General features: G+C 42.9%; 1 protein-coding gene across 1 annotated transcript; it reads right to left on the reverse strand.

Annotated features, from left to right (window-relative positions):
* Positions 1-13,289: 13,289 nt before the first annotated feature.
* On the reverse strand, positions 13,290-46,323 carry LOC139460206 (atrial natriuretic peptide receptor 1-like). The gene is made up of 22 exons (XM_071241714.1): positions 46,314-46,323; positions 45,593-45,955; positions 43,163-43,314; positions 40,385-40,519; positions 37,066-37,201; positions 36,273-36,367; positions 33,792-33,910; positions 31,811-31,922; positions 31,187-31,255; positions 29,936-30,016; positions 26,603-26,707; positions 25,331-25,402; positions 24,272-24,434; positions 22,900-23,049; positions 21,840-22,008; positions 21,354-21,506; positions 18,707-18,830; positions 17,236-17,304; positions 15,830-16,004; positions 15,344-15,442; positions 13,901-13,992; positions 13,290-13,337 (listed from the first exon to the last, which is right to left on the reverse strand). The coding sequence occupies exons 1-22, from the start codon at positions 46,321-46,323 to the stop codon at positions 13,290-13,292; spliced, it is 2,691 nt and encodes an 896-aa protein (XP_071097815.1).
* Positions 46,324-72,089: the final 25,766 nt, after the last annotated feature.

Consider the following 72,089-nt stretch of genomic DNA (forward strand, 5'->3'; position numbering starts at 1 on the left):
CTTAACGCCGCAATCAGCTATATGACGGTGGTCTGTAAATAATCGAGTCTGGACCAGACAATCCAGTGATTTATGTCATGAGCATCGATCCACGCAATTGGGATCGATGACATGTATCAACCAAGTCAGCGGTCCTGACTACCCGATCCCGTTAGTTGCCTTTAACGACTAGCATGGGTTGCTGAAGACCTATTCTACCCCGGAATCTTCACGGGTCGCGGCCGGATGGAGAGAGACCCTGACGAAGCTCGCTTGATTTTGGCATCGTTGTAGTTTGTCGATGAAGTGAAAGAGCAGAATGAACCTCGGCCAGCCGACTCAAACTTATATAGTCACGCGCTAACTGGGATGACTGACAGCTATTTGTGTCGGATGCACATGACGTGGTGTTTTCTGATTAGATTGACATCAATGTTTCAACCAAAGAGAAAAGAGCTTCAGCGCCACTTTCGTGATCCCAGAAACAATGTTTCGAGAATTGCTGGAAAATGTATACTTTCTTTTGAAAGGAAATTAATTTCGATTTAATTTACCTTTCCTGAGTGGTGTACTATATAATACTATTGGTAAATATATGTATACAGTCGCAACATAATTCTGTCCATAGTGTAAAACGACAGTGTTATGTACAGTAGCAGCACATCCGTGAAGATACCGGTTAGAATTGGTCTAAAGCAACCATGCTTGTCGTAAAAGGCGACCTACGGGATCGGGCGGTCAGGATAACTGATGCATGTCATCGTATCCCAATTGTGAGGATCGGTGCTCATGATGTCAATCACTGAAATGTCTGGTCCAGACTCGATTATCTTCAGACCGCCGTCATATAGCTGGAATATTGCTGAGTGCAGCGTTAAACAACAATCAAACAGTATCAACATGGCAATCTGACAATAAAATAATCTTGACCATCCAGAAAAAAAACTTTAGATAGACAGTTAGATATATATTTTATTCGGTATTTAAGGTCACAAGGCCCATTGTACAAATGACATTTTTAGTTTCATGTGTTTAGTCACGTGATATACATGATATATATGTCTGACCGAGAATATATGTTTTAACAATATGGCCAATGAACGTATAACAGCAGAGTTGATTGATTTTATGAGACTGATAATTAGCATCTTGTTTTTATGCCTATTGTTAAACGTCGGAATATATTTTTCTCAAAGATGTTCATACTTATCACATACTAGTAGTAAGTAAGTCACTGTAGGGAACAAATGGTTATGTAGTCCCCATGACCCGTGAAGATTCCGGGGTAGAATAGGTCTTCAGCAACCCATGCTTGTCGTAATAGGCGACTAACGGGATCGGGTGGTCAGGCTCGCTGACTTGGTTTGATTCATGTCATCGATCCCATTTGAGTGGATCGATGCTCATGATATCAATCACTGGATTGTCTGGTCCAGACACGATTATTTACAGACCGTCGCCATATAGCTGGAATATTGATGAGTGCGGCGTTAAACATCAAACAAACAAATCTTAGGGAGGGGAGTGTTTCGTTAGAGATTGAACATTTCAGTCTTTCAAAATCTGTTGGGTTTTTTTCTCGGAAAAGTGGATCTGAACACTTTTTAATTGTTATTATTTTTCTGAAACAGTTATGTTGATACTTTCAAAGGCCTCCAACATAAATAGGTTTTCGGGTTGTTTTCACTTCGTAAAAAAATTATTTTAGCCCACACAATGTTTGTTATATTTATTACAAAGTTTTCAATTAATATTTCTCAGCAATATTCCAGAGGTCTGTAAATAAACGAGTGATTGATATCATGAGCATCGATGACATGCATGAACCAAGTCGCGTCTTACGGGATCGGGTGGTCAGGCTCGCTGACTTGATTGATGCATGTCATCGATCATGATATCAATCACTGGATTGTCTGGTCCAAACTCGATTATTCACAGACCGCCGTCATCTAGCTGGAATATTGCTGAGAAAAATGAATTGAAAACTTTGTAATAAATATCAAACATAATGTGCGGCGTAAACCAACCAACCCATATTTCAAAGTATTCTTTTGGGACGTGTGGCCCTGAAAAGGGCCGTTATTGGAGTTTGGTCAGGAGTCTCTCTTAAATGCGGTGGTAGTCTCCGTAGTTCAATGCCAGCATTGACGTCCCTGATGGTGCACATCGTGAATTTCAAGAGCCATGCCTGGCACCACCCTCTCATCCCTCGGTCCCCCATTAATGTCCCGCCTAATTTTACAATTTGGATATTCAAAGCAGAGGTTCATGATCCCCACCCAATTTTTATCAGGGTGTATCTGATCACCCTGATAATTCGGATGGCCGTCCTAAACGATTTCCTCATCATGAGCCCCAGCAAAGATTTACAAACCAATAAGTCAAATTATGCCTATCATACTCCCGCAACCTGCCCTCTACCTTCTCCCCCCCGATCTACGAGTCCTATACCCCCTTAAAGTATAACCCAAATGTTCGTCTAAATTTCGACCTAGCCTAACCTCCTTGATACGATACCAACGGCGTGTATGGCGACCACCTCAAAAAATTGAACTGGCTGGCGAAAGCGTGGAATCGGTTGGAGAGTGTCTGCAAAGCTGAGGTCCGTGGTCAAAAGCAGAGACCTTTGCCTTGTACTCTTCGAAGAGATCTTTGGTCGGGATGACATGACCTTCGTTGGTGGCATACAGGCTTGCGAACCTCGAGAGGAAAGGACAGGAGCAGTAGTTTTCCCGTGGCCGGTTGGTTGGTTTTGTTGCTTAACGCAGCAATCAGCTATATGACGGTGGTCTGAAAATAATCGAGTCTGGACCAGACAATCCAGTGATTTATGTCATGAGCATCGATCCACGCAATTGGGATCGATGACATGTATCAACCAAGTCAGCGGTCCTGACTACCCGATCCCGTTAGTTGCCTTTAACGACTAGCATGGGTTGCTGAAGACCTATTCTACCCCGGAATCTTCACGGGTCGCGGCCGGATGGAGAGAGACCCTGACGAAGCTCGCTTGATTTTGGCATCGTTGTAGTTTGTCGATGAAGTGAAAGAGCAGAATGAACCTCGGCCAGCCGACTCAAACTTATATAGTCACGCGCTAACTGGGATGACTGACAGCTATTTGTGTCGGATGCACATGACGTTGTGTCTTCTGATTAGATTGACATCAATGTTTCAACCAAAGAGAAAAGAGCTTCAGCGCCACTTTCGTGATCCCAGAAACAATGTTTCGAGAATTGCTGGAAAATGTATACTTTCTTTTGAAAGGAAATTAATTTCGATTTAATTTACCTTTCCTGAGTGGTGTACTATATAATACTATTGGTAAATATATGTATACAGTCGCAACATAATTCTGTCCATAGTGTAAAACGACAGTGTTATGTACAGTAGCAGCACATCCGTGAAGATACCGGTTAGAATTGGTCTAAAGCAACCATGCTTGTCGTAAAAGGCGACCTACGGGATCGGGCGGTCAGGATAACTGATGCATGTCATCGTATCCCAATTGTGAGGATCGGTGCTCATGATGTCAATCACTGAAATGTCTGGTCCAGACTCGATTATCTTCAGACCGCCGTCATATAGCTGGAATATTGCTGAGTGCAGCGTTAAACAACAATCAAACAGTATCAACATGGCAATCTGACAATAAAATAATCTTGACCATCCAGAAAAAAAACTTTAGATAGACAGTTAGATATATATTTTATTCGGTATTTAAGGTCACAAGGCCCATTGTACAAATGACATTTTTAGTTTCATGTGTTTAGTCACGTGATATACATGATATATATGTCTGACCGAGAATATATGTTTTAACAATATGGCCAATGAACGTATAACAGCAGAGTTGATTGATTTTATGAGACTGATAATTAGCATCTTGTTTTTATGCCTATTGTTAAACGTCGGAATATATTTTTCTCAAAGATGTTCATACTTATCACATACTAGTAGTAAGTAAGTCACTGTAGGGAACAAATGGTTATGTAGTCCCCATGACCCGTGAAGATTCCGGGGTAGAATAGGTCTTCAGCAACCCATGCTTGTCGTAATAGGCGACTAACGGGATCGGGTGGTCAGGCTCGCTGACTTGGTTTGATTCATGTCATCGATCCCATTTGAGTGGATCGATGCTCATGATATCAATCACTGGATTGTCTGGTCCAGACACGATTATTTACAGACCGTCGCCATATAGCTGGAATATTGATGAGTGCGGCGTTAAACATCAAACAAACAAATCTTAGGGAGGGGAGTGTTTCGTTAGAGATTGAACATTTCAGTCTTTCAAAATCTGTTGGGTTTTTTTCTCGGAAAAGTGGATCTGAACACTTTTTGATTGTTATTATTTTTCTGAAACAGTTATGTTGATACTTTCAAAGGCCTCCAACATAAATAGGTTTTCGGGTTGTTTTCACTTCGTAAAAAAATTATTTTAGCCCACACAATGTTTGTTATATTTATTACAAAGTTTTCAATTAATATTTCTCAGCAATATTCCAGAGGTCTGTAAATAAACGAGTGATTGATATCATGAGCATCGATGACATGCATGAACCAAGTCGCGTCTTACGGGATCGGGTGGTCAGGCTCGCTGACTTGATTGATGCATGTCATCGATCATGATATCAATCACTGGATTGTCTGGTCCAAACTCGATTATTCACAGACCGCCGTCATCTAGCTGGAATATTGCTGAGAAAAATGAATTGAAAACTTTGTAATAAATATCAAACATAATGTGCGGCGTAAACCAACCAACCCATATTTCAAAGTATTCTTTTGGGACGTGTGGCCCTGAAAAGGGCCGTTATTGGAGTTTGGTCAGGAGTCTCTCTTAAATGCGGTGGTAGTCTCCGTAGTTCAATGCCAGCATTGACGTCCCTGATGGTGCACATCGTGAATTTCAAGAGCCATGCCTGGCACCACCCTCTCATCCCTCGGTCCCCCATTAATGTCCCGCCTAAGTTTACAATTTGGATATTCAAAGCAGAGGTTCATGATCCCCACCCAATTTTTATCAGGGTGTATCTGATCACCCTGATAATTCGGATGGCCGTCCTAAACGATTTCCTCATCATGAGCCCCAGCAAAGATTTACAAACCAATAAGTCAAATTATGCCTATCATACTCCCGCAACCTGCCCTCTACCTTCTCCCCCCCGACCTACGAGTCCTATACCCCCTTAAAGTATAACCCAAATGTTCGTCTAAATTTCGACCTAGCCTAACCTCCTTGATACGATACCAACGGCGTGTATGGCGACCACCTCAAAAAATTGAACTGGCTGGCGAAAGCGTGGAATCGGTTGGAGAGTGTCTGCAAAGCTGAGGTCCGTGGTCAAAAGCAGAGACCTTTGCCTTGTACTCTTCGAAGAGATCTTTGGTCGGGATGACATGACCTTCGTTGGTGGCATACAGGCTTGCGAACCTCGAGAGGAAAGGACAGGAGCAGTAGTTTTCCCGTGGCCGGTTGGTTGGTTTTGTTGCTTAACGCAGCAATCAGCTATATGACGGTGGTCTGTAAATAATCGAGTCTGGACCAGACAATCCAGTGATTTATGTCATGAGCATCGATCCACGCAATTGGGATCGATGACATGTATCAACCAAGTCAGCGGTCCTGACTACCCGATCCCGTTAGTTGCCTTTAACGACTAGCATGGGTTGCTGAAGACCTATTCTACCCCGGAATCTTCACGGGTCGCGGCCGGATGGAGAGAGACCCTGACGAAGCTCGCTTGATTTTGGCATCGTTGTAGTTTGTCGATGAAGTGAAAGAGCAGAATGAACCTCGGCCAGCCGACTCAAACTTATATAGTCACGCGCTAACTGGGATGACTGACAGCTATTTGTGTCGGATGCACATGACGTTGTGTCTTCTGATTAGATTGACATCAATGTTTCAGCCAAAGAGAAAAGAGCTTCAGCGCCACTTTCGTGATCCCAGAAACAATGTTTCGAGAATTGCTGGAAAATGTGTTCTTTCTTTTGAAAGGAAATTAATTTCGATTTAATTTACCTTTCCTGAGTGGTGTACTATATAATACTATTGGTAAATATATGTATACATTCGCAACATAATTCTGTCCACAGTGTAAAACGACAGTGTTATGTACAGTAGCAGCACATCCGTGAAGATACCGGTTAGAATTGGTCTAAAGCAACCATGCTTGTCGTAAAAGGCGACCTACGGGATCGGGCGGTCAGGATAACTGATGCATGTCATCGTGTCCCAATTGTGAGGATCGGTGCTCATGATGTCAATCACTGAAATGTCTGGTCCAGACTCGATTATCTTCAGACCGCCGTCATATAGCTGGAATATTGCTGAGTGCAGCGTTAAACAACAATCAAACAGTATCAACATGGCAATCTGACAATAAAATAATCTTGACCATCCAGAAAAAAAACTTTAGATAGACAGTTAGATATATATTTTATTCGGTATTTAAGGTCACAAGGCCCATTGTACAAATGACATTTTTAGTTTCATGTGTTTAGTCACGTGATATACATGATATATATGTCTGACCGAGAATATATGTTTTAACAATATGGCCAATGAACGTATAACAGCAGAGTTGATTGATTTTATGAGACTGATAATTAGCATCTTGTTTTTATGCCTATTGTTAAACGTCGGAATATATTTTTCTCAAAGATGTTCATACTTATCACATACTAGTAGTAAGTAAGTCACTGTAGGGAACAAATGGTTATGTAGTCCCCATGACCCGTGAAGATTCCGGGGTAGAATAGGTCTTCAGCAACCCATGCTTGTCGTAATAGGCGACTAACGGGATCGGGTGGTCAGGCTCGCTGACTTGGTTTGATTCATGTCATCGATCCCATTTGAGTGGATCGATGCTCATGATATCAATCACTGGATTGTCTGGTCCAGACACGATTATTTATAGACCGTCGCCATATAGCTGGAATATTGATGAGTGCGGCGTTAAACATCAAACAAACAAATCTTAGGGAGGGGAGTGTTTCGTTAGAGATTGAACATTTCAGTCTTTCAAAATCTGTTGGGTTTTTTTCTCGGAAAAGTGGATCTGAACACTTTTTAATTGTTATTATTTTTCTGAAACAGTTATGTTGATACTTTCAAAGGCCTCCAACATAAATAGGTTTTCGGGTTGTTTTCACTTCGTAAAAAAATTATTTTAGCCCACACAATGTTTGTTATATTTATTACAAAGTTTTCAATTAATATTTCTCAGCAATATTCCAGAGGTCTGTAAATAAACGAGTGATTGATATCATGAGCATCGATGACATGCATGAACCAAGTCGCGTCTTACGGGATCGGGTGGTCAGGCTCGCTGACTTGATTGATGCATGTCATCGATCATGATATCAATCACTGGATTGTCTGGTCCAAACTCGATTATTCACAGACCGCCGTCATCTAGCTTGAATATTGCTGAGAAAAATGAATTGAAAACTTTGTAATAAATATCAAACATAATGTGCGGCGTAAACCAACCAACCCATATTTCAAAGTATTCTTTTGGGACGTGTGGCCCTGAAAAGGGCCGTTATTGGAGTTTGGTCAGGAGTCTCTCTTAAATGCGGTGGTAGTCTCCGTAGTTCAATGCCAGCATTGACGTCCCTGATGGTGCACATCGTGAATTTCAAGAGCCATGCCTGGCACCACCCTCTCATCCCTCGGTCCCCCATTAATGTCCCGCCTAAGTTTACAATTTGGATATTCAAAGCAGAGGTTCATGATCCCCACCCAATTTTTATCAGGGTGTATCTGATCACCCTGATAATTCGGATGGCCGTCCTAAACGATTTCCTCATCATGAGCCCCAGCAAAGATTTACAAACCAATAAGTCAAATTATGCCTATCATACTCCCGCAACCTGCCCTCTACCTTCTCCCCCCCGACCTACGAGTCCTATACCCCCTTAAAGTATAACCCAAATGTTCGTCTAAATTTCGACCTAGCCTAACCTCCTTGATACGATACCAACGGCGTGTATGGCGACCACCTCAAAAAATTGAACTGGCTGGCGAAAGCGTGGAATCGGTTGGAGAGTGTCTGCAAAGCTGAGGTCCGTGGTCAAAAGCAGAGACCTTTGCCTTGTACTCTTCGAAGAGATCTTTGGTCGTGATGACATGACCTTCGTTGGTGGCATACAGGCTTGCGAACCTCGAGAGGAAAGGACAGGGGCAGTAGTTTTCCCGCGGCCGGTTGGTTGGTTTTGTTGTTTAACGCCGCAATCCGCTATATGACGGTGGTCTGTAAATAATCGAGTCTGGACCAGACAATCCAGTGATTAATGTCATGAGCATCGATCCACGCAATTGGGATGGTTGACATGCATCAACCAAGTCAGCGATCCTGACTACCCGATCCCGTTAGTCGCCTTTAACGACTAGCATGGGTTGCTGAAGACCTTTTCTACCCCGGAATCTTCACGGGTCGCGGCCGGATGGAGAGAGACCCTGACGAAGCTCGCTTGATCTTGGCATCGTTGTAGTTTCTCGATGAAGTGAAAGAGCAGAATGAACCTCGGCCCGCCGACTCGAACTTATATAGTCGCGCGCTAACTGGGATGACTGACAGCTATTTGTGTCGGATGCACATGACGTTGTGTCTTCTGATTAGATTGACATCAATGTTTCAGCCAAAGAGAAAAGAGCTTCAGCGCCACTTTCGTGATCCCAGAAACAATGTTTCGAGAATTGCTGGAAAATGTGTTCTTTCTTTTGAAAGGAAATTAATTTCGATTTAATTTACCTTTCCTGAGTGGTGTACTATATAATACTATTGGTAAATATATGTATACATTCGCAACATAATTCTGTCCACAGTGTAAAACGACAGTGTTATGTACAGTAGCAGCACATCCGTGAAGATACCGGTTAGAATTGGTCTAAAGCAACCATGCTTGTCGTAAAAGGCGACCTACGGGATCGGGCGGTCAGGATAACTGATGCATGTCATCATATCCCAATTGTGAGGATCGGTGCTCATGATGTCAATCACTGAAATGTCTGGTCCATACTCGATTATCTTCAGACCGCCGTCATATAGCTGGAATATTGCTGAGTGCAGCGTTAAACAACAATCAAACAGTATCGACAATAAAATAATCTTGACCATCCAGAAAAAAAGCTTCAGATAGACAGTTAGATATATATTTTATTCGGTATTTAAGGCCACAAGGCCCATTGTACAGTTGACATTTTCAGTTTCATGTGTTTATACATGATAGATATATATATATATATACTATCTGACCGAGAATATATGTTTTAACAATATGGCCAATGAACGTATAACATCAGAGTTGATTGATTTTATGAGACTGATAATTAGCATCTTGTTTTTATGCCTATTGTTAAACGTCGGAATATATTTTTCTCAAAGATGTTCATACTTATCACATACTACTAGTAAGTCACTGTAGGGAACAAATGGTTATGTAATCCCCCTGACCCGTGAAGTTTCCTGGGTAGAATAGGTCTTCAGCAACCCATGCTTGTCGTAAAAGGCGACTAACGGGATCGATCCCAATTGCGTGGATCAATGCGCATGACATTAATCACTGGATTGTCTGATCCAAACTCGGTTGTTTACAGACCGCCGTCATATAGCTGTAATATTGCTGAGTGCGGTGTTAAACTACAAACCAACCAACCAACCAACTACATGTACAGTACGTTCCAGCCTTTCACACAGCTTTGAGTAGTTAAAAGCACTACTAAAAGCAATTTAATAAAAACAGAAAATATATCACGTTTAAGAACTCATATTTATTAAACTATTGTCTACCTCATCATCCTCCCCACCGCTGCTCTCTTCTATTATTCACACGGGGATCACCAGGGTAGACGGGCGTTTTTTCCTCCATCCTACATTTCCACTTGGTCTGCAATCCCACGGTGGCGAAAGTTTTTACTTCTTCCTCCAGTGGTAGTTGCAGCGATGGGGATGTCTCTTCCTTTAAAGGCTGGGGTGGTGAAGGCGTGGGCTGGGGTGTGGCAGGGCGTTTGCCGGAGTCGCGCGCCTGGTGACCTGGTATCTCAAGTAAGCACCAACGGCAGGGCAGACTGCACCCTGTGGCAAAATGCCATATGTTGCCACACTTGTAGCACTCGGCGTTCACTAAGTGTTGTGGAGGCCCACCCCGCCTCTGTCTCTCAATCCTCATAGGCAGGTGTAGGATTATGATCGGTGCTTTCACACCCTACCTCCCCACAGGGCTTGTGTTTTGTTTGTTTGGATGTTGTTTAACGCCACACTCAGCAATGTTCCAGCTATATGACGGCGGTCTGTAAATATTCTAGTCTGAACCGGACAATCCAGTGACTGACATCATGAGCATCGATCCACGTAATTGGGATACGATGGCATGCATCAACCAAGTCAGCGAGCCTGATCACCCGATCCCGTTAGTCGCCTATTACGACAAGCATAGTCGCCTCTTATGACAAGCACGGGTTGCTGAAGACCTCATTTCCTCAAAGCTTCACAGCACGATATGGCTGAAATATTGCTGATGTGACGTTAAATCTTAACTCACTCCCTCAAAGCTTCACAGTCTACAAGTCCTACAACAGTACTTCAATACCTTGACCCTAATCAAGACAACTTCTTCACGATTCAACTATTACCTACGTCTCAGAATTGAGCAAGCGGATATACAACTGTAGGTCACAATAAATGATACAACTCATTCCACAATGACCTCAATGATGACCTTGAACTTTGAAGTCATGATACCAATATCATGTTAGGCCATGTAACGATACATGCAGTTTCAGTTTCACGCCGGTAGATCGTTGGCAATGCTCCAGAAGCTGACAAAGATATAACCATGTTTTACAGAACGCGGAATGCTGACTTTAGCCTTTAACTTATTTTGACCTTAACCTTTTCAAAGCAGGACTCCATTATGGAGAATGTATACACTACGCTGAATGATATGTGTATTAACACTGTTGTCATAAGTGTAACCACAAGCTTTTGAGTCATGTTCTTGACCATGACCTTTGACCTTCCCACTGCAAAACGAAAATAATTTCCAAGGTCATTGAGAAATGAGACCATTGTATGAAACTCACTAATGACAGTATTTTTTTGCGGCATAATCACGAGGAAATATGATACAACTAAACCATTCCTTAAAGGTGACCGGGAACATTGACATGAATACAAATTACATTTAAAGTAGGCTTACTGAGGAAACATGTGAACATAAACATTAAAGAGAAGGTTCGAAACCAAGTATTCATCTCAAGGAGGTTAACGTACACGAAATAGGTGAAACATTATCTTAACTTTCCAAGTAGGAACCAATGTTTAACAAATTTAAAGAACAGCAAAGGAAAGATTAATAGTTTCAATGCCGATAATAACGAGGAGTATTAGAAAATGTTTTCCTTTCATTCTTTGACAATAATCAGTCCGTGACGGATTTCGGGTTAGAATTGTCCCAAGCAAACTGTGCTGGTGGTATGAGGTGACCAAAAGTTGTTTGATTACGTGTCATCAGACCCTGACGGCGTTGATCACTTGATTGACTGGTCAAGACTCAAGTATTTACAAGCCTACGTCATATAGATGAAATATTGCTGAGTGCGGCATTAAACAATAAACAACTCAAACAAGAAAAGGGAATCGGTTAATTTTTTCATCAATATTTATTTATCAATAACAATCTCAAAAACGAATTTTCACAAACATTGTCAACAAACAATGAAACAGTCAACAGAGATCGGGACGGTACAACAATAAGGCTGAAAAATGTTAACTTATTGCAACGGTACCAGTTCTTATGTAAACCCTACTGGTGCCACATTGGGAGCACAATTATAATTTATTTAAATCGATACAATTTGATTATTTTTCAAAATATTGAGTTGTTTCTCGTTACTTAAATTTGTTTTCATAATTTCAAAAACATTCTATTTTTATTCTAATTTTAATCTATTTAAAAAAAAAAATCTCGACTTTAAAAGGTAAACTTGAAATATGAAGAAAATAATCGAAATTATATGACAATTTAATCGAAGTAACGAGAAACAAAACTCCAAATTTCGAAAACAACAACAAATAATTGAAATATTTTAGTAATTCAGTGCTAGAGCGTTGTCAAGGATATATTAAGGCAGGAATTATCACACACAAAGGCTCCACTTTCTGTCCAATGCATGTACCAAGTAATGACAGCCCCGAAAGTTCTGGTGTTCTGTTCTGTGCTCTGGTCTGTAGCTCTGGCTGGAACCATGATTCGCATCTTTGCTGAAGTGATTCAGTATTGGTTTACGTTGCTACAACAAATGTAAACCAGAAATTGTCTTAACACATTGTACCCATTTATTAAATCGAACTCGGGCCTTCAGTTTCCGTAGATGTTGAAGATAAAATGTATTTATAGGTTGTCATCGAGCGGCCGTTCCAAGCGCTGCTCATACCAACATGCCGAGTCATTATCAAGGTTACCAGATTTTTCAACTGATTGCTATAACATCGGCGGCATGTTCAGTGTATTCCGCTGTGACGCACTTGGTTACTTGGTTACGTTACTTAGGTCTTCCTGTCTTTAGTTGTCGTTCCATTGCTTCCTTTAATGCATTCCTCGTACAGCTAAATGTGATATCGTTGTATTAATTGAATACTGTTCAAGAATGCACACTCACCCAGTCTTTATATAGTATAGCCAGTACTCCTGTCAGTGGCAATCATCAATTGTCCCCAATCAAGCCACTGGTGCCATAATCACTGATGGAAGAACCGATTGTCACACCCGCTTAAAATTCCTCCGTGACAGTATGGCAATGAACAGACCGAATGGTAAACATGGGTAGGGTCGTCAATATCGCAAGTTGCCCGAATGTGTGGCGAGTCAACAAGTGTAATTTCTCGACTGTGGGTCAAGTACAGTCCAACGGGTGGGATTGCCATGCGACCTGGGCGTGGCAGGCCTAAACTACGACACCCAGACAAGATTGTCTCACAACATTTAGTGCACTACGCAATAGGTTAACATCTGTACCTATTATCTAAAGAGAACTCCATACAGTAACAGGAAGGCGAGTGTCAAAATCGTCTCTATACAGCTTACCACAGGCGGCAAAGATTGGGGAGGGCGAGGTAACACCAGGGACGGGATGTGCGCCAGTGGCGTTACAACATGTTTAGAGACGAATCAGAGTTTCTCCCCCCCCCCCATTCACAGAAGTTAGAAAATGCTGTTGGCGACGTCGTTTCCTGTGCGCTTGATGAACATGTGTCCTCGTAACCAAGGGCACCTCACCTCCCGTCAGTGTCATGTGACTAGGAAGAAGATGAGAGCAGCCAAAACGTGGACATCGGACCTTTACCCTGCAATCAAAACATACGCTAAAATAGATCTTTCTTTAGGACAGGGATGGACAGACGGTCGATTACAAACTATCATTGCATATATTGCTGCAATATTGTCATTCATGCCGCACACCCACTAACTCACTCACTCACTCAGCCGAACAAGAAGCACTAGGTAGCAATGTTTTAAGGGATGTTTAAGGGAAATTTGTTATGCTACAGTTTACGGTTCAGTTACTTTTGTGAACCGTGATATAAAAAACGGTTCGTTGTCTTTGAAGAAATGGTCCTGTAGCGATATCCTAGCAGATATCTTTTGATGATTTTTGGATGATGAATTATCGAATGCATAACACGGGAAGGGTGGGATTGGTTGGGTAGACACTGATGTACACGGAAATTAAACAAATATTTCTGTTTGTACCATTTTGTAACGTATTTTGGTATGTCGGGACCAGTGGATCAAACCACAGTCATTCCGATCTCCGGACAGACGCTCTATCAACCAGGCCACCTCCAACCTCCCTTGACGAAACCGTAGGCGTACTGTCTGGTACACCTTGTAAAATGGGTATACTGACCTTCACCTCTATAACGCCCCTCTTCTGAATATTAAAGGTGGGAAAGTCGTCCAATATCTGTTTTGTTGGGTCACTCATGTGGATCTTCAGAGCTGCATAGAAACAGTTCCATATTAGCGTTAAAGACACAAGACCATGACAGCTTCTGGGAATTTTTTCGTGCGCTTCTTAATTTTCCTATTACGTACCTTATATTAACTTTACAGCTGTAAATCTTAAGAGCCGACAAGTTTGATATTCCAGGGGGTTCGGGGAAAAAACATTTTAAGAAAATATCAGACAAATATGATTTGGACCAAGAATTGTTGGCTAGAAATGATGGATATCTTGACAATATATCTGTTGTGGATAGTTAAAGGTGACGTGAGGTGAAATGGGGTTTAACATCGTGTCCAAGATTATTGCACTTATTTAGCGACGTGCATGCACGTGTTTGTGTGTGTGGCTGCTTGTACTAGTCCGGACTAATGCCGATTTTATAGTGCTAGCCCACTGAGATACACAGTATACTGACTCCGAACCGACCAGTCCTATTTTTGCGCCCTTAATGCCGAGCGCCAGGCAGGGTAACAACATGTACCGTCTTTTAACATCTTTTGGTGTGACGCGGCCGGGAAACGAAACCCCGACCTTCCACTCTCCGGGTAGAGACTCTACCACTAGACCATGGATCCAGAGACAAAGCAGTATGTCTAGAAGGGGTTACCGGATCCAGAGACAAAGCAGTATGTCTAGAAGGGGTTACCGAAAACATATTCTGTCAATATTAATATTCGGTCCCTTAACTCCTAACACGTTACTGATGAATAGAGTGTGGAATCATCAAATGACAGCTTGTGACATTTCCAAATTTAAAAAAATAAAATGTTGATATACGCGACATACATTGCCGGACAAAAGAAAGTATACACAAAGAAATTGGACTTTTGACTAAACGAAATCAAACGTTATCAAAACGTTACACGGCTGAAAACTATGATAGCCGAATCAAATATGTCACCACGGAATAGCCATTTTCTTGTTTGTTTCATTTTTTTGCCACCATCAAGCATGAATGAAGATTGTGTTTTGCTCGGCAGTTTATATCAACAACGCCAAACATGTTAACGTCTGGGTTCGCCCACTGGGATTGTTTCATAGACGTCTCTTTTCCGTTTATTATCACAGTAATAGAATAACCTTTTAAAGCTTGGAGAGCGCAGGGAATATACACGATTCCAAATGACAGCCCCAAATATTATCTATTGATTGTATTTTTTCTTTTTAATCAAAGCGTCGAAGTTAGTGTGTAGGATTTCAATATTTCAATATTTGAAAACGTTCGGTAATAATATTATTCAAGGTTTATATATTTTGGAAATGTTAGGAGTGAGGATTTTCATATCGTCGGATGTTAGGTGGCCTTGAGATGCGTGATGTCTCTCTACATGCGTCCATACTCACCCTCCCCGTGAGACTCCATCCTGGACGCTGTGTTGACGGTGTCCCCAAACAGACAGTACCTTGGCATCTTCTGCCCCACCACCCCCGCACACACAGACCCTGTAGAGGGAAATTAAACATCACACACACACCCTGTAGTGAGAAATTAAACATCACACACAGACCCTGTAGAGAGAAAGTAAACATCACACACAGACCCTGTAGAAAAAAATTAAACATCACGCACAGACCATGTAGAGAGAAATTAGACATCACACACAGACCATGTAGAGAGAAATTAAACAGCACACACAGACCCTGTAGAGAGAAATTAAACATCACACACAGTCCATGTAGAGAGAAACATTTCACACAGACCCTGGAATTTGCATGAAGTCAATCTATTTCCAAAATGAAACAGTGTAGGCGAACATTATGGAATAAAAAAGGTTAATCAAATCATATCTAACAGACCATCGGGCATCCCGTACAGCCGTCTCTTCCCACCTGAATGCAAGCCTATCCTCAGCCTGAGTTTCTCCCCCGGTAGGTGGTGCATCCTGAACGTGTCTATAGCCTGGAGTAGAGCCAGCGACATCAGGGCGATCTGCTGGGCGTGTTTGTTTCCATTCCTCTGTGGTAAGCCAGACACGACCATGTACGCGTCTCCGATAGTCTCCACCTGAAGGAGAGAACGACACAGGGAGGTGACGTCATCAATCACGAACAATGGTGTTGCTTTCTGTCTGAATTCAGTAGCCAGAGATAAATGCCATATACAATACTTTATGTATTCAGTAGCCAGAGATAAATGCCATATACAATACTTTATGTATTCAGTAGCCAGAGATAAATGTCATATACAATACTTTATTTATTCAGTAGCTAGAGATATATGCCATATACAATACTGTCGTCATCAGTCACGAACAATGGTGTTGCTTTCTGTCTGAATTCAGTAGCCGGACATAAATGCCATATACAATACTGTTCTCAAACAATATCGTCTGACACGAACAATGGTGTTGCTTTCTGTCTGAATTCAGTAGCCAGAGATAAATGCCATATACAATACTTTATGTATTCAGTAGCCAGAGATAAATGCCATATACAATACTTTATGTTTTCAGTAGCCGGACATAAATGCCATATACAATACTTTATGAATTCAGTAGCTAGAGATAAATGCCATATACAACACTGTTCTCAAACAATATCGTCTGATTCGGACCAATGGACATCATCGGGACGAATTTAGGATTCGAACCCTCTTGGCCGGATACTTGTAGGGCGAAGCGAAGGAACTCTGCAATATTCTTACAGTGCCTTAGACCACTGGGCCACCCGTGTGTCTGTCTTTTATTAGCGGTTGTATTTGAATCTGCCCAGCTGATATTTATGTCAAAGGTTCAAGCTTGGATTCAACCTTTCACGAAACTGTTTTATCATATGTTTACTTACATGAAACATATTTAAATTAAAGGTAAATACGATTCCCCATTGTCAAAGATATCTGGCGTGGGAAATTCCAGTAAAGTGGTGATCTAGGTATATGTTTATCAGACATGCGACAAAGTCGCCAATCAAATTCAACAGTGAAAGAATGAATGTATTCTGTGATTCATTGGAATTGTTTGTTCGCTACCGGTAGAGCAGTACTTGCTTACCCTATTCGCGAACACCTGGTGTATACCTGAATGTCAGTGCCCCATTCATACAATGTTCACCTCTATTTGTCCTTTTACGGCTGAAGTAATCTGTTTCCGTGGGTTATTTTCTGGTGCTGATCATGACGTTTTATATATTAGTATATTGTATATCTCCATGGTCAAACATACATGTAACAAATAATACATGTGTGATACACTTTCGTTAATTGTTACATAGTTTTGATTGTGGTGACAAGTGCGTACCTTGTAAACGTCGTAGGCGTCGATGACGGCGTCAAAGCATAAGTAGAGGTCGTTGAGGAGATCCACCACCTGGAGACAAACACATTACAGTACGATTATCCACGGCAACACCTACATTGTGGGCGTATTCATCATGCTGTGAATGTTTACAAGTAATATTGTCTCTTTGCAGAGGTCAAGTGTTTAATCTGGAGGAGTACGAATGCCATTTTTGAAGATTTAAATTTTACGTTATAGAAATGTTCCCCGTGTGAGAGGTAAAGACAATATGGAGTCTCCGTGATGTCGTTACACAAGGTCTGTGTTGCATGGGTACTGGGGAATATATGGAGTCTCCGTGATGTCGTGTCACTAGGCCTGTGTTGCATGGGTACTGGGGAGTATGTGGAGTCCCCGTGATGTCGTGTCAGTAGGTCTGTGTTGCATGGGTACTTGGGAATATATGGAGTCCACGTGATGTCGTGTCACTAGGTCTGTGTTGCATGGGTACTTGGGAGTTATGTGTAGTCCCCGTGATGTCATGTCACTAGGTCTGTGTTGCATGGGTACTGGGGTGTTATGTGGAGTCCCCGTGATGTCATGTCACTAGGTCTGTGTTGCATGGGTACTGGGGAGTATGTGGAGTCCCCGTGATGTCGTGTCACTAGGTCTGTGTTGCATGGGTACTGGGGAGTATGTGGAGTCCCCGTGATGTCGTGTCAGTAGGTCTGTGCTGCATGGGTACTTGGGAATATATGGAGTCCCCGTGATGTCGTGTCACTAGGTCTGTGTTGCATGGGTACTTGGGAGTTATGTGTAGTCCCCGTGATGTCGTTACACAAGGTCTGTGTTGCATGGGTACTGGGGTGTTATGTGGAGTCCCCGTGATGTCATGTCACTAGGTCTGTGTTGCATGGGTACTGGGGAGTATGTGGAGTCCCCGTGATGTCGTGTCACTAGGTCTGTGTTGCATGGGTACTGGGGAATATATGGAGTCCACGTGATGTCGTGTCACTAGGTCTGTGTTGCATGGGTACTGGGGAGTATGTGGAGTCCCCGTGATGTCGTGTCTCAAGGTCTGACCTGCATGGGTACTGGGGAGTATGTGGAGTCCCCGTGATGTCGTGTCTCAAGGTCTGACCTGCATGGGTACTGGGGAGTATGTGGAGTCCCCCGGATGTCGTGTCACTAGGTCTGTGTTGCATGGGTACTGGGGAGTTATGTGGAGTCCCCGTGATGTCGTGTCACTAGGTCTGTGTTGCATGGGTACTGGGGAGTTATGTGGAGTCCCCGGGATGTCGTGTCACTAGGTCAGTGTTGCATGGGTACTGGGGAGTATGTGGAGTCCCCGTGATGTCGTGTCACTAGGTCTGTGTTGCATGGGTACTGGGGAGTATATGTAGTCCCCGTGATGTCGTGTCTCAAGGTCTCACCTGCATGGGTACTGGGGAGTTATATGGAGTCCCCGTGATGTCGTGTCTCAAGGTCTCACCTGCATGGGGGTTGACCTGGCGGAGATGGTGGTGAAGCCGCAGATGTCACTGAAGTAGATGGTGACACACTCAAACTCCTCAGGCTCCACTCTGAGGCCTCGCTTCAACTTCTCAGCTACAGACCTGGGACAGATTGGAAAATAAACGTATGTAAGAAGTGCGTAACACAAAACACAGATTATACTGTATTGTTGAATAATAGGTTATTCTTTTAATTGTTCTAAACTAGTTTTACTTATAAACTGTGATATGCTAGTTGTTCTACTGTCCTTCGATGACAGCTTTAATATATAATATAAATGCCTAACTTGTTCATCGCTATATGGCTGAAATATTGCCGATGCGATGTAAAATTTAACTCACTCACTCACTCACTCACAAAACACAGAACATAAAGTGATGAGCAACAGAACTGGTTTGACAGTTTGGGTCCAAACCCCGAATAGTGTTTCAAACTAGTCGAAAATCAATCGATCCAAAACAGATTCAAAGCAATTTGTTGAGTAATGCACGTGCTATAGTACCCAGATCATTAGTCACACAGAATCTGATACAAATGTATCCAATACCGCCCATGCAAGTCTATAACATTTAGCAAGTCTTGATTACTGCAGTATCAGGAGCAGCAATCACGTTGTTGCCTTCTAGACGTGAAGGGCGGTCGGATAGCCTTGTGGTTAAAGCGTTCGCTCTTCACGCCGAAGACCCGGGTTCGATTCCCGACTTGGGTACAATGTGTGAAGCCCCCGCCGTAATATTGCTGGAATATTGCTAAAAGCAGCGTATAACATACTCAATCACTCACAAGACAGCTCGGATGATTGTGGATGGAATTATCACTGGGCAGCTTTACATGGACATCCCATGGTGGTTGGTAACGTTTCTTTTGCTCGTTAGTTTATGACCGAGTTAGCGATACGAAAAAAGGTTGGAAATTACAATATATCTCTTTTTTCACTTTGAATATGCAATCTGTTATTTCGTTAATTCTTGTTCGCGTTTACATCAGTGCTACCACCAGAGGGTCGAACATTTCCACAGTGCCAACCATCAGTAGCTAAAGTGATGACGTTAATCCTGCTGAGGTATCGTGAAGGAAGCTGGGGGGGGCATCGTAGTACCCCATCATCCCCGGCCAGCTGGTCTAGCTAAATTTGTCATAGGCGCTATATTGCTGAAATAATGCCGATTCGACGTTAAACATTATCTCACTAACTAACGGCACAGTGCCATGATCTGCTGAATGACATGTTGATAGCCCCGGGACAGATATGTCTATTTTGTATACACCTGTCTATACGTATGGTTATCTAACTCGTGAAGACCAGATACTGTACTTATCTATGATCCTTATCTATCTGCGGAGACGAAGCATGTTGCCATCTACCTGGGAAGAAAATACACGTGTTTATCTACCCTTGAATACTAGATACATCTTTATCTGGGATGACTGGACATGTTGCCATCTACCTGGGAAGAATATACACGTGTTTATCCACCCTTGAATACTAGATACATCTTTATCTGGGATGACTGGACATGTTGTCATATACCTGGGAAGACAATACACGTGTTTATCTACCCGTGAATACCAGATACATCTTTATCTGGGATGACTGGACATTTTGTCATCTACCTGGGAAAAATATACTCGTGTTTATCTACCCGTGAATACTAGATACATCTTTATCTGGGATGACTGGACATGTGTTCATCTACCTGTGAAGAATATACATGTGTTTGTCGACCTGTGAATACTAGATACATCTTTATCTGGGATGACTGGACATCTTGTCATATATCTACCTGGGAAGAATATACACGTGTTTATCTACCCGTGAATACCATATACATCTTTATCTGGGATAACTGGACATTTTGTCATCTACCTGGGAAATTCGAAGACTAGACACGCGCGTATTTACTATGAAGCTCTGGACACGTGTTTATCAACCTGGATGATATGGACACGTGTCTATCTCCCTGTACGATATAGGCACGTGTTTATCAACCTCGGAGGAGAAGACGCGTGTTTATCTACCTGGATGATATGGACACGTGTTTATCTACCTGGACGATATGAACTCGTGTCTCTCTGCCTTGGAGGACAAGACACGTGTTTACCTACCTGTATGATATGGACACGTGTCTATCTACCTTGGAGGATAAGGCGCGTGTTTATCTACCTGGATGATATGGACACGTGTTTATCTACCTGGACGATATGAACTCGTGTCTCTCTGCCTTGGAGGACAAGACGCGTGTTTATCTACCAAGATGATATGGACATGTGTCTATCTACCTTGGAGGACAAGACATGTGTTTATCAACCTCGGAGGAGAAGACGCGTGTTTATCTACCTGGATGATATGGACACGTGTTTATCTACCTGGACGATATGAACTCGTGTCTCTCTGCCTTGGAGGACAAGACACGTGTTTACCTACCTGTATGATATGGACACGTGTCTATCTACCTTGGAGGATAAGGCGCGTGTTTATCTACCTGGATGATATGGACACGTGTTTATCTACCTGGACGATATGAACTCGTGTCTCTCTGCCTTGGAGGACAAGACATTTGTTTATCTACCTGGATGATATGGACACGTGTTTATCTACCTGGGAGGACAAGACACGTGTTTACCTGGGCAGGATCTGATACAGCAACTCCTCCGACTTCTTCTTCTCCTCTCGCAACTCCAGCGTCTTCTCCTCCACCAGCTTCTCCAGGTTGTTGGCGTACAGCTCCATGCGTCTCAGTAGCGTGTCCAGCAGGTTCCCGGACTCACCGAAACGCCTGCAAACACCACAAAGACGTGTAGTGTTCTACCTAACTGCTTACTGATTAAAACAAGTTTGTAGCCTAAATATTCTGAATGAATGCTATGAGGCAGAGAGCATAAAAATATGTACGGACAACAAAATTAATAAGATAACAAGAGGTGGAAACTAACAAGGGAAGCCAACAGACATATGCTCTCTGCATCAGGGCATTCATTCACCTGATGAAGGGGTAAGCATATCCGCCGAAACGTTGTGTTCTTCATATTAAAGAAGTTGACATCCATACACCGGTCACAAGGGTAGAACGATCACACACCGACCTCACCACGGAATGGGTTTGACTCACGCGAGGATTTTCTTGAGGTCTTTCCGGATGGTAATGAAGCTGGGTCTGTGCGCTGGCTCCTCTGACCAGCAACTCTTCATCAGCTCATGCAGCTCCGATAGGCGGTGAGGAACTTCACAGCACGGCCGCATTGGAGGGTTACTTCCCTTGATGACCTTCACAAGTATTTCTGGAAGGAAGGCACAGTCCAGCGAGATCTGATTGAGGATGGCATCAAACTAACGACGGTTTAGTTGGATCGTTTACGGGTGTGTTTGTCTGTTTGTTTGTTTGTTTTAGCTGTATGTCCATTGATCACATGCTGGAATTGGTGCTTATCGTTCATTACGATTAATCAATTTAAAACGTCTTGTGTTTCAGCTTAGAAGGATACACCCTGAAGACTCATGATTCAATTCCTCAAACACTGTAAGAACCTCTCGTGATATAACTGTAACACTGTACACAGCGTCGTGAAACTATACTCACTCACTCACTCACTCACTCACTCACTCAGCACCTTCACACAAAGCGTCTGGTTAGAGTTTGAAAACGACGCTATTCAATGACAAAGTAATATACAAGCTAATTCTCTCTGCAAAACCATACAATCCCGAAATGTAAGTGAATTATATTTTCCGGATTTACCAAGGCAGTTATTGAGCGCTCATTACAAATGCTGCTTTCTCCGAAACGGCTCACAAAAAGAAATTTACAGATGGTACTTGTTGTTTCCTGTCGGGCGCTCGGCATTAAGGGGATAGAGCAAGAGCTTGTCAGCTCGGAGTATACTGTGTCTAAGTGGGGTATCCATGTTAAACTGCAGGATGTCATCTTAGTGGGTTAGCACTATAAATATGCATCAGTCCGGACTAGTACAAGCAGCCACACACACCACCCAACACCTGCACGCACGTCGCTATATAAGTGCAGTAATACTGGATATATATCACCTCACCTCACCTCACTTCAAAAGAAATGAGGTCACAGTTAGATATAGAAAGGTGTCAACTAAAGGCTCATTCTTGTTCACACACACACTGATCGTATACCACACTTAATGGTTATAGGGAGATAGTACCTGACACAGTCACATCCAAAGTTTCTTTAAAGAAAGGAGATTCTCGCGTGATTATCTCCTGCAGTACAATGCCGAAGCTGTACATATCCGCCTCTTTGGTTGCCATAGCAACGTCACTCCGTAGCAATTCCGGTGCTGTCCACAAGCACTCTGTTAATTGTAGAAATCATGTGAGTACAACATTAAACACGATTTATTCCATGCAGATCGATAGTGTGAATTATCTGTTAGCCTAGACAATAATCAAATTCAACTATAGAAGAACACACATTCACTCTCACCCAATGGTTTTTAAGTGACCATTATCTATGCATGGCATAAACAAGGATAATGTAGGTCTTGAACCCAGTGTAAACTGACGGGCAAAAGAAAGTAGACACTTGAACATTCTCACTTCACTCTGCTTATCACTGTGTTTAGTGAAATCGCGACCTTGAGGCGTGCACGTGACCGTTGCGTGTGAGTGAGTGAGTAAGTGAGTTGGGTTGAACGCCGCTTTTAACAATATTCCAGGTATATCGCGGTGTGTCAGCTTAATGTGGGAGGAAAGCCCGAAGTGATGCAAGTCTCAGACGTTTACCACTTTTGTGAAACCAACGAGCACGGGTTTGGTGCTGACACAACTAGAAACATAACGTGTCCGTTGTGATATACCCACTGATATGATGCGACATCGCCTACCCGTATCAACTACATTCTAATCGAATAACCATTTCTTTTTTATCCACCATCAAACAAGGGTGTACACTTTCTTTTGCGCTGCAGTTTACTAGCCCACTCACTCACTCAAGCAGCCTCGGTGATCCAGTGCAGTGCATATCCACTCCATTGTTTTTATCAACTTTGTTTGTTGTTTAACACCGAACTCAGCAATACTCCAGCTATATGACGGCGGTCTGTAAAAACTCGAGTCTGGACTAGACAATCCAGTGATTGACATCACGCGTATTGTTCCAAGCAACTGGGATACGATGACATGCATCAACCAAGTCAGCGAGCCGGACCACCCGATCCCCTCAGTCGCCTTTGAGGACAAGCATGGGTTGCTGAAGACCATTTCTACCACAGCTTAGATTGTGAAAAGACGCGCCGATTAAAACAACGTGAACAATCATGTATATCTTATTCGTAAGAGAAATTGAGGTGGTGACGTCACTTCAGCTTTTACGCCACATGAGTCCAGGGTATTAATGATAATATAATGCAGACATTACACCCTGGATAACCGAGGATGTTACTCGGGTCAGGGTACAGATTTCGTTCTTGACGGGCATGTTCCATGATACCTATCTGTTTTGTAAAAACTGTATCCAGACAACCCTATCCTGTTCGTAAGAAAACAAGTATGGACACATTCCTTCATTTGACGCACCGTTAATGTATTCCTGGGATGTTCTATCAACGGCGATGTTGTTGTATAAAGTCGGCAGGCCAAAGTCAGCCAGTTTGACAGTGAAGCGATTGTCTATCAGACAGCAGCTGCTCTTCAGACGGCCGTGATGATGTAGTTGGCTGTCGTGCAGGAAGCACATCCCCTGTATATCACAAAAACTGTGCACATTGTGGAAGTCCGTTATCAATACACAATGCATTATATAAAGTGTTCAAATGTAACAAATGTTATACATGGAATTACACTCTTAGTAAAGTACATATTTTTGTACGTTTTGGGGCTGCCAGCCAGACCATACAATCCCGTTTTTCGCTTCTTACTACACGCATAATCACTTTTACGGCAAGCATGGGTTGCTCAAGACCTGTTCTACCCCGGATCTTCACATTTCACAAGGGACGCAAATCTGCACAGCGAATGACGACTGGGTCACCCATGCCCAAATGATGACACAATGAAGATACAGTGACAAGGAATTACTGACCAGTTGACGAAAGTCTTGGGAACCAGGGCACAGAGATGTAAGTGTTGAATGTTAAATGACAAAGCCTCCAACATCCCACATTACACACGAAGTTCTCACAACCCTGGCCTCAAACACTCGATTAGGTAACCTGAGGACCACCGTAACACTTGACAAAAATCTTGCGAGGCAACTGGTGATTACAATACATTTTTAGAGACTGCCTGGTAGTATTCACATAAACAAATGTTTGCAATTGTTCAAACTGGCTCATTAATGTTCTTACCCCTTCAGTTAAAACTCCGAGTAATGGTAGAGTCATTACCTGTATTGGAGGAGAGTTTACATTCGAAACCATGAGCAGCGGATCCTTTAGCATTAAGGGGACACAACTCCATACACCTGACAGATTTGACCAAATGATATCTGCCAAATCGACGAACGCTTAGAACAAAGGTGTTTCACCAGAGAATTGAAATATCAGAAATATGTATTCACGTTAGGAGAAACAGCAAATCAGGTATAATACTTGATTTCTAATTTCCAATGTATGATTAGTTTCGGCGTTAACTCACCTGTACGATGTCAATTGTCAGAGAGAATTTAAACTGAGCGTCCAGCTTGATCTGGGGGTTGCCTAGCAGATCCTGTGGGGACATAAATACAGAGTGGTCAGTCCCGGGGATACGGATGTTTACACAAGTTAAGTCCAACACGGGAGATCCCGGGGCAGAATGAGTCTCAAGATCATCTTGCGTGTTAAACGTGCCGACTGAAACGAGGATCGGTTGTCACACTGAGAGACTATGACTTTGTTATCGTATTGACGGCCCATGTCGTCCCTCATTCTATCAACCACTGTTATTTGCCGTCCATGAAAGAGACACAGTTTTGCCTGCAGTGGCGTAAAACAATATTCATTCCCCGTCCCCTAGCCTAGAATACTTTGGCTAAATATTCCTCAGAGAAATCAGTTGTTTTATTTGTAGCCACCATCACACGTGAGTGTATACATTTTTTTGCTGGAAGTTTATTAACACATGTAGCACGTTATCATTACAAGTGACAACAGATATTGTGACATTAACCGAGAGGCATAAGAAAGTATACCGAATTTGAAAATTGAGAGAGCTGTTGAGCAGTTTGATCATGTCTGTAAAATCACTCACTCATTCCTACAACAGTTTGTAAAGCGCAATTTGTGGCTGGGTGATTTTGTATAAACATAATGTAAGGGTAAGGCTGTTTTTCTGGGCATTATCATTTGCAGAAGCCCGAGGTCTTCCATTAACTGCCCGACGAAGTTTTAGCTAAAATGGATGGAATTTTTTATCAATTCAAAGAACAACAATATCGGGTTTGAAACACTTACTGTAATCAACACGAATGTCACTGACCCACTTTTACAAATATGGAAACGTCATAGAACAAACCAGGTGACGTCACCGATCCCTATCCCATGACGTCACCAAACAATGGGCGTGATAGTGGCCCGTCGTCAAGCAATACGAGGGCATTATCAAGTTACAGTGGCCCGCTCATTTCTGATAATATGCGGGCGGTTTAATGATAATTCTATCCATTTTAGTTATAAACTGTATCAATGGAGACTGGGCTACGACATGAATTTGCAGCCACCAGACCCCTACCATGCTTGAAGTGAAATTTGAACCGAAAAACGCAAATTGATTGATAAGATAACATAAGTCTCTCAGTACGAATTTTATTAGACGGCGATTGCTCCATGAGATAGTTAAGTGTTTAACGAATAATGTTAAAACGAATTAGATTGTTTGTCAAACATGAACTTGAACTCATGGGGTCATTAGGGATTGAAACGTTTTGACCTGTAGTGTTCCCTTGGGACAGAACTCTGCAACCAAAACCTTGCGGGGGGCGTCCAAACACGCCCCATACAGTCGGGCCAAGTTGGCGTGGTTCACATCCCGAATCTGCCAAGATAATGCACATGTAGAATAAAGTTGGGGTCGATCCTTGTGTTTCCTTTGTAAGGAATTTCAGGATTGTTTGTTTTCGTTTGTTTGTTGTTTAAAGCCGTACTCAGCAATATTCCAGCTGTATAACGGCGATCTGTAAATACTCGAATCTGGACCATACATTCCAGTGATTGATATCATGAGCATCGATCCACGCAATTGGGGCACGATGACATGAGTCAAAGAAGCCAGGGAGTCATACCATCCGATCCCTTTAGTCGCCTCTTACAACAAGCATAGTCGCCTTTGCACAAGCATGGGTTGCTGAAGACCTATTCCACCCCGGATCGTAACGGGTGATTTGTTGGCGGTAACGTCACCCAAATGTTCGTGGTAAATTTCCTTTCATGTCAGATTATTATTACAGGAACAATTACATTCTCATCACTCGCCACAGCCACGCTCTACCACCCATCACCACCTTCCACCACCTACTACCGGCCTTAACCCTTCATCACCACCTTCCACCACCTACTACCGGCCTTAACCCTTCATCATCACCTTCCAACACCTACTACCTGCCTTAACCCTTCATCAACACCTTCCACCACCTACTACCTGCCTTAACCCTTCATCATCACCTTCCATCACCTACTACCGGCCTTAACCCTTCATCATCACCTTCCACCACCTACTACCTGCCTTAACCCTTCACCATCACCTTCCACCACCTACTACCTGCCTTAATCCTTCATCAACACCTTCCACCACCTACTACCGGCCTTAACCCTTCATCAACACCTTCCACCACCTACTACCTGCCTTAACCCTTCATCACCACCTTCCACCACCTACTACCTGCCTTAACCCTTCATCAACACCTTCCACCACCTACTACCTGCCTTAACCCTTCATCAACACCTTCCACCAACCTACTACCTGCCTTAACCCTTCATCACCACCTTCCACCACCTACTACCGGCCTTAACCCTTCACCATCACCTTCCACCACCTACTACCTGCCTTAACCCTTCATCAACACCTTCCACCACCTACTACCTGCCTTAACCCTTCATCACCACCTTCCACCACCTACTACCGGCCTTAACCCTTCACCATCACCTTCCACCACCTACTACCTGCCTTAACCCTTCATCACCACCTTCCACCACCTACTACCGGCCTTAACCCTTCATCATCACCTTCCACCACCTACTACCTGCCTTAATCCTTCACCGTCACCTTCCACCACCTACTACCTGCCTTAACCCTTCATCAACACCTTCCACCACCTACTACCTGCCTTAATCCTTCATCAACACCTTCCACCACCTACTACCTGCCTTAATCCTTCACCGTCACCTTCCACCACCTACTACCTGCCTTAACCCTTCATCAACACCTTCCACCACCTACTACCTGCCTTAATCCTTCATCAACACCTTCCACCACCTACTACCTGCCTTAACCCTTCATCATCACCTTCCATCACCTACTACCGGCCTTAACCCTTCATCATCACCTTCCACCACCTACTACCTGCCTTAACCCTTCACCATCACCTTCCACCACCTACTACCTGCCTTAATCCTTCATCAACACCTTCCACCACCTACTACCGGCCTTAACCCTTCATCAACACCTTCCACCACCTACTACCTGCCTTAACCCTTCATCACCACCTTCCACCACCTACTACCTGCCTTAACCCTTCATCACCACCTTCCACCACCTACTACCTGCCTTAATCCTTCATCATCACCTTCCACCACCTACTACCTGCCTTAACCCTTCATCAACACCTTCCACCACCTACTACCTGCCTTAACCCTTCATCAACACCTTCCACCACCTACTACCTGCCTTAACCCTTCATCACCACCTTCCACCACCTACTACCTGCCTTAACCCTTCACCATCACCTTCCACCACCTACTACCTGCCTTAACCCTTCATCACCACCTTCCACCACCTACTACCGGCCTTAACCCTTCATCATCACCTTCCACCACCTACTACCTGCCTTAATCCTTCACCGTCACCTTCCACCACCTACTACCTGCCTTAACCCTTCATCAACACCTTCCACCACCTACTACCTGCCTTAATCCTTCATCAACACCTTCCACCACCTACTACCTGCCTTAATCCTTCACCGTCACCTTCCACCACCTACTACCTGCCTTAACCCTTCATCAACACCTTCCACCACCTACTACCTGCCTTAACCCTTCATCAACACCTTCCACCACTTACTACCGGCCTTAATCCTTCATCAACACCTTCCACCACCTACTACCTGCCTTAACCCTTCATCAACACCTTCCACCACCTACTACCTGCCTTAACCCTTCATCAACACCTTCCACCACCTACTACCTGCCTTAACCCTTCATCAACACCTTCCACCACCTACTACCTGCCTTAATCCTTCACCATCACCTTCCACCACCTACTGCCGGCCTTAATCCTTCATCAACACCTTCCACCACCTACTACCGGCCTTAATCCTTCATCAACACCTTCCACCACCTACTACCTGCCTTAACCCTTCATCAACACCTTCCACCACCTACTACCTGCCTTAATCCTTCACCATCACCTTCCACCACCTACTGCCGGCCTTAATCCTTCATCAACACCTTCCACCACCTACTACCGGCCTTAATCCTTCATCAACACCTTCCACCACCTACTACCTGCCTTAACCCTTCATCAACACCTTCCACCACCTACTACCTGCCTTAATCCTTCATCATCACCTTCCACCACCTACTACCTGCCTTAATCCTTCATCATCACCTTCCACCACCTACTACCTGCCTTAACCCTTCATCAACACCTTCCACCACCTACTACCTGCCTTAATCCTTCACCATCACCTTCCACCACCTACTACCTGCCTTAATCCTTCATCAACACCTTCCACCACCTACTACCTGCCTTAACCCTTCACCATCACCTTCCACCACCTACTGCCGGCCTTAATCCTTCATCATCACCTTCCACCACCTACTACCTGCCTTAACCCTTCATCAACACCTTCCACCACCTACTACCTGCCTTAATCCTTCATCATCACCTTCCACCACCTACTACCTGCCTTAATCCTTCATCATCACCTTACACCACCTACTACCTGCCTTAACCCTTCATCAACACCTTTGCAGTCACCTTCCATCCTTCGCCACACTCTACCCCTCTCCATCAACCTCCAACCTCACCATCAGCATCATCACGTACCATTTTGAACTCGTGGAGGAATTCCTTGTTCATCTGCAGGGCATCCTTGAAGTGTAGATGCTTCAGCTGGACAGGAATACCCTGCAACAAACAACTCGGTCAGCAAGAGATAACAGTCAATCACAATGCAGACAAATAGAATTAGGCGACTCGAATCCTTTTAATCGAACGGTAAAGATGTCATTCTATTTGTATATCCTTACAGAAGATTCGTGAAATATTCATTTGGATGAAATATCGGCGCAATGTCGTGAAATAACAGTGTAATATCGGTGCAATATCGATTCAGCAACCCATGCTTGCCGTAAAAGGCGACTAACGGGATCGGGTGGTCAGGCTCGCTGACTTGGTTGATGCAATGTAAAATGAAACAATGTAAACTGAAGTTTTGAGAGAAAACAATATGTGAAATGCTGGACATCCTCATTGATAACATCCATGTGGAATTTGTGCTTCCCTCCTTGCTGACCTGTTTCTTTTAGCACTGAATCGGAACTTCTGCTCAGACTGACAAAATCAAAACATAGACCAAGCCAATTAAAATAAGCTGCAGGTATATCGATGATCTGATATCTGTCAATATGACAAGAGGAAGTTTCCAACTTTCTAACAGTCAACTTACATTTGTGTGGCGCAAAGATCCAGCAGCTCCAGCCTTTGGTGTCTACATTTAACAACGTTTGAGGTACAGTCGAGCATGCGCTACTGGAGATTTCACAGAGCTTAATGCGACTCTTGCTCAGACGTTGTTTGATAAGGGTTACAGTAAAGCTTTCAAAACGTTTTACGGTGGACATGTGGAGGACAGTTCCAGATTTGACTCATTATTGACAAAAATGATGCAATTCCGCATTTGGACTTGTTTCATACGTTCACGTATTCAATTGATTTGCCTGTGCATGTGTTTGTGACGAGTGGCACGGATGGGGCAGAAAACATAGACAGAAATGATGCAATTCCGTATTTGGACTTGTATCATTCGTTCACGTATTAAAGTAGACAATTGATTTGCCTGTGCATGTGTTTGTGCCGAGTGGCACGGATGGGGCAGAACACCTGGTATCATCACTATTTGTCAATGAATAATACGCGGATGATTATTATACAGTTGGGTTCGTACAATGGACTCTACCTTCAGCAGAGACTTGCTCTGATTACGGAAATGTTTTACAGCTTTTATTTACTGTAGTATAGTGTGATGTTCCATACAGACTTCAGAGGTATGAAGTCATCCACCTACTACTTCATTACCTTGTATACCGCGATGTCTCCGCTGATTTCGTCATGGGTCGATGGGTCCGTCCTCGCTGTAGCGCTCATCTACGTAAACATCAACATGTGTTACTAGGGCAGCTGATAGTGTAACACGGCTAGATCTCTCGCTGTAACGCTCATCTACGTAAACATCAACATGTGTTACAAGGGCAGCTGATAGTGTAACACGGCTAGAGCATTTAAACAAGAGAGGACGCCAGATATTGGCTTTACCCCCGTCCATTTGCTTATAATTTTAAAATACAACCCCCTTTACCCCCCGTTTTTTGCTTACATTTTAAAAAAGGGGGCTTCACTCAAGAGGAGAATCGAGTACAGGTCTCCGGAGCGACGACCGAACGTTTTAACCACCGCCTTACCATTAAATACTCTGAGCTTACGTGGGATTTTTCTAAGAGAAGGAATATGTTGTGGTTCATTACTTCTAGACATACAATTTTGTATATCTTCTTTCTTATTCATGCTAGATCACATATTTTTCAGGACACCAAGTTTATTCAGCAAACCTCCAGTCACACAAATACCTGTGACACGTTCAGTAAACCTCCAGTCACACAAATACCTGTGACACGTTCAGTAAACCTCCAGTCACACAAATACCTGTGACATGACACTGAAAACCGAGCTGCCGAGTTTTCGTTCCTTTATTTGAAGTTCATCCAGTTCAATTTTCCACCACCAGAGGTCGCGCTGAGACTGAATTTTCCACTTCCTGTAACAAGAAGACGTGCGCACGCAGGGTATCAGAGCAAGGAATACTTCGAGGGATAACTCAACTAGTGTTATGTCAAACACCAAAGTAACGACTTTACTTGCTTGAACTGTAGCAATGTAGATACGAAAACGTTCATATTATGCAGAACAGAATTACCTAACACATCGATGCTCATGATATCAATCACTGGATTGTCTGGTCCAGACTCGATTATTTACAAACCGCCGTCATATAGCTGGAATATTGCTGAGTGCAGCGTTAAACAACAAACAAACAAAACTAAATACGAATATTAACAAATGATAAACAACATATCGTATAAATGATTAGATATTATTCAGTTATATTCATAACATAAATATTCCTATCAAAGATTCCTAGTAATTCAACAATAAAGATGTAAAAGATGCATTTCAACCCTTATCATGTTGTTGTTTGTTTGTTGTTTAACGTCACACTCAGCAATATTCCAGCTATATGACGGTTGTCTGTAAATAATCGAGCCTGGACCAGACAATCCAATGAGTGACATCATGAGCATCGATACACGCAAGTTGGATACGATGACATGCATGAACTAAGTCAGCGAGCCTGACCACCCGATCCCGTTTGTCGCCTCTGACGACAAACATAGTCGCCTTTCACCCCAATCTAATACATCGTATGGGGATACCGGGTTAGAATTATTCGTCCCGAGAAACATATCCTTTTCGTACGAGGCGACTAAATGGGTCGTCACAGCAGGCTCGGTTACACAATTTATTGCGTATCCAGACGACGTTACACGTTGTTCATCATATCAACTACTCGTTTGCATGCTTCAGATTCGATTCTTTACAGGCCGCCGTGATATGACTGAGATATTGATCAGTGCGGCGTAAAACAAACTAGCAAGCGCAGACCCAACACTGTACCTGTATATAAGGAGAAGCAGACTGAGAGCCACAACAGCTATGCAGGTAAACCCTGCTCCAAGACCCACGGACAGAGTGAAATTGTTTTCTACATAAAAAAAATATAATGATTTAATTGAAATGAAATTAATAATTCAGTTAATAACAGAGTTTACATACAATATATATTCTTGTGCGACCCGTGAACATTCTCGGTTAGAATAAGTCTTCAGCAACCCATTCTTGCCGTAAAAGGCGATTATGCTTGTCGTAATAGGCGACTAACGGGATCGGGTGGTCAGGTCGGCTGACTTGGTTGATGCATGTCATCAAACAAACAAATCTGTTATTGTGCAACTGTTCGTGGTTTCGCGAACACCTGGTGCCACCACGGTTTCAGTGATTCAAACATATAACTGTCACCGCCATTTGGACTTTTCGCCCAATGGATTCTGAAACGAAACTAGTTATTCTCTGGCGTTGACGTTTTACATTATAGAAAGGATGGGATGTTGCTCATAATATCATCCACTTGTTTGTCTGGTTGAGACTTAATTATTTAAAGGCTGTCATCTCATAGCTGGATTTTGGCTGAGTGCAGCCTTAACAAAAAACAAGCAACAAGCATAGAGTGCATCACGGTCAATGACGACATAATCTCCGTCAGAAAGTCATTGTCGATGACGTCATTGGCATTTGACACCATTACGGAACTGGAACCAACTTAAGATGCAACAACATCCTCATACCGAAGTACAGCTCAAAAGTTTCTTCATATCAAGGAGAAACGACCAATGTTAAAAATTATTCGTTTCTCCGAAGCGAGCATTTATAATTATGCAAACGGTTATTTCGTTGCTAGAAATTCCGTTTACAAGGAGGATAAGAGGTGTAAATTCCCGTAGTTTTAAGGAGACTACCATAAACAGGTAGGCCTGCGTATACATATACATACTGACCCGTTGCTGCGCACCTGTCTTCCCGGAAGCCACATTCAGGTACATCCGGTGGCGGACCGGAACCGACCCACTTGATAGACATCCCAGGCCGGAAACTAAACATCTTGGTTTTGCCATCGTACTCGCCTATAACCTGGATACACAAACTGAACATCTGAATAACAGTACAGTGTTTGCATGATACTCCAGGGGAGGGGGCACGGGTTGCAAAGTCGTCGACGGCGCGGCAATTAGCTGTGCAGAGTTGCGTCCATTGGACGCGCTAGATTATAATTGTGGGTTCGAATTCCTGTTAGCCCTGATTATGTTTCTAGGTTTGTCAGCACCATACAGGTACTCATGGGTTTTACAAAAGTTGTAATTAAACGTCTTAGAACTGCACCACTTCAGACTTTCCTACCACATTAAGCTGACACACCGTGATATAACTGGAATACTGTTCGGAGTGGCGTTAAACTCACTCACCCACTCACTCACTCTCTCACTCACTCTTCAACAGAGGAACAGGTGGCCGAGTTGCATGAGGAGCCAGAATACATCATCTGTATCGTGACGGTGTTCGTCAGACGTTCCTACCACATTAAGCTGACACGTGATATAACTGGAATACTGTTCGGAGTGGCGTTAAACTAACTCACTCACTGACTAACTCACTCACTCACTGACTCACTCACTCACTCACTCACTCAGGGGAAGAGGTGGCCGAGTTGCATGAGGAGCCAGAATACATCATCTGTATCGTGACGGTGTTCGTCAGACTTTGGTCCTGCCCTACTCTGGAGAACAGGTAGCACATGTGGTGTCCCCAAAGGCAAGTGACCTTCTTCGAAATACGCCTCTGTTCACCCGGCAATGAATGGGTACCCGGTAGGTTGAGATCGTCCTGTGGCTGTCAACTTTCTACCGCCTCACGGTTGAATGTAAATCCCATGCACACTGATCGATCAACCTCGGTAATAATGTTGAGCTTTGACATGCTTTAGAGTGTGGACTTGGCGCGTTATTAATGTGCACAATATTATATGTAGTAGTAGTAGTAGAGGTAGTAGTAGTAGTAGTAACAGGAATAGTAGTAATAGTAGTAGTAGTAGAGGTAGTAGTAGTAGTACTAATAGTAGTAGTAGTAGTAGTAGCAGTAGAGGTAGTAGTAGTAGTAGTAGAGGTAGTAGTAGTAGTAGAGGTAGGAGTAGTAGTAGTAGAGGCAGTAGTAGTAGTAGGTGTAGTAGCGGTAGTAGTGGTAGTAGTAGTAGAGGTAGTAGTAGTAGTAGTAGAGGTAGTAGTAGTAGTAGTAGTAGTAGTAGTAGTAGAGGTAGGAGTAGTAGTAGTAGAGGTAGTAGTAGTAGTAGTAGGTGTAGTAGTGGTAGTAGTAGTAGTAGTAGTAGTAGTAGTAGTAGTAGTAGTAGTAGTAGTAGTAGTAGTAGAGGTAGTAGTAGTAGTAGAGGTGGTAGTTGTAGTTGGGGTGGGAGTAGTAGTAGAGGTAGTAGTAGTAGTAGAGGTGGTAGTTGTAGTAGAGGTGGGAGTAGTAGTAGAGGTAGTGGTAGTAGTAATTGTAGTAGTAGTAGCAGTAGTAGTAGTAGTAGAGGTAGTAGTAGTAGCAGTAGTAGTAGTAGAGGTGGTAGTAGTAGTAGGAGTAGTAGCAGTAGCAGTAGTAGCGATGTGTCCAAATATAAAATACATGCGTCAAATGTGCGTTAACTGAAATGTGGGATCAAGAAAATCTGTCTCAATTGTACTCACACAGGTTATCTATCTCAGTTCTACTCACACAGGTAATCTATCTCAATTGTACTCACACAGGTAATCTATCTCAATTCTACTCACACAGGGTTATCTATCTCAGTTCTACTCACACAGGTAATCCATCTCAGTTCTACTCACACAGGTAATCTATCCCAGTTGTACTCACACAGGTAATCTATCTCAGTTGTACTCACACAGGTAATCTATCTCAATTGTACTCACACAGGTAATCTATCTCAGTTCTACTCACACAAGTAATCTATCTCAGTTTACTCACACAAGTAATCTATCTCAGTTCTACTCACACAGGTAATCTATCTCAGTTCTACTCACACAGGTAATTTATCTCAGTTCTACTCACACAGGTAATCTATCTCAATTGTAGTCACACATGTAATCTATCTGAGTTCTACTCACAGAGGTAATCTATCTCAGTTGTACTCACACAGGTAATCTATCTCAGTTCTACTCACGCAGGTAATCTATCTTAGTTGTACTCACACAGATAATCTATCTCAATTGTACTCACACAGATAATCTATCTCAGTTGTACTCACACAGGTAATCTATCTCAGTTGTACTCACACAGCTAATCTATCTCAGTTGTACTCACACAGGTAATCTATCTCAGTTCTACTCACACAGGTTATCTATCTCAGTTGTACACTGATGGAAATGTCCTTCTGTATTTGTGATTAAACTGTCGACGTTGAAGACAACACACGTGACAAGACCTATATGTAAACAATACACACCTCAAAAATCCCATTCGTTGTGTCTTGCATACCAAACAAGTTGAAGTCGGTGTATTTGTCGCCGTTGTCGTTGATGGAAACACGGCCGCCAATTCCTGAAACAGGGACAAATAAAAGCCGATTATCAAAGTTCGCTGGCGTATTAGTTTGTATTCAATAGGAGTATTGACACTTGATGAATACCTTTGTTCTTGGGATGTCGATTTGTCTTGATAATTATTTCATATTAATATACAATGTGATTACGCAGTGCTTAGCCAGTGTCTGGACATATTTTAGGGTTAATAATAATAATAATAATAATAATAATAATAATAATAATAATAATAATAATAATTAATAATAATTACTACTACTACTACTACTACTACTACTACTACTACTACTACTACTACTACTACTACTACTACTACCAATAATAATAAAATGTTGATTATGTCGATTTAACAATCACGCATTCTTGCACCAATTTGCAAAAAGTAATCTGTGGCTGGGTAATTTTGTCTAACAATATATTGTTTCAATAATATATATCATACCTGAAATGTAAATTTTCAAAGATAAGATTTCTAAGATACCCGTTAACAGTTGTGTGTTATGCGATAACTGTAAAATTGTGGCGAACATTGCAAACTTACTCTTTTCCTCAAAGATGTGATTACATACGTTTTATCAATGAAGCGTCAAATTTGTAAATGACCTTCACATGTTTACCATGGTACGACAATGTTATAATGACATCAAACTGATCAGTTCCCAATGAAAGGAAAGTTGAAGGATTCAGAGAACGTACCATTAAAAGTTCTGTTCCACACTCTACGTGTGACGTCACTTCCGTCTGTCGGGTCACCTCCCTGGGCCAGCGTCTCGTTGATGACGTCAGCATAGATCATGATGGCGTCATAGAATCCAGTCAGCAAAACGGTTGGCTGAAATATTGCATGGAGTATATGATGTCAAAAATACATGTATAACACTCGTTATGTCTTTAACAAAAACTACACAATCATGTACCGCAATAAACACAATGAGAGAGTCAGTGGGATTTAACGCTTTGAACAGTGTTCCAGTTATATCAGGGCGTGTCGGCTTGATGTGGGAGGAAATCCTGAAGTGATGCAGGTCTCATATGTTTACCACTTTGGTGAAACCCACGGGTGTGGGTATGGTGCTGACAAACCTAGATACTACGTCAGGGTGAATCTGGGATTCAAACCCACAATCATCGGCTTATGGCACACCAAAGGGAGATAACTGCGCACAGCTAATCCCGGTGCCTAAGTCGACTGTACCACGTAGCAAGAGGAAGTCATGGGGCAGTGTCATGGCAGTGTTAGGGAGTTCCACAAACTTCATGATAATGTTGTCATGTCAGTGTTAGGGAGTTCCACAAACTACATGATAATGTTGTCATGGCAGTGTTGGGGAGTTCCACAAACTACATGATAAAGCTGGTTTCATGTTGTGTATCACCAGACAGAGAAGTTGACACCGTGGCCTTGGTGGACGTAATTCAGCGTCAGCTGAGCAATATTCCAGCAATATCACGGCAGGGGACACCAGAAATGGTCTTCACACATTGTACCCATATGGAGAAACGAACAAGGTCTTCGGCGTGACGAGCGAGCGCTTTAACCACTAGGCTACCCCACCGCCTCTCGTCGTGCTTGGAACTCATGATGAACAGAGGTTGTAAATGATAAAACAACAAAATCTTATATACCAGATGTATATGACGCTAAGTCCCGTGACAATCTGGGGTAGAATTTATTATAGGTCTTCAGCCAACAATGCTTGCCGTAAAAGGCAAATATAGTGCCGTAAAAGGCGACAAACGGGATCAGGTGGTCAGGTTCTCTAACTTGGTTTATGCATGTCATCGTTTCCCAATTGCGTCGATGCTCACGACGTCAATCGCTGGATTGTCTGGATTGACTCGATTATTTTACAGACCATTTACAGATTATTTTTCATGTAAAATTGCTGAGTGCGGCGTAAAACAACAAACAAACAGACCAAAAATATGAGTATAAATTCTAGTAAACATACATCAAATCTCAGATTATGATTCTTGTCAGCACATATATGTGCGTGTCTGTGTCATCAAGGCTGGTCTGTTACCGCCGCACTCATCAATAGGCCAAATACAGGCACAAAGTGTCAAAATTAACCAGAGCACGACAATGCGACAACTTCCCTTCTGGGATTCCATATCGGTCTGTATAGAAACGAATCTGGATCCCGTCATGGGTATACGATGACACACTGGGGCGGTAGGGTAGCCCAGTGGTAAAAGGGTTCGCTCGTCATGCGGAGACCTGGTTCGATTCCCAACGTGGGTAGAATATGTGAAGCCTATTTTACGTTTCCCCCACCGTGACATTGCTGGAATATTGCTAAAGGCGGCATTGACCCATACTCATACTCACGGCGACACACATCAACTAAATAACGGAGCCTGGTTTCCGGATCCATTCTGTCTGGTGCGACAATGCAGGTTAGGTTGGGTTAAGTATCTTCTGTGCCTTGGGTGTTTAATATCTCAGTCACAATGCAAAAACAAACCTGTCCCCCATTAAGCTGCACGCTGTTCCAATATTACCTAAACACTCACGACACCACCATTATACACTGGGGAAGTCCATCAGGCCAAATGTTGATGATGTTGCCATTCAACCATACCTTTGCCAGATGAAACATTCTTACCAACATATCGAAATCTAATATTGTTACATGGCTGTGTCGTGATTAATGAAGACAACACACATTATGTGGGCACTCCTATTTGTATTAATTTCTCGTTTCTCTGGTTGGTCAATACGTTTATTTCTGCTGTCCATTAGAACTTCGTGTTTTGCCATCAACCCATGGTCGTGTGTACAGTAATGAGCGAGTAGGGTCAATTCTACTTTACATCACGGCGTGGCAGCTGGGAGGAAAGGCCATAAAAATGTCCAGGCTCGATCGTAGTTATTACGAGTTATGTCCTTTCTATGTCCCACTATTGACCAATCAGAATCCATTTCTTAAATCACTTGCATTTCTTCAAACAAAATGGCGACGCCCTGTCAAGACGATCTGATCAATATTTAAGATCTATATTGTAATAAAATGTGTCCTACCAAGCGAAGTCCATCAACTCACTTGAGCACCTTGATTCAAAAGATTTGCAAAATATCTGTCGACACCAAGTTGACGGTACACATGCTTTAAAAATCCTGCAGTCGACCGAAATCTGCGTGTTGAAATCCATGTTGTTAACGAACCGGATGTCTAGTTCTTTACGCGATTTTGATTGTACTTTGAATACACTCGTTAATCCAGTCAAAATGTAACTCCGGAATTCCAACCTAGTTCCGCAAGGGTGGAAACTGTACTTTATAGTAAGATAACGCCCTTGCCTCAGGAAGATGGATAAGGCCGAAATAACACAGATAGTGGATCTTGAACACCAGGAGAAAGTGTTTTGAGCTGACAACACAATAATCCTAACATGAATGGCTGATTCGAACCCACACTCAGCGCATCCTGGCATTACCAAAGGACGCAACTCTACATCACACAGCAAATTGCGGCAGTTTAGATGGCTAGGCCACTTTTCCTACGTGTATAGTATACCTTATATCTATCAAAACTAGACTTTTCTGGTCTCAGCTGAGGATCAACAGAATCTTTGCCTCACAGTTAATTTTATCATTTATTTGATTTCCGATTTAAATCGACTTAATGTAGCGATATCATGTCCAAACAATGGCATGTACTGGCGCTCAGTGTGTTAACTTTTAAAATATAATCTATTTTAATCTTTTCAAAACCTCGCATAATAGTTACTGCTGGTGGGTTTTTGGACTTCTTATCTTTAAAAATCAATACATTTGCTTTTTGTCTGCACATATTATAACATGTATAACATTGATGGGGTCATGTGCTTGAGAATTTAAACCAACGTATTTTTATACAAAATTAAACACTTACCGATTACATTTTATAGACTGTTGCTGGAATTGGAGATAGTTAGATAGACAATCAAATTTGACAACAGTTCTCTCAATTTTCAATTACAGAAAAACGAGCTAGGTAAACTTTCTTTTGCCCCTCAGTTTAGTATTTACCTCGGCTTTCCCAAAGTCTAGATTGTAGTCTCTCAGTGCTCTCTCCACAATGTTCTTCTTGAAGGTGACGTAATCCAAGTCGAAGCTCTCACTTAGTGCGATGAAGACAGCGGTTCGACAAGCCCCTTTAACGATCTGAACAAAACACAATAGGAACAAATAATCGGATTAGAAATATTATTTTCAGATGGTCTTCAATAAATCAGCTAACCATGTAGCTATTCATATTTACCCACCCCGTGAAGATCCGGGTAAGAATAGGTCTTCAGCAACCCATGCTTGTCTCCCCGTGAAGATCCGGGGTAGAATAGGTCTTAAGCAACCCATGTTTGTCTCCCCGTGAAGATCCGGGTAAGAATAGGTCTTCAGCAACCCATGCTTGTCTCCCAGTGAAGATCCGGGGTAGAATAGGTCTTCAGCAACCCATGCTTGCCGAAAACGGCGACTTTGCTTGTGGTAAGAAGTGACTAACGGGATCGGGTGGTCAGACTCGCTGACTTGGTTGATGCATGTCATCGTATCCCAAATGCGTGGATCACTGCTCATGATGTCAATCACTGGATTGTCCGGTCCATACTCGATTATTAGAATATTGCGGTGCGGTGTTAAACAACAAACAGTACACAACAAACAAACAAAAAAAGAACTCCCACAATCAGAAGGCTGTGATTTGCAATACCCGCCAGCCATGACAGAAGAACGACAGCCACATGACATAATACCGGGTGTTCTGAAACATCCTTTCAGTAGTATACGTGTGTTCTAGGCTACAGGTAGCAGTTTGTCAGCTGGGGCGGTCGGGTAGCCTAGTGGTTAAAGCGTTAGCTCGTCACGCCGAGGACTCGGGTTCTATTCCCGACATGGGTACAATGTGTGAAGCCCATTTCTGGTGTCCCCCGCCGTGATATTGCTGGAATATTGCTAAAAGCGGCGTAAAACTATACTCACTCACTCAGTTTGACGGCCTCCATATTATTGAAGCTGGTCCGGGCAAAAAAAGCAAAGGGATCAGGGCAAAATGACAGCAGAGAATATTCCAGCTACATCACAGCTAATTATTGTATACTGTATGTGTTTTGCGCAATTGGCTTTATGTTAAATACAATATGTCTGTCTGTCTGCAACGCTCCACGACTTCCGCCACGATTGACACGGTCATCCGGGCACTAGTTGGAGCCACGCGATCCCCATTAGGATTCTGACAACACGCAAGATGCCCTGCCGAGCTACCCGTCACCACTGCACCCATCTGCAGATACAAATATGTCCTGCAGTTGAACAGTATTTCGCTTACATTACGACATGTCAGGTTATTTGGAGATAGAAACCCAATGTGAAGTAGGTGTTAGGGGAGGTGACATGCGGTTAAAAGTCGCGTTCAGGATTACTGCACTTTTATAGTGACATGCATGCACGTGTGTGTGTGTGTGTGTGTGTGTGTGTGTGTGCGTGCGTGCGTGCGTGCGTGCGTGTGTATGTGTGTGTGTCTGGCAATTCCTTCCTTTGTCTGTTGTTTAACGCCGCAGTCACCAATATTCCAGCTAAATGAATAATCTGTAAATAACCGAGTCTTGACGGAAAATCCAGTGATTGACATCATGAACAATTGTAATACGATTGGAATGCATCAACCAAGTCAGTGAGCCTGACCACCCGATCCCGTTAATCGCCTCTTACGACAAGCATGGTCGCCTTTTACGGCAAGCATGGATTGCTGAAAACCTAATATATCCCGGATTTTCACGGGTCTAGTGCTGGCACACTAAGATGCAATACCGCAGTTTAACATAGACACCTCACTCAGATACAGAAAAGTGAGTCGAGCCGAACACTGCTTTAATAGACAAATCTTTTGGTATACTTTCCGGGGTTCGAACCCCGACCTTCCGCTCTCTGGACAGACGCTGGACCACAGAGACAAAGGCATTTGCAACTTTTGGTTGAACCTACAGAAAGTTATAGAGATGACAAACCAGGTGTCATAATTATGATCCGCTGATACGAACCCACGGATACTGACACGACCAAGGGACGTTACTCTGCACAGTGAATTACGGCATTTAAGAGAATCTCGGATTCCAACCAATCTCCAGTCTATACTGACGCTCGCGAGGAACGCACGTCAGCATGTTCTATAGCGGCGTCTTAGATCTCCGACATCTGTCAGATATTTATAAGAGCTCTGACAATGTGGCCATTGTATATTGACTCATCTGAGCCCCATAAATGCTGTGGTTTGAAAACAAACATGATAATCGCAAACCAGAAAAAATACCTTGGATCTAATCACTGGCTATTCTTTGTTTGGTTGGATGTTTTTAACGCCGCACTCAGTATTACAGCTATATGACAGCGGTCTGTAAATACTCGTGCCTGGACCAGACAATCCAGTGATTGACATCGTGAGCATCGATCCACACAATTGGCATACGATGACGTGCATCAACCAAGTCAGCAAGCCTGACCACCTGATCCCGTCAATCGCCTAAAAAGCCTGTTACGACAAGCATAGTCGCCATTTACGGCAAGCATGGGTTGCTGAAGAGCTTTTCTAACCCGGGTCTTCACGGGACGATTAGCTATTTTGGAGGGACTAAAAGTTCTGTCTGAAACAGAATATTATTTCGGTCCCTGCTTCAATTTTTATTCATTTTTTAGTCATTTGTTTCAATATGTTTTCAATATGTTTTCAAAATTAACCCAGCCTTCCTCTCCCTCCCCCCTCACTTATGAATATGATATGAAATGGGCGGTGCCTTGTTCTCTGAGCCTACATACCTCGTCATTTTCATCATTCCTCTGCCAGATATCCAACTTTTTGTCAACAGGAATAGTTGAAAGGAACACATGCTCCCCAGTCGTGTATCCCAGCGCATGCGCGTGAAGGAGTAAGACCCGGATGGTGGCAGGAGCTGCCAGGAGGATGATCACTGTAAAAGCCAAGAGTCAAATGGGGACAGGTGCAGATTACCTCATGATATGAATTGGATGATTCCCCCTTGCCATACAGTCAGCGAAAGGCACTCAGCATCGCGGCCGCCTGTGATTAATCGTCCAAGAAAACCGGTGACTGATTGCATGAACAACATCTCACACTGCTGGGTGACAGTGACACGCAACAGCCTGGACCCGCTGAAGGTCTTAGACTATTAAATCCAATACTTTACATGGACTACACATACCCGGATGCAGATTTTGGGGTAAAGGATTGCGGGTTTTCTGTTCATCCTGTAATTGTATCGAACAATCAAGTTCTCCGAATTCTCGTGGAAAGATTTGCAGAAAATATGACCAACCGCAGAATTGCAGAACGATCGCGGAATTGCCCTATTTTATCAATCAATACACTATTTTTCGTTATTTTCAAGCTTTTCTATCGAAGGTTGCACTCGAATGATGCTAAGACATTTAACATACTATTCCAACATACAAAATATGAATTCTACGACAAACGAAATTTGAAATAATTATTTTTCACTTTTAAACGTTCGTGTATTATTATGACCACATAACGTTAAACCAAACTGCTAAATGCAAGAAATTAATATTTGTAAAGAACAAAAATAAGTTGGTATTAATGTTTAAAGGGGAAATGAGAAATGTTTGGGTTGCATATTTTTTTGTAATTATAGACCCGTGAAGATCCGGGTTAGAATAGGTCTTCAGCAACCCATGCTTGCCGTAAAAAGGCGACTATGCCTGTGGAAAGCGGCGACTAACGGGATCGTTTGGTCAGGCTCGCTGACATGGATCGATGCTCAGGATGTTAGGCACTGTATGATCTAGTTCAGACTCGATTATACGGGAATATTGCTATGTGAGGCGTTAAACAACAAACAAAAATTATACCGCGTATTTTACTGAAAGAATGCGTCTCGGACTGGTTGAAAATGCATGAACAAAATGAGATGGGTCGAGGTTTGTAATATGTGTAGTCCTTGTTCAACCGTTCTTCTACAGAACATTTGAATGTAGAATTGTTTAGAATGTTTAGAAGGGGTGGGGGTGGGGGGGGCGCTCCTGCATCCCCATCATCCAACTCATCTGTATCCTATATGCTGAAACGATTGCATGACTAATATCTCTGTGTGTGAGATTCTTGGCTAGGTAGAGCCAAAGGGTAAAACCGGTACCCTAGCGTTGGGGTAATTCACAGATAAATATGCAATGAGATAAATATGATTTGAGGACACATTGCTGAGATAATTGTTACCATTACAAAGATTATAGTGTATATAAGATATCCATAATCAGTGTCTAAGAAAGGCGCAGATGAGATCTTTATAACGTGTAGTCAGTTTTGGAAACATAGATTGCGAAGCAATGTTAGCGAGGTGGTTATTGGGATCAGTTTTCATCTGTTTTAGACTTGCGGAGTCTTTTCTAGAATTTTAAACTGCTTGATGTGAATCTATTTTGATATATTTACTGACCAACTGACTAATCACTGAGTGTTGACATTATACATAGATGCCCACAATCGGAAAAACTTGCAATGTTTAGGTATCGTTGCTAAGAGATGATAAATATTCTTTTGGATGAGGGAATTTAAGAATGACGTTATAAATTTGATGAAATGGTTATCATGCGTGCGTGTTTTAGGATGGTAAATACAGTACATCACGAGGAAACATTACGTAGTTCGCAAATGCTCGCTAAATACAATGATTATACATAATATAGGATACCATCCCCAAACACACACGCGTGATAAGCTCTATGTACTTATTAATACAGGGGGCGCGGCTAGTCCAGTTGTCTAAGGCGCCGCGATTCGCTAGGCAGAGTTGCGTCCCTTGGGCACGCCAGAAACCTATGATTGTGGGTTCGAATCCCGGTTCGCCCCGAATCGCGGCGCCTTAGACGCCCCCCCCCCCCCCCCCCCCCCCCTTACTGTAAGAGGCGACTATGCTAGTCGTAAGAGGCGACTAACGGGATCGGGTGGTCGGGCTCGCTTAACTGGTTGATGCATGTCATCGTATCCCAATTGAGTGGATCGATGCTCATGGTGTCAATCACTGGATTGACTTCATAGAGCTAGAATATTGCTGAGTGCGGCAACAAACCAACCAACCAGCCAGCCACCGTATGTCCTCAATTTGCACATTAGCATTGTGCTATAATGTACATCCTATGTGATAACGGAGTTATAATACATTCAGCCAAGGTTACAAAGGTTACCGCTTATGTAGTTCATATATAACATACCTCTCGCCTCCTGGTTCGCCTTCTGTAACACTTCCCGATAATCATCTGCACCAAACGACCTCGACCTAACGGGGCGATGAGCAAGTGCAAGGTCAGTCGATCTGAAAATGTTGTAGAATGTTGCGCCAATGATGCCGGAGAAGACGTCATCTTTGTCATAGATGAGAGCCACGTGCTTCCAGCTGTACATGTGAAGCACGTGCAGATACATCTCCGCGTACTCCTGCATCCCGAATGAGAGTCTGGTGAGCGTCGGGAACAGGGTTTTGTCTGCCAGGATCCCCGCGGAGCCTGCCGGAGTGATGACAGGGATGTTCCATTTGGCTGCCATGTAGCTCAGAGGCTCCACAGCCAGACTGCATCCTGTGAAACGGTGGAAAACATGGAGAACATCACTACCAAATATCATACACCCTGCACCCATGTTAGTCCTGGTGACGATGGGCGGTGGATAGTCTTCTAGTTGTTTCGTTCCCGTCACGACGGTCGGAGTACGGCTACCAACATGGGTGAATGCGAAGCCACTGTTTGGTGATATTGCTGGATATTGCTGGAATGTTGCTAAAAGCGGTGTAAAACAACACTCACTCACTCACTCACTCACTCACTGAACAAGTCCGCAACAAATTGTGCTGCTACAGATTTTGATGTTGCTGGAATATTGCTACAATTGGCTTAAAAGCCAACCTATGAAATAATGACGATCCTTATGTCAGCATACCTGTCTCCATCTTACCGTATACATGCACTTGGCATACATGACATGTCCTACTCTTGATTTGCAGGCGGTTGGGAAGCCTGGTGGTTAAAGCGTTCGCTCGTCACGTCGAAGACCCGGGTTCGATTTCCCACATGGATAAAAAGTGTGAACCAATTTCTGGTGTCTCCTGCCGTGATGATTCTGGAATATTGTTAAAAGCGGCATAAAACCTAAAATTTCTGGTGTCCCCTGCGCCAAATTATGCATAGGTTTCATCACCCTGGCAACCATCTAATACCTGCATCACAGCGGACTTCTCTCCGTCATCAACCTGACAACCATCTAATACCTGCATCACAGCAGACTTTTCTCCGTCATCAACCCGGCAACCATCTAATACCTGCCTCACAGCAGACTTTTCTCCGTCATCAACCCGGCAACCATCTAATACCTGCATCACAGCGGACTTTTCTTGTCATCAACCTGGCAACCATCTAATACCTGCCTCACAGCGGACTTTTCTTGTCATCAACCTGGCAACCATCTAATACCTGCATCACAGCGGACTTGTCTCCGTCATCAACCTGGCAACAATGTAATACCTGCATCACAGCAGACTTGTCTCCGTCATCAACCTGGCAACAATCTAATACCTGCATCACAGCGGACTTCTCTTCGTCATCAACCTGGCAACCATCTAATACCTGCATCACAGCGGACTTGTCTCCGTCATCAACCTGGCAACCATCTAATACCTGCATCACAGCGGACTTCTCTCCGTCATCAACCTGGCAACCATCTAATACTTGCATCACAGAGGACCTTTCTCCGTCATCAACCTGGCAACCATCTAATACCTGCATCACAGCGGACTCCTCTCCGTCATCAACCTGGCAACCATCTAATACCTGCATCACAGCGGACTTGTCTCCGTCATCAACCTGGCAACCATCTAATATCTGCATCACAGTGGACTTTTCCCCTTTTCATCTAATACCTGCATCATGTGATATATCAGAAATAATCAAAGCGCTCTTTCATCACGACTGATGCTAGTATGAGATGTAACGACGTACCAGAAGGAACCATCTGTATATTAGCAGCTGGCTTTAAGCATCAATGACCTGTCGTCATTGACCGAGGACTCCTCATTATCCAGCGTCAACACTTCTTGTGTGACAATTACAATAGGCGTGTAGCGTTGTGATGAGTTTAGATAGATCATTACCAAAGATAACAAAACACAGAGGATTTCCTCTGTCAGAGACACGGGGATCCAGAGAGACAGAAGACTATGAGAAACTGAACAATGAGAGGGGAGCAGATACACGGGTCTGGAAATAATACTATAGATTTATATGAAGTACGTCACCAGGATCAATCACATGGGTGATTAGACAACTTGCTGTGAACGTGGGTTTACGTCTTGGATTATAGTATGACTCAGTGAGGATTGACTGATTCGATTTTACTTTAGGAGATAAACGTACGGTGGTTTCAATGTAGAGCAAGGATAGATTTAACCCTCTGTATTGAACTCGAAACCGAACAGGCCGCGTTAGGTTTAAAATGTTCAGTTTAGAGGGTTTAGATTGAAAACACAGAATGTTTATCTCTATTCTACCATGTGAAGATTATTCGCGATCTATTTGGGGTTAGCACAGAAACTGGAGGAAGCGACATTGGCTTGCTTCATTGTTGTGAAAGGGTTGTCGGTGACAATTCAGGAAACACCGAAAATATCATTTAAACAACGACTGGGGCTTGATGAGATTGAACATTGTTATTTTACATGACTCTTTTACTTACATATAGGGCAGGCAGAGGACGTGTGTAGTAAACCTAGGTAGGGTAAAGGGGCAATCACACGATACAACTAGTTGGTACAACTTGTATGCAATTAGTTGTACGAACAAAAGTGGTATACGATTTATCACCACACGGCAGCGAAATGAATACAACTCGGAACCCGCCACATATCTGAATACAAACTTGGACAATTGTGATTCACTATATAACCGCTGAAACCCTAGTTTCCGCGTTATTTTTCAGAAGCACATTTTGATAAGATCTGATAAATGGGTCAACGTCTGACATTGCAATTTACAGAGTTGGATAGCATTGGATTTTCTACCATATGCTGTAAATTAAAAAAAATAGGGTTTCAAAATCAGAAAGTCCCAAATGTTGTCAAAGTTTCTGTTTTGGTGGCTAAACACTAAAATGTAGAGAGGTTTTTCTTTTTAGCTCGGGTTATGTACCGAAACGTTTTTTGACAGCTTTTATGTGAGGAAACCAAATAGTGCCTTATATCAGAACGAGTGAGTGAGTGAGTGAGTTTAAAGTCACATCGGTAATATTTCAGACATAGCGTGACTATCAAGGGTGAAACATAACACATACACTGAAACTTATATAAAAACCTGCCAACGAAGGACAGTTAAATAACGAGACTTATCACAGAAAAAGATATAAAACTGGTATGGAATCATAAAAAATCGTTTAACATAGCAATACAAGATAAAAACGGGCTGTAGATAGATCAGCCACTGAAGGGAGACCGCCATGCTGGGGTCATGGGGACTTTACATCATCCCTTCAGCAGCTGGCGACTGTACGCAAAGTTAGCCACAATTAAAATTACAAATAGTATACATTTAAATGAGCAGTAGGCGGAAATAGTCTTTAAAGGACATGAACGTACGATATCCTCTCAGGGGTACAATAATTTTACACTTCATCAGCCCCCATTGAGGATACAGCCAGTAACAAACTCAGATATAAATTCATTCTACCAATTTTAAAAGGTCATTTATTTTATGCAAAACATGTTATCAAAATGTATTATACAATTTCACTTTTTTTAAAAACCCAATAATTAAATGACAATTCATATTATTAAAAGATCCTTGAGAGATGAGGATTTATATATCCGAACAACATAATGATGACTTAAATCATTCGATTGGAAAACTTACCTGTTGTATGAAGCCACAATGAAATCTCCGCTGTGTAACAACATGGCGGAGAGATGTAAACAGGCACAAAGAAAATGAGGCATAACTCTGCCAGGTTCAACAGTATTCGAAGCCACGGTATCTGTATCTGTGACAGGAATTTACTGGGGCTCACACAATACATTCTAGTGTTATCTCTGATCATGTACCGTCATACAGCTGGAATATTGCTGAGTGCGGCGTTAAACAACAAACAAACATTGATCATGGGAAGCCAAAATGTCCCCACAATGCTATCAATATTGATACCCAGGGCATCTGTTCGGGTCTTTTTCGTGGACATTAAACTCATTGTCATCCTGGCGATATTGAAAAAAACTTCTTATCAACATTACATAAAAATCATGAAAATGCCCTCTGGCTATTTGTCCCTTGCAAAACAACTCAAATGAACTCCGCACTGCAAACAATAGAGTAACAATATCCTTTATTAGCTCAAAGTTCAGAAAATCTCTCAATTACAAGGACATAGTGTTAGGTTTAATCAATACGACAGAAGGCTAACAGTGACAGTCTCCAGGATACCCTAGTACCCATCTGAAACATCTTAATGATCACCTGTCAATGACCGGTCAACTGATCGATGACGACGAGCGCATGTAACCGCCACAGGTTCATTATCAACTTCGGAAATCTCTCCCGTCATATTTGGGATAACTCTTTCTGAGCGAAGTACAGATTCTCGCACATTTTTGGGTGGAGTCCCGTCCCAGATTCAAACCCTCACTGCATTTGTTACATTTGACCACTTTCTAAAGGTCGTTGTGTGTTCATAGCTTCCGGCCATGGGAGCCGTGCCAATTTACACATGTCAGAGGGGTACACAAAGTATGTGATCTAGACTACATGTTGTCGGACTTTCATTTTTGTGGAAGCCACGGTGGCTGAGTGGGTTAGATCGCTGACTTTGTATGCTTGCGATTAGGTGCCTCACTCTGGCAGTGTGGGTTCGAATCTCGGACGGAGCTCAACCCCAAAAGAAAGATAATCTGTACTTAACTCAGAAAGTGTTATCTCAAATATAACCTTTGTTACATTGGATCACTTTCTAAATGGCATTGTGTGTTCAAAGAATAGTGACATCATAAATAACCTTCACTTTGTTTGAATTCATGGAATATCAGGCATATGCCCTGTATAGAGTACATGGATCGTGTGCTGATCATCCACACCTAGTTGCATAAAGAACACCTATAAGCCTTAGAGCCTTTTAAATAGGGTTAATTATCTACAGGTCGACCAATCAGAGGACTCATTTCAGAGGGCATGGTAATAGGAAATCGGAACATATCCACATTTTGACCATTCGGCGAACTGTTGCATTGTCATCGTAGAGCTTGTGGCCTCAAAATGTAGCCAATAATTGAGGGAGTGAGTTGAGTTTAACCCGCTTTTAACAGCATTCCAGTTATATCGCGGCGTGTCAGCTTCATGTGGGAGGAAATCCCAAAGTGATGCATGTATCAGACGTTTACCACTTCGTTGAAACCCACGAGCACGGGTATGGTACTCACAAACCTAGACACATAATCGGGGCGAACCGGGTTTTGAACCCACAATCATAAATTTCTAGCGTGCCCAGGGGACGCAACTCTGCACAGTGTATCGCGGCGCCTTAGACGACTGGGCCACCCGTGCCCCCTGTAGCTAATAACAATTTTAAACAATGCATACATTTCGTTGCCATTGTAACAGAAACCTGTTTTTTTGTTTTCTGTCCAAAAATATTTCTAAGTATCTTTGAAGGAAGCTAGACATCTACATTTTGACAAATCAGATTCCTCCTTTATGTTGCCATTGTAAGAAAACATATTCCGTTGAGACCTGAAATACATTGCATCTTAATGCAAAATTTGAACGAAATCTCTAAATATCAATCAATCAGCTTTGTAGAGGTCACCTTGCCGTTGCCATGGAAGCAAAGTGTTTCCGAAAATAAAGTCATATTGAAAACAACTTGCATACCAGGATTGAAAAGAATCAGCTAAATGACTTGTTAGTTATGACCACTTAAGGAAAACCTGCAAACAACGATCTGATGGTCGTTTTTTAGCAGTAGCTGGAATATAAAAGGTGCAGTGTTTCAGTTTGATGGTTCTACTATCTGTAGTTGCTGAGAAAGCACACAAAATTGGCAGAAGAATAAAAGAATGTACAAATAATTATGGGAAAATGAGCAAAACCTATATAAAATGTAATAATAGCCAAACGAACCTTATTTATCCAATCAAACTTCGTTTATAAGAAAAATAAAGAACATGTAAGGGGTGATAAGAGAGAAATTAACCTTAAATGTTTCAAAAATCGTTTCTACATTGAAGTTTCCGTTTGCTACTCTTAATGTATTCTTTTACAAAAACGGTTAATACGCAAACTTAATGTAAAAACTGTTATATCAAAAGTACTTCTTGACGTTAGAGTTTGTAACACAGTGTTGTTCAATACAGACATCAAACAATAGTTTTTTTAGAGGCTTTTAAGTCTATTGCTCTGCCACATTAATAATCTAAAGGTATATGTAAGATGTGTTAAACAGTAATATGTACAGGACACACATTGCCGTATTAACACAACACTGAATATGAGACTAAACACAGCCCCGTACGGGAGAAACATCAATATTTTGTTTTACCTTCCAATGCTCCATATTTGTTGTTGTCTACCTTTGTGTAGGGACACGAACAAACAATATATTGTTAAGGTGAGGTGAACAAGGCTTTATTGTCGTGTTTCAGAATTATTCCAATTATACAACGACGTACATACACAAGTGTGTGTGTGTGTGTGCGCGTGTGTGTGCGTGGGCGTGTGTGTGTGTGTGTGTGTGTGTGTGTGTGTGTGTGTGTGTGTGTGTGTGTGTGTGTGTGTGTGTGTGTGTGTGTGTGTGTGTGTGTGTGTGCGCGTGTTTGTACCAGTCCGAATTTACAGTGCTAGTCCGCGGAGGTACCATGCCGCAGTGTAACATGAATACCCCTCTTACACACGTAAACTGACATTGAGCCGACCAGTCCTTGTTTTAGCCCCTTAATGCCGAGCACCAGATAGGGTAAAAACATGTACCATCTGTAAATGTCTTTTAGTTTGAGGTTTCGGATTAAGCAGCGTTTGTAATGAACGCTCAATATCTACCTTTAGTGTTCTAGGTTTAACGCCACTGACGCGAATAGCACATACATTACTACTGGACCGCCTCCTTTAAGGTTTAACGCCACTGACGCGAATAGTACATACATTACTACTGGACCGCCTCCTTTAAGGTCTAACGCCACTGGCGCGAATAGCACAGACATTACTACGGGACCACCTCCTTTAAGGTACATGTATAACGCCACTGACGCGAATAGCACATACATTACTGCGGGACCGCCCCCTTTAAGGTATAACGCCACTGACGCGAATAGCACATACATTACTACGGGACCGCCTCCTTTAAGGTTTAACGCCACTGACGCGAAGAGCACATACATTACAGCTTAGTGGTAGTAATCACCACATAAAGGGGGACCCCTGAGTCGAATCCACGGGACCAGATTTCGGGGTAGGGGAAACTAAAAAATGAAATAACTTTACAAGCATATGTCATATAGTGAAGTATGACCTCTCAACATGTCGGTAGCTGGATGCTCTACACACTGGTGGGTAATACAACACAGTACTTACATAGGGCACCAAAAGGTCACGAAATTTGACCCCTGACTAAAATCTTACCTCTTGTCAGAAAATACACTAAAGACACCCAACCAATGGTACGTTCCCAAACAAAGCGGGTTATAATTGAAGCCAAGATGGAATTTATTGTCTTTGGTGGTGTGGTGCAGAACGATTTTTGTTGCATTTTTAAATAAATGATTTTTTCGCTGACAACATGCAAAATTATATGAAGTTAGACTGCTTGACTCCAAATTAAAAACCCACCACTGCTCAAACAAGAGGAGGATGTCGTAATGCAGTTACTTGGCACGCAGAAGTGCTCAACTGGATTAGATGTATGCTGTCATAAGATTTAACATCATGGCAGAAAACCATTGACTGGTCAAATTCATATTGAGGGATACGATGAATGTTGGTCAGACAAATGATATAAGTCAACTAGTCTAAAACATGTGATGCAAGTAAAACTTGGGTTGTTGTTTTTGTTCAACGCCGCACTCAGCAATATTCACGCTACATGACGGCGGTCTGTAAATAAACGAGTCTGAACCAGACAATCCCGTGATTGATATCATGAGCATCTATACACAGGATAACATGTATCTATTCTCTTTTAATGCGATTTCAATATTATTATTCACCATTTAAGTTACAGTATGTTTTCCATGAGATGTTTTATATTTACATATCACAATAAATGACAAGTATTGATTGTAAACTCAAACATAATTGACAAATACTCTGAAAGATATGATTGTTTACTCCCCGTGAAGATACAGGAAAGAATAGGCCTTCAGCAACCTTTGATTGTGGTAAAATGCGACTATGCTTGTCGTAAGAGGCGACTAACGGGATCAGGTGGTCTGTCTCGCTGACTTGGTTGAGGCATGTCATCGTATCCCAATTGTGTAGATCGATGCTCATGATATCAATCACTTGATTCTCTAGTCCAGACTCGATTATTTAGCTGTCATATAGCTGGAATATGGTTTTGTGCGGCGTTAAACAACAAACAAACAAAACATGATTGTATACACAAACAAATGTGAACAAGCTTTACGTTTAAACAGTTTACACACCTCCTCACAGGGGAATGTGTGGACATAGACCACGTGGCCAGGACCGGGTACAGACAGATGTGACAAGCTTTACGTTTAAACAGTTTACACACCTCCTCACAGGGGAACGTGTGGACATAGACCACGTGGCCAGGACCGGGTACAGACAGATGTGACAAGCTTTACGTTTAAAAGTTTACACACCTCCTCACAGGGGAATGTGTGGACATAGACGACGTGGCCAGAACCGGGTACAGACACATGTGACAAGCTTTACGTTTAAACAGTTTACACACCTCCTCACAGGGGAACGTGTGGACATAGACCACGTGGCCAGGACCGGGTACAGACACATGCAAACTAACTTGTAGCGGAGATATCATGGGGCTTTAAAGGGCATTACAATTAGTTTCATTAATTCGAACTAATATTATGTATACCTTACACACATTCGTGTCTTCAAATGAACCAAATGATGCTGGTATGATAATGCACGATACAAGTGCTGGGACTGTATGGTGATTTTAATCTTGTTGCTGGCGATCTATAGCTCCGTCATGTCGCATCCTAATAATCAGATATTTGTAATATTCTACAACTAATTTTAAGTCTCTGTGATATACTGGTCGTTATTATACTGTCCTTCGTCGACAGTTTTTATGAATATTGTATAACTTGTTCAAGCCACATTATTCCTGAAATATTGCCGACATAACTTTAATTAAACTCACTCACTCAGTGCTGGGACGGGTAAGTCGGATACTCGGAACGGGTGGTACTGAGTAGGACCCGGGTACCCACAAGACTACCCGGACCAGTGGTTAGTCACGTGATGTATTGTTTCATGACAAAAAATCACTTTAACTACATGGTTACACAAGTCACTTATGTTCGCGTTTCTTCATCAATTATATATGTTTGAATAAAGATAAAACTTCGGCCAGCTTCAGAGTTTATGTATGACCAGATCGTTTTATACATACATGTATCTAAATACATTTTGCCAGGGCTACGGTCAGACTATTTCTAATCGGACATTTTGTACCTACCTTTTGCAGCCAACAGTGGGTACCCGGGTAGTAAATCTGGACTCGTCCCAGCCCTACATGAAACTATTAACACATCTCAATCCAAATCTCTAGATAAGAACTTGTCTTCAACCACAATTGCTTGTCGCAAGAGGCGACTAACCGGATCGGGTGGCCAGCCTGACTGGGTTGACGCATGTCATCGTATCCCGCTGCGTAGATCGATGCTCATGATGTCAGTCACTGGATTATCTGGTCTAGATTATTACGGACCGCCGTCAAGTGGCTGGAATATTGCCGTGTGCGGCGTTAAACAAGAAACATTCAAATTGTGATCATCCCATACCTGGGCCAATGAAGACCGTTGGAGCCCCGTTGTGGTAGACATCAGCTGCCTCGGTGCCGACAACGGCGGGGCCGCACACGCTGCCGCCGTCACGGAAGACGAAGGAAAAGTCAATGATGCCGTCGTAGATACGTCGCACATGTTCTAGCGCCATATCTATAGCCGGGCCAGCCCGTCTGATGTCGTAGGGGAGGAAGGTGTTGTTGACGACGATGGAGCAAATTTTGGCTTGAAAGATGGCAGAATGGATCACAGGCCATAATAACGTAGAAACATACAGACACAGAGATAATTTCATTTTGTTCGAATTTAACAACTTCCACATCACAGATGGTCAATATCATATGATGTCCCCTTTCACGTGTGTGTAGTCCAGCCCTTTACTTCTTCCATGAAGTCGTTGTAGTTGTGGGGGTGCAACGACGTGGTATGCACACGACGCCCTGTGTCGTTGTCGTCAACATAACGCGACTGTATGACACACGTTTCAAGGCTTCCTTGACCACGCCCTCCTACTCGGGGAGACAAATCAACACTTACCGCAAACTGACCACGGTACATCCTTTGATGAGGCAGTACAGAGATTGTCAGACCTCTTCAGGTGAGAAATAATCGTGCCGCTTCCAGATCAAAATCGATATCATCCTAACAAGTATACATAATGATTTCAGGGGATTGACAAGAGTGGGTTGTGATTATAGCGTATGGGGTACAGCGTCGGCCTCAGATATTGGTGTGGACAAATATAATTTGGTTCTAGAAATATTGGAAATAAATAGTTCATCTCCGTTTACCCAAAAAAAAAAATTTTGTTTGTTGTTTAACGCCGCTATATCCCAATTATTCACGATATGGCTTTAAAACCGCCGATGTGACTTTATATATTGACTCACTCACTCTATAAATAATCTGTAAATATGCAAGTCTGGACCAGAAAATCCGGTGACTGACATCATGACAATGCAAGCAATTGGGGTACGATTACATGAAATGAACCACGTCACCAAGCCTGACCACCCGATCCATTAAGTCGACACAACTGGGGTACGATTACATGAAATGAACCACGTCACCAAGCCTGACCACCCGATCCATTAAGTCGACACAACTGGGATACGATTACATGAAATGAACCACGTCACCAAGCCTGACCACCCGATCCATTAAGTCGACACTAACTACAGGCTCCTGGGTGCGTGTATTTGTACCCGGAATCCCTACAAGTGCAACAAAATATAAGGAAATCCTTCGCTGGACATTCTGGATGATGGAAATTAATGTGTTATTGGTAAAAAAAGTATTGAATCCTCCTTTCAGAGAAAAAAAGGTTACATGCATGCCTTGAATCGCTGACTGAAAAAAAATAGCCTGTCTCATACAAAACCCCATACCAACATACTTTTGTAAATAAATAAATTGCTTTAATGAAGACTGGGGTAGAAGATAATATTTGCAACCACTTGACCCCTATCATGTTGGAAACGTTGTAAATTTGTGCCAAAAAAGGCAAATGTTTTGATTTCCAAAGATAATATATTTAAGATACCCATCAGCTGCTTAATTTAAAAAAAGTTTGAAATCACATTGTATTTTAAAAATAAATTCACGTAGCAGTTTCTATAAATACTGACTGTGGGTCAGTGCAGTTCATGGTGTGGACATAATATCGCTAACTGAAGATATTTTCAAGTGAACGTCGAACATATCATAAAATCAATATTATAGTTTATTTTGTTCCTCAGTTTTTAAGCTCTGTCTGAAGGCATAGTATGTGCTTGTCGGACCTACCTATTCTGAAAGTTAAAGGAGGCTAGAATAGGACCGGAGATGTTGGTCACATAGTAACCTCGGGCCTAAAGCAGCGGACTTATTTGTTGAGGGCTTAGAATAGGACCAGACGGTCTTATGCCCTCATAATATTATGTTGGACAGCAACTACACGTCACATAGTAACCTCGGGCTTCTAGCAGCGGACTTATTTCTAGTAGGGTTGGGAAAGGCCCCAGGACATCTTCCAACCCATATCTGAAATTCAAACATAAAAACAACTGAGAGCTTATTTTGTGCCTGTTCACCATCGAAACAGAAAAGGACAACCAACTACCCTTCCTAGATGTCCTCGTCTGTAGAAACTCAGCTAACAGAATCCAAACCAGTGTCTACCGGAAGCCCACCCACACCGACCAGTATATCCACTTCAACTCAAACCACCCTCTTAGAACCAAGACTGGCATCATCTCCACCCTTACCAAACGTGCCATCAACCTTTCCTCTGCTGACCCCAAGCCTGAGATCGCTCACCTCCGCCAAGTCTTCACCCACCTCAACAATTATCCAGCCAAACTAGTCGACCAAGTCATCGCCTCTGTACTCCATCCAACACCCAGACCTGTAACCCTTAAACCCGAATCAGCGCCCTTCCGCATCGCCCTCCCGTTCATAGGAAAAGCCTCCCACAACATCAGCCGCCTCCTCAAACAGCAAGCCAACATCGACACCCACTTCACCAGCTCCAACTCCCTCAACACCCTGCTAAGAGCCAACGGCAGGAACACATCTAAACCCCAAGAGGCTAAAGGTGTAGTCTACAAAATTGACTGCAACTGTGGGCAATCTTACGTAGGTGAAACATCCCGCCCTATCAACACCAGAATCAAAGAAAATAAAACCTCCACCATCAAATCCGACAGCAAATCAGCCATCTCGGACCATATCATCAACTGTCCCAATCACATCATCAACTGGGACAACGTCCAAATCCTCGCCAACAACCCCCATGACTTCACCAAAAGAAAACTAACAGAAGCAGTCCATATTCGCCGCCACAAGCCATCAATCAACAGAGATCAAGGCTATTTCATCCCATCCGCCTACTATGAACTCATCAACCAATAATCACCTGTTTATTGGCTTCATGCCCCCATTGGCTTCTAGCTATGTGTTTTCTGTCCATCGTGTTGTGACAGCATAATCCCTTTGTTGTCACACCTACCTATGTTATCCCACTCTTGTTTGCCCTTGTTGTTACTGTTAATCCTCTATTGTTAATCATCCACTTGCTATATATATTCTGCACTATGTCCCTCATTCACTATAGGAGACGTAAACATCCCATCACCAGCCCCAAACCAGGAACCTAAATTCCACTACAACAAAGCCGACTGGGACAAATTTCAGGACATTTGCAACCAGGCTAACCTAGCTGACCTAGAAAGTAACGACCCCGAAATCTACTGTAAAAACCTCACTGACTATATAATAAACGCAGCTAAAAACTCCATTCCTTTCAAAACAACCAGCATAGGCAAACCCTCGGTTCCTTGGTGGAACGCGGAGATAGAACAAACGATGCGTAAACGCAAATCCGCATTCAATAAAGCCAAACGTGACTCCAAACACCTAAAGATAGCACATGAACTAAATCACAAAGTACAAAGCTTAGTTAAAACAGCTAAAACAAGAGACTGGAAAAAATTTTGCGAAGAAATTAACCATCATACAGACGCCAGAACAGTTTGGCGCAAAATCCACGCCATTAGGGGCATTAAACGTCATAAAAAAACTCCCAACGTAAACAATTCAACAAACCCCACTGAAAAAGCTAATAACCTAGCAAATCACTTCTCGGCCGTCAGTAGCAATAGCAACTTCAACCAAAAATTCCAGGAACAACTAAAAGCAGAAACCAAATTTACCAAAGAGCCAAAAGATAATAACCTAGAAATTAATCTCCATTTCACAATGGAAGAACTACTCCACGTCCTACAAAATAGGAAAAAGGGCACAGCCCCAGGCTTAGACCTTACTTCATACCAGATAATTAAACAACTACCACCCAAACTACTCCAAACTCTTCTGAAACTCTATAACCTCATATATCTAAACGGACAGGTCCCATCACCTTGGAAACAAGCCCTGGTCATACCAATCCCCAAACCCAATAAACCAGCTGACCAGGCTAATTCATACAGACCAATCTCCCTAACTTCTAACTTATGCAAAGTAATGGAATCAATGGCCAAAAACAGGTTACAACACTACTTAGAACAAAACAACATAATAAATCCAGACCAAAGCGGTTTCACTCCTGGACGCTCAACCTTAGATAACCTCGCCCGACTAGAGCAGGACATTAAAACAGGCCAACTTAACAAACAATATACTACAGGCATCTTTCTAGACTTCTCCAAAGCATTCGACATGGTTTGGCATAACGGACTAATACAAAAACTACAAAAAATAGGACTTAAAGGTCAAATAATTAACTACATCCAAAGTTTCCTAACAAACCGCAAAATCACCGTGGGCATAGACCAAACGCTATCGGACCAATGTCCCCTAGAAAATGGCACTCCCCAGGGCAGCATCCTAAGCCCAACACTCTTCAATATTATGATTAACGATTTATTCGAGGGACTATCCCCCAAAGTAAACACATCAAAATTCGCGGATGATGGAGCCCTCTGGATCCGCACTAAAAGCATTAAAATGGCCCAAAACTTACTACAAAAATCTCTAAATAAAATACAAAAATGGGCTGACAAATGGGGCTTCTCCCTAAACTCAGAAAAAACCACAGGAATAGTATTTAAACACAAAAATATGCAACCCGCCACCCTAAACCTCCAACTAAACAACAAACCAATCAAATTCCAAAAACAAACCAAATTCTTAGGATTAATCTTCGATGAACATCTCACCTGGGATGCTCACATTAAAAACCTTGTAACCAGATGCAGCAAAGACCTAAACACGTTAAGATGCCTAACCGGCTCCAACTGGGGGGCCTCTAAAAACACCCTCCTCTCACTCTATATATCACTAATTAGGTCCAAACTAGACTATGGCAGTGCCATTTACGACACCTTAAACAACTCTCTCATTAAAAAACTAGACTCAATCCAGTATCAGGCCCTAAAACTAATCACACGAACTCAACATGGCACCTCTTCCACCTCACTCCAGGCCTTAACAGGAGAAATGCCACTTAAACTACGTAGGGAACAACTTACCCTAAACTTCTGGGCCGCGTCCCAATCAAACCCACTAATCGAAAACTTAATAAAACAAAATATTAGCCCTAGAAACCAAGCCCTAGCCCGGAAACATCCACTACTTACTCCAATTTCCCAAAGAATAACCAATTACCTAAACGAACACAAAATAAATAATCTTAAACAAAACAATAAATCATCCAATATCTTCACTCCAAAACTTAAAATACCAAAAATAGACACAACACTAGCCGATACACTAAATAAACAGACCGATCCTAACATCGCTAAAACCACCACACTAGCATACATACATGAACATTGGCCAAATTGGTGTCACATATACACAGACGGATCCTCAGATCCGATCTCAAAACACACAGGTTTCGGAGTCCACATCGCACAACCAACCAAAGACACACAATCTTACCGACTCCCAAACAACCAATCCATATTCACGGCCGAACTAATGGGCATGGCCTCAGCACTACACAATCAGCAATCTAAAAAACACCAAAAAATCCTCATCCTAACCGACTCTCTCAGTGGACTACAAGCCCTCAAAAATAAAAACACTAAAAACCGCCCCAAACTAATAAATCAAATACTCAATAGCTCAAACAACTTAACTAAGGTAGGTAAACAAATAGAGTTCATTTGGATCCCCGCCCACGTAGGAATCTTTGGAAATGAAAAGGCAGATAAAGCAGCAAAATTATCCCTTAAACTCCCAGAAATAAGCTTAAACTTACCCAGCTCAAAATCAGAAATCAAAAGTGTCACTAAACAAAAAATTAACAAAAAATGGCAAAATATATACCAAAACTCAAATAGCCAAATCAGGAAAGTACTCAAAAAACCCTTAAATAAACCCAAAATACTACACCCATCCAAAAAAATCGACAGAATAATTACCAAACTACAAACAGGCCACACCAAACTAAATAATCACCGTAAAATAGCTAAACTACACACAACAGGAAACTGCCCACATTGCAAACAACAAGAAACACCAGAACACGTACTCATTCACTGCACACACTACCAAACACACCGAACAACACTACAGACCACCCTAAATCTTAAAACCGGACTTACACTAGAATCAATCCTAAACCCACAAAATAAATTAGAAAAATTCAAAGCCTTAGGCATATACCTAATAAAAACAGGACTAAATAGTCGCATTTAAACCCCAAATAAAATATTAAAACCAAAACTACCTTATTTGATAACCACCCAACACACACAGCTCCCTTAGTTCGTCCCCCACCCACTCTTGGCATTCTTTCCAAATCTCAAAATTTCAAAATTACTATATAAGTAACCCCTAAAGCCCCCTCCTGGGTTGCACAAACTCACTTTTCCCCTTTTTGGAAACACATTAAATGGCCTGGCCGGGCCCGTGTGCGACATACGCTTGCAGTCGGAAAGCGCACGTTAAATCTCCAATATAAGTAAGTAAGTAACCTCATTCAGTCTTGCTTGACAACGGTATAAGGATCTATACCGAAACGTCGCCTCTTTACAGTATTAAAGAAGTTGTTATCCATAAAAAATTGTGTCTATCTTGTCATCCGTCAACTTCTAAGTAATGCCTATCAAACAAAGTATACTCACGTAAGTATTTCTGCACACGTATGCACATATACACACATAAGTATAGAGGCGGGGTATAAGCAGTATACATCAGGGTGTAAAATCTTAGACGGAAGTAAACTGAACCACAAAAGGAACTTTGCACATTTAAAATAATATGATTTTAAATTAGTTGTACTTGATCAAACCCAAATAGACACAAACACACAGCCCAAACGCATCGTTGTTGTACCTGTATTTATTACCTGCAATGCGCACGGTTTTTTTAGTAAATGCGAAAAATATAAAATCATGTGATGTCATTGCTGGTAGAAATGCACGTGCCACAGAGGTATAAAAACTGCACAGTAGCAATGTCAAATATCCAAACCGAAAAAAATACATTTGAAATGCCAAGACTAACATCACAAAAACGTGATCAAACAAATGGGATGGTCCAGATGGGGGCCACGCACACCCACGTTGCAAGAACATTTGGCTGTTCCCGTGTTGCAGTTGGAAACTTGTTGCAGTGTTTCAGGCAGACTGGACGGACACCGGACATGCAGAGGACAGCAAGACCACAGGCTACTACGCCACAGGATTGGTTGATTGGTTGGTTGGTTGGTTGGTTGGTTGGTTGGTTGGTTGATTGTTTAATGCCGCACTCAGCAATATTCCAGCTATATGGCGGCGGTCTGTAAATAATGGAGTCTGGACCAGACAATCCAGTGATTAATATAATGCGCATCGATTCACGCAATTGGGATCGATGACAGGCATCAACCAAGTCAGCGAGCCTGAAGACCGGTATCTGCGAACGTTGCACCTCCGCCACCACTTCCTTATAGTGACGTCATCGACAGTGAATGCTTTGTGTCGGCGGACGAGCACACGCACAGTGACAATAAAGACTTCGGGCAGCAGGTATCAGGGCCTACCGACCGTTCAGAGGACATATGTCGACCGCTGGACATCGACGCAGATAAATCCGATTGGCTAGCAACGGTGGCAGCGTCGGGATTGGCAACGCGTGGTCTCCACGGCCGAAAACACTGTTTGTCTAGATTTGATGACTGTTTTAAGTATCGAATTCAATTTGGTGTCACCTCGTAACAGAGACGTTGGTCATTATATCAACCTTTGCTTTGTCTGTCCCACTCACTCACTCACTCCTGACAATGCAGTTGTGTTCCCTGGGTGAGAGCAAGCGTCGTAGGATGCTGAACAAAACTCCACCAAACATTTATTATCATATACCCTTTTAAACCTTAGCTCAGATGTATTATAATTAACAGATTATATCACATAATAATTGAGTGAACTTTATTTATTGTTTCTGATCGTCACATATCTGCCACTGGATCAACTGTGTCCATGACATGCATGTCATCGTATCCCAACTCCGTGGTTCGATCATCATGATATCAATCACTGGATTGTCTGGTCCAGACTCTATTTATGGACCGCCGTCATATAGCTGGAATATTGCTGAGTGTGGCCTGTCAGCTGTGTCCGTTACACGCCGAGGAATCTGTTGCTCTGCTTGAATGAACCTTCAGTGATACATTTTCCATATTTATCAGGTGAACAATTGACTTGCCTTTGCATGTGTTTGAGACAGGTGCCAGCGGTTTGTTTGGTCATCATTCAGAAAACTTATTATTATCACTATTTGATAAGGATTCATAAACACTCGCTCATGATACAGTCGGAATCGTACAATCGACTCTAGTAGTAAAACTTTCCTTTGACTACAGGAAAGGTTTTGTTATGTTTTATAAATTGAAATATCATTGTTCCCTGGTCGTATTTGGGCAAATGGACCCACAACCAAACATGTGACACACAGTTATACAAGGCACCGTAGTTCACCAGGTGCAGTCAAAGTGAGGAGAGTGTGCACGTCCACAAACAAACATGTGACACACAGTTATACAAGGCACCGAAGCTCACCAAGTGTAGTCAAAGTAAGGAGAGTGTGCACGTCCACAACCAAAATGTGACACACAGTTTTACAAGGCACGGTAGTTCACCAGGTGTAGTCAAAGTAAGGAGAGTGTGCACGTCCAAAACCAAACATGTGACACACAGTTATACAAGGCACCGAAGCTTACCAGGTGTTGTCAAAGTGAGGAGAGTGTGCACGTCCACAACCAAACATGTGACACACAGTTATACAAGGCACCGTAGTTCACCAGGTGTAGTGAAAGTAAGGAGAGTGTGCACGTCCACAACCAAACATGTGACACACAGTTATACAAGGCATCGAAGTTCACCAGGTTTAGTCAAAGTAAGGAGAGTGTGCACGTTTACAATCAAACATGTGACACACAGTTATACAAGGCATTGAAGCTCACCAGGTGTAGTCAAAGTGAGGAGAGTGTGCACGTTTACAACCAAACATGTGACACACAGTTATACAAGGCATTGAAGCTCACCAGGTGTAGTCAAAGTGAGGAGAGTGTGCACGTTTACAACCAAACATGTGACGCACAGTTATACAAGGCATTGAAGCTCACCAGGTGTAGTCAAAGTAAGGAGAGTGTGCACGTCCACAACCAAACATGTGACACACAATTATACAAGGCATCGAAGTTCACCAGGTGTAGTCAAAGTAAGGAGAGTGTGCACGTCCACAACCAAACATGTGACACACAGTTATACAAGGCAAAGTAGTTCACCAGGAATAGTCAAATTAAGGAGAGTTTGCACGTCCACAACCAATTATTTGCCACAGTTATACAAGGCACCGTAGTTCACCAGATGTATTCAAATGAAGGAGAGTGTGAACGTCCACAACCAAACATATGACACACAGTTGTACAAGGCATCGTAGTTCACCAAGTGTAGTCAAAGTAAGGAGAGTGTGCATGTCCACAACCAAAAATGTGACACACAGTTATACAAGGCACCGTATTTCACCAGGTGTACTTAAAGTAAGGAGAGTGTGCACGTCCACAACCAAACATTTGACACACAATTATACAAGGCACCGAAGCTTACCAGGTGTTGTCAAAGTAAGGAGAGTGTGCACGTCCACAACCAAACATGTGACACACAGTTATACAAGGCACCGTAGTTAACCAGATGTATTCAAATGAAGGAGAGTGTGCACGTCCACAACCAAACATGTGACACACAGTTGTACAAGGCATCGTAGTTCACAAGGTATAGTCAAATTAAGGAGAGTGTGCACGTTTACAATCAAACATGTGACACACAGTTATACAAGGCATTGAAGCTCACCAGGTGTAGTCAAAGTGAGGAGAGTGTGCACGTTTACAACCAAACATGTGACACACAGTTATACAAGGCATTGAAGCTCACCAGGTGTAGTCAAAGTGAGGAGAGTGTGCACGTTTACAACCAAACATGTGACGCACAGTTATACAAGGCATTGAAGCTCACCAGGTGTAGTCAAAGTAAGGAGAGTGTGCACGTCCACAACCAAACATGTGACACACAGTTATACAAGGCATCGAAGTTCACCAGGTGTAGTCAAAGTAAGGAGAGTGTGCACGTCCACAACCAAACATGTGACACACAGTTATACAAGGCAAAGTAGTTCACCAGGAATAGTCAAATTAAGGAGAGTTTGCACGTCCACAACCAATTATTTGCCACAGTTATACAAGGCACCGTAGTTCACCAGATGTATTCAAATGAAGGAGAGTGTGAACGTCCACAACCAAACATATGACACACAGTTGTACAAGGCATCGTAGTTCACCAAGTGTAGTCAAAGTAAGGAGAGTGTGCATGTCCACAACCAAAAATGTGACACACAGTTATACAAGGCACCGTATTTCACCAGGTGTACTTAAAGTAAGGAGAGTGTGCACGTCCACAACCAAACATTTGACACACAATTATACAAGGCACCGAAGCTTACCAGGTGTTGTCAAAGTAAGGAGAGTGTGCACGTCCACAACCAAACATGTGACACACAGTTATACAAGGCACCGTAGTTAACCAGATGTATTCAAAGTAAGGAGAGTGTGCACGTCCACAACCAAACATGTGACACACAGTTGTACAAGGCATCGTAGTTCACAAGGTATAGTCAAATTAAGGAGAGTGTGCACGTCCACAACCAAACATGTGACACACAGTTATACAAGGCACCGAAGCTCACCAGATATATTCAAAGTAAGGAGAGTGTGCACGTCCACAACCAAAAATGTGACACAAAGTTTTACAATTCACCGTAGTTCACCAAGTGTAGTCAAGGTGAGGAGAGTGTGCACGTCCACAACCAAACATGTGACACACAGTTGTACAAGGCACCGTAGTTCACAAGGTGTAGTCAAAGTGAGGAGAGTGTGCACGTCCACAGCCAAACATGTGACACACAGTTATACAAGGCATTGAAGCTTACCAGGTGTAGTCAAAATAAGGAGAGTGTGCACGCCCACAACCAAACATGTGACACACAGTTATACAAGGCACCGAAGCTTACCAGGTGTAGTCAAAGTAAGGAGAGTGTGTACGTCCACAACCAAACATGTGACACACAGTTATACAAGGCACCGTAGTTCACCAGGTGTAGTCAAAGTAAGGAGAGTGTGCACGTCCACAACGATGGCTATTCAGCGACTTTAATGACTTTTGCTGTGTTGATATATGACCTTTACATCATCATCATCATCATCATCATCATCATCGTCATCATCATCATGATCATCATCATATTATTATTATTATTTTTATTATTATTATTATTATTATTATTATTATTAATATCATAAGGATGCCAGCGCCATAGTGATATCATGAAGGAGCGCTGGGTTAGCCTAGCAGTTGAAGTGTTTGCTGATCGCGTTAAAGGCCCAAACTCGACGTCCCACTTTTCTCTTTTCTCTGAGGCACACTTCCAGTGTTCCCCGCCGTGCATTGCTGGAATACTGCCAACCGTGACTTAAAACCATGCCTACTTACTCGCCATATTCCAAAATACCAAATGATTTTTATTCCTATCTTTAAAACTGTGAAATAGCACCCACTCAGACATCGTGCCACTGCATTGTAGCTCACCTGGATATGTTGTGAATAGTTTAAAAATGCAGAAAAAGACTTCATCTTATTTAAAGTTGCCGTAATCGTTACTGTTTGAATATTTTTTATCATAAATAGTAAGGACAAAAATATCAATAAATGTGAAAAATGAACTAAATTTCCACAATGTTTCAAATCTGCAAGAATGAAAGTACCACTGACTAACGTTGTTGCTTCATCCAAATTAGCTTTACTCGAAGTTTCAACTCTGAACCTTATGTACTCCCCAAGGAGAATAATTGTTCGAATGCCATACAATTTTATAAATGATTCACAATAATCACATTACTTTATCCTGATAATTTGAACAAAATGCGATGTCACCTTATGGAAACACATACATGCCAAAAGCCAGCTTCCTCAGTCTGGAACTCTTCAGAGGGATGCAAGTTTACAGAGAAATAAATACCGTTTTAGATGTGTTTGTTTCTTCTTTACCACCTCACACAGCAATATTCTAGATATAAACGGCGTCGCCGAACTTGCGCTCTCCGGGTGGGCGCTCTTCCATTAGACCACGGAGGCTGCCCTTTACATAAGAATTTTCAGCTTTCAACACGGTTGATGTGCAAAGGGTAAAATCAAAGTCAAGATGTCGCCAACATGGTTGTGTTCACCATGTTAACCACATATATCACTTTCTTTACATATGGAACAATGATGACCGAGTATTGGTCATCAAAATGGCTGCTGTGGCTTAGGACATAAGTTCATATGACTGTCACTCAGATGCACTCAAAATTACGAAAAATGTAACGGGATGCCGCTCACTCTCTCATTTGAATCTTACCTGGAATACATGTCGACTGCATCGGAACAGAGATCTTGTTTTTAGTGCATTTGTTGGTCAGAAGGTCAATTGTATATGCAATTCCCTGGGGTTAAAAATATGTATTCTCCAAGAAACGTAGAGGATCATTACAAGTACGTATTATGGCCGGTCATCAGACAAAAGACCAGCTTTAAGATATGGCTGCCAAATATTTACACTTATCAGATAATCTGTTTCCTTGGTGACGACGTATCTTATCACAGTCACCAAAACGTCACATTCTACACAGAGAGCAGAAAATGGGGGAATCGCCGATGGTCTCGTGTTTCAGATGTTTGTTTGGACGTTTATTGATTGTTTGATTCCATCTATTGGCGGCGGTCTGTAAAATGATAGTGTTCAGACCAGACAATCTAGCGATTGATATCATGAGCATCCACGCAATTGGGATAGCGAGCCTAACCACCCGATCCCGTTAGTCGCCTCTTATGACAAGCGAAGTTGCCTCCTACGACAAGCATGGAATGCTGAAGACCTATGCTAACCCAGTTCTTCACAAGTCTGTTTTCAGAAGAAAACTGATTTAATCTGGATTTTCTGGATAGATGGCGAATTGTTTGTCCTAATGACGTCAAACGAACGTCAACGCTGAACGTCAACGCAAGGTAACCTGGTTGTTATAAATGGTTGTTGTAATGACACGGGGCGGGGCACGGGTCTGACCACATACTGGCGCAATGCTTGTGCCGTCACAATATGTTGGTAGTAAGGCTAGCTGAATAGTGACGTCTACATGTTAGTAGTAAGGCTAGATGAATAGTGACGTCAACATGTTGGTAGTAAGGCTAAGTGAATATTGACGTCAATATGTTGGTAGTAAGGCTAGCTGAATAGTGACGTCAATATGTTGATAGAAAGGCTAGCTGGATAGTGACCTCAATATGTTGGGAGTAAGGCTAGGTGAATAGTGACGTCGATATGTTGGTAGTAATGCTAGGTGAGTAGTGACGGCAATATGTTGGTAGAAAGGCTAGCTGGATAGTGACGTCAATATGTTGGTAGTAAGGCTAGCCAGATAGTGACGTCAATATGTTGGTAGTAAGGCTAGGTGAATAGTGACGGCAATATGTTGGTAGGAAGGCTAGCTGGATAGTGACGTCAATATGTTGGTAGTAAGGCTAGCTGGATAGTGACGTCAATATGTTGGTAGTAAGGCTAGATGAATAGTGACGTCAACATGTTGGTAGTAATGCTAGGTGAATATTGACGTCAATATGTTGGTAGTAATGCTATGTGGAATCAATGATTGATGTGCCGATATTGACACTCTAAATGTAGATGACCGATCCGTGGAAGTACCTACCTCTTGGAAGTTCTGTATGACGCGCCTCGCTATCTGGACGGATCCAGCTGTGCCTGTGAGATGACAGCAAGTTTCGTATTCACCCCGTCATAGGAGATGGCATTTGTGGTCTAGCACAGATAAAGAGAAAAGAAAGGTGAGATGAAACGGGTGTAACATCGCGTTCAAACTTCTTGTACTTCTAAAGCGACGCGCGTGCGTACGTACGTGCGTATGTGCGTGCGTGTGTGTGTGTGTTTAACATCAAGTACCAACTCTTTACGATATGATGCGCTCCGGACCTCCCGCTCTAGAGAGAGAGGGGGATAGGAGAGAGAGAGAGAGAGAGAGGGGGGGGGGGAGACACACATAGAGAGGGGGAGAGAGAGAGGGGAGACACACACACACACACACAGAGACGGAGGTAGAGAGAGAGGGGGATAGAGAGAGAGCGAGAGGGGGAGAGACAGAGAGAGAGAGAGAGGGGGATAGAGAGAGAGCGAGAGGGTGAGAGACACAGAGAGAGAGGGAGGAGAGAGAGAAAGGGTAGAGATAGAGAGAGGGAGAGAGAGAGGGTAGAGATATAGGAAGGGAGAGACACACACACACAGAGGGAGAGAGAGACGAAGGGAGAGACACACACAGAGAGGGAGAGAGAGAGAGCAGGAGAGAGAGAGGAGAGAGAGAGGGAGAGAGAGCGGGGGAGAGAGAGAGGGAGAGAGGGGGCGGGGAGACACAGAGAGGGAAATCCGAGTGCGTGGATGTGCTAACGCTATATGACCTGCATTACACCGAACACACACACACACACACACACACACACACGCACGCACGCACGCACGCACGCACGCACGCACGCACGCACGCACGCACGCACGCACACACACACACACACACAGATGAAGGTTGAAATTGTCATTAAACCTGTACATGTGTATGTCTTCGGTTTTGCATTTGCAGATCCACGACTGTTTGGCATCCATGGACCTCGAACTTCGGTTGGAAAAAAGCTATTTATACGGCCTGCAACAGAAGGCCATAACAGCCTTACATAGAGCGTTACCCTTGCGTATACCCTGGGGCAGAAACCCAGTGTGTGTGTGTTTAACATAAAGTACCAACTCTTTACGATATGATGCGCTCCGGACCTCCCGCTCTAGAGAGAGAGCGGGATGGGAGAGACAGAGAGAGAGAGAGAGAGGGGGGGAGAGACACACATAGAGAGGGGGAGAGAGAGAGAGGGGGAGAGACACAGAGAGAGAGACGGAGGTAGAGAGAGAGGGGATAGAGAGAGAGCGAGGGAGCGAGAGAGCGGGAGAGAGAGAGGGGAGAGACACAGAGAGAGAGAGAGGGAGGAGAGAGGGGACAGACACAGAGAGAGAGAGAGGGAGGAGAGAGAGAAAGGGTAGACAGAGAGAGAGAGAGAGAGAGAGAGAGGGGATAGAGAGAGAGCGAGAGGGGGAGAGACACACAGAGAGAGAGGGAGGAGAGAGAGAAAGGGTAGAGACAGAGAGAGGGAGAGAGAGGAAGGGAGCGACACACACACACACACAGGGAGAGAGAGAGACGAATTATAAAAGATCACGTGGTCACGAACTGGCTGATTTGTTGCCAATGTGTTGGTTTACATCACCTGCTGTTACTTATACAGCACGTTTCATTAATATGTATCAAAACATTTTTTTCTCCACATTTTACTTTTGTAAAGATGTTTTGCCTGTTTGTCTGTTGAGAGGTAGAGAGACACACACAGAGAGAGGGAGAGAGAGAGGGGGGGGAGAGGAAGGGAGAGAGAGCGGGGGGGGGGGGGGGGGGGGGGAGAGAGAGGGGGGGGGGGGGTGGGGGGGGGGGAGGGGGGGGGGGGGGGGGGGGGGGAGAGAGGGGGCGGGGAGACGCAGAGAGGGTATCCGAGTTCCAAACTCTGTCCTGAAAAGACGAATTATAAAGATCACGTGGTCACGAACTGGCTGATTTGTTGCCAATGTGTTGGTTTGCATCACCTGCTGTTACTTATACAGCACGTTTCATTAATATGTATCAAAACATTTTTTTCTCCACATTTTACTTTTGTAAAGATGTTTTGCCTGTTTGTTGTTTCACGCCGCACTCAGCAGTATTCCAGCGATATGACAGCGGTCTGTAAATATTCGAGTCTGGACCAGACCATCCAGTGATTGAAATCATGAGCATCGATCGGGATACGATGGCATCAATCAACCAAGTCAGCGAGCCTGACCACTGATTCCGTTAGTCGCCTGGGTTCCTGGAGAAATATTCTTACCCGGATCTTCAAGGTTCCCACAGCATGGTGACCAGGTACGTGTTCACGAAGCGAGGCGTAACAAATTTCGTTAGGCTATGCCAAAGTATGGGAATTACGTCTTAGCACTAAGATCGCTGCTTAAGTAGATTCAATTTCATATGATGTCATCCACCATTATATGACGACATGTCTGTCTAGCGACTTTAAGAGTAAAGGAAGAATATACATCGGTATTGCACATCCTCCCGAGGCAGGGGAATTACCTGACTATAAATGTCCAGTTTCCATCCTTGCCGACCCAGCCGGGAATTCCGGACTTACATGTGGGCTGGACTGACGAGTTTATGCACAGTCCAATCAGGATCGTGTAACGAACTAAACATCCGGTTGTAAACAACACGGATTTCAACGTGCGGATTTTGGTCGACTGCAGGATTTGCAAAGCATGAGTACCGTCAACTGGGCGGTGACAGATATTTTCTAATATTTTCATATTAAAGTTGCTCAGATGATTTGATACATTTCGCGGGGTAAGACCCATTTTCTTATAAAATAAATTCTGGTTATCGATCAGATCGTCATTTTATTTGAAGCAAATGCAAGTGATGTGAGAGATGGAATCTGATTGGTCAATAGGCGGGAAACTGAAGGTACATAACTCGCAATAGCTACAGGTGGCGCTACGATAGA

Source organism: Haliotis cracherodii, unplaced genomic scaffold (genome assembly GCF_022045235.1).
Source record: "Haliotis cracherodii isolate W230 unplaced genomic scaffold, xgHalCrac1.p SCAF_14, whole genome shotgun sequence".
In the NCBI taxonomy this organism is placed as follows: domain Eukaryota; kingdom Metazoa; phylum Mollusca; class Gastropoda; order Lepetellida; family Haliotidae; genus Haliotis; species Haliotis cracherodii.

Excerpts from the sequence above, each read along its gene's own strand:
- LOC139460206 (XM_071241714.1), bottom strand. Across the intron at positions 22,009-22,899 it reads TTTGGATGTGACTGTGTCAG|AAATACTTGTGAAGGTCATC; the intron begins GTACTATCTCCC and ends CCTTCCTTCCAG. Across the intron at positions 18,831-21,353 it reads CTGTATCAGATCCTGCCCAG|GTCTGTAGCTGAGAAGTTGA; the intron begins GTAAACACGTGT and ends AATCTGTCCCAG.